This window comes from Psittacula echo, assembly GCF_963264785.1.
Source record: "Psittacula echo genome assembly, chromosome: 4".
Lineage (NCBI taxonomy): Eukaryota > Metazoa > Chordata > Aves > Psittaciformes > Psittacidae > Psittacula > Psittacula echo.
The window spans coordinates 53,810,758-53,882,846 of NC_137738.1; the positions used below are offsets into that span (position 1 = coordinate 53,810,758).

The window sequence follows — 72,089 nt, forward strand, 5'->3', positions numbered from 1 at the left end:
TGCTACAGGCGAATATAAAAGTTACTAATAAAACCTTAGACCACAAGAACTAGGAAAGTGCAGAGCTGATGTATGATCAAGGAGTAAGAGGATCACAAAAAAGGCCATGGAAGAAGTGCAATTGGTACTCTTTGTTGTACTGTTCACTACAAAAGGCCTTGGAAACATTCATATCCGTACTCTTTCTTTACAAAAATCAGGTCTGAAGTTATCTCGCGTTGAATGGTTGGAAGAAAAAAAATAGCTTAGATAAGTAAAATGGATAATAAAATCAGCTGGCCTAAGTCCTGTTCACCCAGTAGTTCCCAGAGTACTAGTATTCCTAGATAGTGAATAGTTGTTCCACCAACTGAAGTGTAAATTTACCATTGAAATAGTTTTTGAAGTCAGCCAAATAGAATGTACCAAATTTTGAAAATGGCTCCAGAAGGTGTTTGTATTTGAGGCAATCCACTTAAAAATATCCTAAAAAATATTATCAGCCGGCACATGAACAACTCTGAAATAATGGGGAAGCATCAACCTACTTTTTGTGGAAGGAAACCATGATTCCTGCTATCTGCTGAAGGCTTCATCAAGCTCCTTCATGTGTAAATGATCCACTCTATATGAAACTCTTAAATGCCATTAATGCTTCTGTTAAGGTCTTTTAAGAAAAACCTGTGGAGACCATTATAAAGAAACTCAGCTCTCTTGAGATGAAAAGGATTAATAACTATCTAAAGGCCCATCATGGTGTATTAAAGAAAATGGTCCAATTGCATCTTCTGTCTCAGAACACAAGAAAAGAAGCATTGAACGAAATCCTCAGACAGTGGGTTTGAGACAAACAAAAAGAACTACTTATTCCATATGGTTCCTTATTAAATGACACTTTGACCACATAATCAGAGGATCATGTAGAAACAAAAATCATAAATGGGTAAAAAAGTGCAAATTATGCAAGAAATATCCATCAGGTACAACTAAACACACAAATTCAAGTTTCCAGTTCTTTGTATGTGTGAGGCCTCTAATAAATGACTGAAAGTAACAAGGTTTATAATAGTCTACAGAGACAGAAAAGCAAGTTCATCTTCTGTGTCTCAGCTCCCTGCAGCTTTAACACTTGCAGTCTTCGTGCTTACTTGGGGAAAGCTTGGTCTCTGGAGACATTCAGAAATCTTCTTGGGAAGAATGTTGGTTGGAAAAGATGTTTCAGTAGGAATACTAGATTTTTCATTTACTTATTTACCAGCATTTCCATTAACATACTGATAGCATGAGCACTGCATGGAGCCCTTCCTAGTTTGCATAGCACAATTACTCTAAGTGGCAACATCTTTTTCCTCTTACTGTCATGTTCTTATGCTGATTAAAACCAGGAGAGGGCCTCCAACATATTGGCTTCCAGCAACTGGCCTCTAAATTAGTATGAAGCAAGAGTTAGCTCTACAGAAGTTGAAAGCAAGTATGAAGCAAAAATCAAGCTTCTGATATATGAGATTACATGTATGCATCCAAATACATGCAAACTTCCACACGCAAGCATCCTGTCACCTGTGATAGAGCATGAGGCTTCACATCTGTCTGCGACCTAGAGCAGAACTGGCAGGTACATATGTGCTTTGAAGTAAAGCTCTCTAAGGAGAATGGAAGAGGTTACATTGCCTAGATTCAGATATGTCTACTCAGAGGATCTGCGGCTGAAATGTGTGTTTGTATCAGAATGATAGAGCCAGGGTTTGAACAAACATGCTGCTTTTTCAAGCCAGAGTTGACCCTGACATGTTGCATGTGAGATGTGCCCCGCAGATATCTGCCTCTTGCTTCCTACCCTTCCTCGTCTCCAGGCTCCCACACACATTCGTAAAGGGATTAGAGCATTTAAATAGCCTGCTTACAAAATTGTGTTGAGACATAGATACTGATGCAAATTGTACAGCCTGTTGGCACTGTATGAATCATGCCAGGCGTAGAATGAGTCTACATTAATTCTGTGTGTGCTGTATTTCCATTTCCAAACTAGTTCTCTTTTGATAGTCATATTTGAATTGCCTTCATTTAGATTATTTTCTTTCTTCTTGCAATTTTCCTTTACATCTATTAACGATTTGCCAAGTCTCTGTATATGTAGCTGATTTCCAAAGCTTCCCTCATCCTGTTCTGTGTTTGATGTGCAGTTCTTCCAAAGGAATGTAAACAATGGCAATTGGAAATCGAGATAAAGAAAGAGGCATCTCTTAAGCTAATTGTTACAAACAAATGCTTGTTAGGAACAGAAACAAAAGTATCAGGAAAGAGTCCATTCCCACTGTAAAGCTGCTTCTTTGCATCCCAGATATAGACACAGCAGACTTATGTCCTACCATTTTGGTCATCCTGACTTCCTGTATAAGGAAAGCATGTGCTACCCTTCGAACCCTGTTCCTGCTTTCTAAGGGGAAAGCCAGCTCTTCCCAGGTCACCTGCGTGAAAACACAGGCACACACGAAACCTCACCAACAGCACATACACCATGTATACAAGAGGCTGCTGGTACTGTCACTGAGGAGGAGTGGTACTGCCACAGGACACATCACTTGCTGTGATGGCTGCTGTGATGAATGGCCATATGCAGGTGATACATTTGAGAGTGGCTATAAACCACCTGTCAGTAGGAGTTTGCATTTATCAAGTCAGGCATACCTTTGGTGAATCTGGTACCAAAGGGGATTAGCAGGCAAAATGCATGCAACCCTGTGTGCTGCAGCAGCTACCAAAAGGTCACTACATTGTTGTTTGATCCTTGCTACCAGAAATTATAAGAACATTTGTAACAAATACAGTTGTTCATAAATCTATGGAATAGCCTGCTGGGTGAAAAGTTCATTAAAAGTCACATTCAATTAACAAATGACTGCCATTGCCAGATGTGTATATCCTGAGGTATGGTTTAATATGTCAGACACAGCCAGAGCGACAAGCTACATGGTGATTAATGCTTAGCTGACAATTTCACAAAGCATCACACTAAGTAAAGAAGATAAACAGCCTAACTCACATACCTTAAGCTAACTGGGGTGAAATATGAAATAAGGGGAGAAAGATGATGTCCAAAAGATACAGAGAATTGCAGTGTGTTTGCATGCATTCCCCAGGCTATGTTTCCGTGTTTCATCCAGCTGGGGAGGAAACATCTCCTTTTCAGATCAATAAATGACGAATATTTTGTTCAGAAGCAATAAACCACAGCAACACAGTTCTAAGAACATTACTCAAAAGACAACAAAGACGAGGTAGGTCTCAAATGTAACTTGCTGGGCTTCTGGAGAGAAGCAGAATTGCATACAAGCTTGGAAGACCCAAAGTGGTGGGTGGTGTTAATGAGACTTTCCAGAGCTTTCTGGAGCATCTTCCAGGCTTAACACATTTTACTGTGATGTTACAACTGAAATACAGACAGCTGAGGCTGTATTTTCATTATATGAGAGGACTGGCAACAGCATTGAGTTCAGGAGGAGTTCGCTCCTGACACGTACTTCACAGATGGCCAGTTTTAGCTCCATGAAATGGTGCATCATCTCCTCAGCTGTATAACTGGCTGCAGGGTCATGCTGTAAACTGGAGCAGCAAACAGGACATAAGAGTGGGCCAGAGGCACTGATGAATAGTGCCAGAGTGGTATCATGGAAGCATGGTCTCCACTCAAGCTCTGCCATACTGCAACCATCTACATGAGCTTTTCTGGGTGGGAATTTTATTTCGTTCTATTGGAAAGGTACAAGGAAGTCAGGAGAAATTTACTTGTATGGCTGTCTGCAGTGTGTTTCTTCATGACTGAAGTCAGTTTGGCTTTCCAGAGCTGCTAACGCTGGCTGCTGCAGTAATGTCACATACTGTATGAATTCCTGGGCTGAACATTTTCACTTTATCTGAACTATCTATCCTCTGCGCACCATAACCAGTAGGCAAAAGGACCATATGGGATGAGGATACCCACTAGTTCCAGCTGGAAATGTCGGGAAGTTGTCCTACCAGGAGCAATCTTATCAGATGTCCAGAATAAACTGTAATTGCTTAGGAAAAGTGCTAAAAAGGCGAGAATTGAGATTAAGAAAATTAAAAAAAAAAGAAAAAAAAAAGAAAAAAAGTTAGAATATAAAGAATTATCTCCAGTTTTCTCACTCCAAAAGGGGCAGGTTCACAGCATCCATCTTGTTCCCTTCCACATTTCCTTTCCAAGGGTGTTTGACCTGTCCCTCAAACCTGGCCACATGAAGCACATGCCTGTCACTAGCACATGTTGCTCAAACCACAGAAAACCAAGTAGCAGCAGGACATCCCTTCTGCTTGCACAAGAAGCACTTGTGATACAGCACAAGATAGATCACATGCAGTCTAACAGCAGCCACAGTCAGACAGTGTTCCTGGCATATTAACTCCACCAGCAGTACAGAGCACTTGTACAGCATCATATGGCAAGTTAGTTGCAAGAAATAAGCCTAGAAGAGTTACAGTGCCCATGTCTCTCTTGTAATCCCATAATAACACATTTGTTTATTTCCTCATCAAATGACTCTACACAGTGTGTTGCCATTCATTTATATTGTGTGTATGCAGGCTACAACCACATCTCTCTCAGGTCCTACTTGTCATGCAAAAGAAGAGCAAACAAGCCCTGAGACACATATAATGAAGAATAAGCACATATCAGTAGGGAGACAAAAGAAAAACGTCATTGTGGAGAATTATCTGCATGTCATCACAAAGTGATCAGAAAGTGACAATTATTACAAACATCCAAGCACGCAACTATTATTTGGCATTAGTTGTCATTTGAATTTAGTTTCTGAGTAATCTGGACTAAAAAATTTCCAAATAAAGAAGCCACAGTACATGTGATTTGGAACGAAAAAAGACCAGATAATAGAATGGACTTGAATCTGAGTTCGCACTTCAGATGTAGAGATCATTGTCAGGGATGATGTAAGCAGTGATAAACTTGAGCTTGCACTGCGTCTTACCCATTTCATAGCTGGCTCAGAGCAGTCTCCAGGGAGAGAGCACATGGATACTGAAAACCATTCTGAAGAGAGGTGAAAGGACATTTTGTCTTAAAAAAATAAAGAAGGCGGAGAGAAGATGTTTCATGAAAGAACCTCTCAGAATGAATCAGCTCTTGGAGTGCGTCAAGTAAGCATTACAAAACAGACTGTTTCTATGTATTCACCATTCAGAAAACCTTCAGTGAATCAGTGAATTAATTTCTTTCAGGAAGTTTCTCAGAAGTGCCTCACCAACATTACTGGGGAATTAATCTTGATAATTCAGCTGTCAAGCAGTGTGACTGATCACACTCATTCGGTCTTATTCTTGCTCCCTCATTAAATGGTATCTGCTTTAAAAAGACTTTTTCCCCTAAAAAAATAAAACCTTCACCTAGTCACATAATTAATCTCAAATGTCAGCAGCCTGATGATCAACGTTCTTAACTTTGTGTTTATTAGTCTCAGACAGAATTATAATGATCTGAAAAAACTAGGAAAGCAGAAGTTTTGTTCCTTAGAAAGCCCAGGGGAGAACATAACTAGGGCATAGACAATGGATTTGAAGATACAGGCTGACCCTCTTAACCTTGTACAAGACTCTTCAAGTTTCTGTAAAATGGGCATATTAATAAATCAGAAAAGCATTAAGAGAATAATCACCGTGGATTTGGAGGTCCAAAACATTATATCAGGTAATGAGAACATAGGGAAAGAAATTAAGAATGGACATATCTGAGATTTAATCAATTCTTAGGCAGGCAGTTTCAGCAATAATCTAGCTGCCACTGAAAGGTTGGGAAGAGAGATGAGATTTTAGGGAGCAGAACATTTCTTCCCCAATGGTAATTAAAATGTGGAATATCCTACCAAAATGACCAAAACAGTTGCAACAAAAAATCACATTCAAATAAAGGCTGGATGTAGTCATATGGTGCCAATTAGAAATTGCATCTTCATCCAGACCAAGGAATGGTTGTATCTCCAATTTATTCATGTTATTAGGGTGCCAAAGCAGTGCCTCTGTTTGCACTTCCCATGGCTGTGAGAACAGCTCATCACACAAAATTTCAGTGACTACAGAAATGGTGCATGTGGTCTTTCCATAATTCTAACTCACTATGAGGTTCCTTCCACAATAATTAAGCAATGGTGAAGAGCCTGGCCATGCAAAACTTTTATATCATCACCATGTGGAAGACACACAGCTGATTTTTCTTTTCAACTGTCATAATCCCTGAAAAGATATGTTTCCTCCAGGTGTGCACTGGGAAACATTATTTCCTCTTCAGAGTTCCAGACATACCATGGGACAGTTCACAATATGCAGAGATGGCTTGTCTTCTAAATTAATAAACTAGATCATCTGCGGGGTGGTCAGGAAAGTTCATTTGCTATGTTGTTTAGAGTTTATGCAATGTTTATTCACTAAAATGTGCTTCTAAATTTAATACAGCTGCTCCTATCATTAAGTTTTCACCAAGAAGATAAACAAAGGGGTCCTTGCTGTATGGGAAGTGTTAAATATTGACAAACCTCTCTGTTTTGGTTTCATGCAACACAACAGAATGTGAACTTCCTCTACTACACCACAGATTTGAAATACATAAATAAATAGCAAAAAGATGTTTAATCAGAAAATACTTTCTTTTTTTTTTTTTTTTTATTTTCTTTACTTTTTATTTTATTTTCAGTTTAGTTAAGTTTAGGTCAATTCAGCTTGATCATGAAAGAATGATATTTAGAACCCAAAAGTGAAAAGAACAGAACCCACAAATACTGTAAGAGACTGGTACTGTAATGTTGAAATATGGTTTTGGTTGTAAATAAATGCTAGCACATCATTCATAGAATCACAGAACATCCCAGCCTGGAAGGTACCTCAAAAGACCATCTGGTCCAACCTCTCATTGGAAAGGAAATTCATCAATTACAGCCAGTTATGTGATGAATCCTTTTTAAATTTCCATGAATGCTGGTTTAGTGAGTCCAATGGAGTATAAATGTGAATGCTGGCAATATTAAGTACATAAGCAAAGCACATAAACCCAGAGATTTCAATCATCCCATTATGCTGTTGTCTTTTCAGCTTTCATAAGATAAGTGATATGACATCCTTAGGCTATACCTTTACTTTTGCTGAAAATTTTCTAATTTTGTTGAAAAAATGTAAAAAAAGAGTTTGGGGATATTTGGAGGTGTGTGTTTAGTTGGTTGTTGTGGGGTTTTATTTAATAGAAGCTGAGCAAAGAAAGTCTGGTAGAAAGAAAAAATGCTTTTCATTGAAACACTGAAACATAGGGAAAAGACATTTTTCAAACTTTTTAGTTTTAATTAGCACCTATTAGAATACAGCCCCACATCCAAAGCAAAAATATGCGAATAACTTGCTGATGGCAAGATATAATTTCTACAGGGTTTTCCTCCATTCTCCTCCATTTAAAGAACCTCTCTGGAGGTTTAAATGTGTATGAACCTTTTGATTATTTTGCTTTTAAGCATTAACTGGTTAACCAGGTAATGCTACAAATGTCAGGAGCTGAAAGTAAAATATGTGGTACCAAACATAAACAGTATAAACTATGTGAAACTAGCTCAGGCTGGGTTGTCTCAATGCACATTTTTGTTGTAGGTGGGTCTCCTCCGTATCCATGATATTGTTATTTCAGCTGGGTTTTCTTTCCTTCCTAGATTGCACGGTGCAAATTAAGGAGGCATTTCTGCCCTTAGACTCCCTTCCACAAAATCCCAGTGAGATGGTCATTGATGTGCCATTGTGGGCATACAAAGGTTCTATAGTTTGCTCTCTTTCTTCGTTCACCAGGGCATGAAAGTTTCTGGGACTGACCTTTTTGCTTTCCTGCAGTCATCTTTAAAAACATTTTTTCTGTTAATGGCTTATCAAGTCTTGATGCAAGAATGCCAGAATAACCTATAAAATCGTTTCTAGCCTCCTAAGCTTGACTATCTGTGGCTCTTTCTTTAGAAACACTGCATAAACACTTGCATAAACACAAGCTTCAGCAAGAATCAGCATCTATACTGTTTGGATATGAAAACATCTGCTACTCAATGGAATGCTAGGGATGTTACCTGGGGTCCAGAATGGCATCTGTAGCAGATAAAGATAAAGATAAAAACTTAACACTGTAAATTCAATTTATAAGCATTGTAGAAAAATATTCATCATGGGCTTAACATATTTCTTTTGCACTAATGCCTGTGTATAATATACAAAGATATCCTGCCTATCTAGAGGCCTAAGCCACATTGCCCCATGCTGGGACACCGGAATGCACCTGCTTGGTTGTGCAAGTCTGGGTTCACCCTAACTGATCGCACTCTTGCAGGCTGCTTTCCACTTTCTTTCTCCACTGTCTGGGTTAGGATAAACACATGGGAAGAAGATAATTTGCTTCCTGAAACATGTCTCCAATCCTGAGGCTTGGAGTCCTGTCACCAAGATGCCAAAGTCTAAAGTGCTCTCCCCACAGACTCCATGCTTAAATCAATGAGAAAAATAGCAGCGAGTTAGCTATCATCCACTCACTAATTTTATAGGGGAGCTCAGGAAACCAGATGCTTATCTAAGGCACATCATTTAAGAAAGCATTAAGAAAGCTTTAGAGTGGCCTTCAATTTGACATGTTGCAGGAGTCACTTGCATGATGGCCTCAATGCATGAGGGCATTTCTGGGCCTCTAATTTATTCTGGATGAGACACTGGATAGTGACCTTTAATCCATCCCCAGCACCACCTGGACCAGCATCACTTGGACCTTTCTCTTTCACCATCCATATCGCCCTGAAACAGCCACTGAGCTCCTTCAGACCTGTTATATCATCTGCCCCACTTGACACACTGCTGTCACAGATTTTGCCACCCTAGAAAGAAGACAAATTACATTTTATTCATTTTCTTGGAGCATTACCATTTAAATCTGTGCCTGTTGTTGAGTAGCCTGGAGCTGGCTCTTCTGACCTGGATATCAGGTGAGTAGACAAGAACATTTTTGTCACCAAGCCATGATTCAGTGCTCAGAGCTGTCAGAAAATCTCATTTCCCTTTTTTATGAGACCTTGCATGCCCACGTGAAATAGGTTTGCTACATAGAGATAGGCAAACGCTATTTGCGACTCAAGCCAGCTTTTGCCAAATTACTTTGCCCAGAAAAAAAGCTGGTCTGAGGATTACAGAAATGATGGGAAGCTGCTGAAAATGGTAGTCCCAGTCCTCACCAGGAGACAGCAAACCCAGGCATGGCTGTCTTAGCTTTAGCCCTACAGTCAGAATAGGAGTTAATCTAGTTCAGTGTGGAAAGGTTCATGTCAGGGTAGGTGTGAAACAGTGTGGCTGCTTGGGACAAGCTGTGGTAAAAGATGACAGTGCAATATGGAACTGGCAGAAGCTGCCCTGATCATGCTGCTGACTGCTGCAGGTTCCAGAGAGCCAGAAGATGTGGGAGTCTGTGCAGGCTGGGAGTCATCCTGACAGCCCAGAGGAGATAGGTCAAGTAGTTTTTCCTTTTGATGAGCACTTTTTCTCTGCAGTTCCACACATTGCCGCTGGCACATGTTGTCATTGAAGACAGACGCTTTCTAGCATAAAAGTTAAGCTGCCATGAAAGTCAAAAGACAAGATAAGAAAAGTACGTTTAATTCTGGATCCGAAAGAATATCCATATAAAATAAATTATTTATATAAAATATAGAGAACATATCAAGAAAATTTGCCATAATAATATGCTGTGGAAGTCTGGAAAACCTAAGAAAGCAGATCTGGACCAGGTATTTATACAATAGATCATTGATCACTTACAAAATCAATGTTTGCAACTCACTTGTGTGAGACAGATGGAACAGCAAAAATCCAGCTGCACTAGTATGAAAAAAAAAGAAAAAAATCTTGTGTTGGTAGAGAAACAAAAGTTATAGTCATTCCTTTTCCTACCTTAGGTTACAGTAAACCAGTCTGCAAATGGGTTCAGGAAGAAACAAGAAGCTACTAGTGATGAAGAAGATGCATTGCCATATTCGTGGTAGTACACTAGATAGACACATTCTAAACTCTTGCATAGTTAAATAAAGAAATCTCTTGTTTTCAGACATTAGAATTTTTTTTATACAGGAAACGGATCTTATAGGGGACACATTGAATTCACAACAGGCTACATAAACATTCCCTGACATTCCTACATAAAATTTCCTGACACCATTATCATTGCATAATATTTGACCAGTGTCCCTCTTCATCATAAAGGCCTTCAAGAAGAAAAAGAAAAAGAATCATTTGGTCATAGTTAAGAGAAACAAATACACGTAAACTGACAGCCTAAAGTTAAAAAACGGGGAAGGGAAGTGTTAATGCCCCCAAACAAAAGCCTCCTTGTTGCTAAGTTGTATCTGTGAAGCCCTATAGATTGGCCAGAATACTGTCGAGTTGACCTCAGTCAAGAAATACAGTTCATTTGTATTGCAGTAAATACCTCAAATACCTCTACTTTTAATACCTGCTAGTACTTCATCTTTCTTGATAATGTCTCGTGGGTCAGTGTTTGACCATCAAAGGTGGTTATAGGCCATGATTTAGTACCTGAGATGCCATAATCCTTGTGAGCTTGCTGGACGGATGTGTAGCAGTGGGGCATGCTGTCAAGATCCAGGCCCCACAGAGCAGTCAGGTTATCTGTCAGTTCCACCCACCATCAACTGGGCATTTGTTGCCTGCAAACCAAAAAGGGTTCTGCTTTGGTCCCTCAGCAGCACTTAAACACTTTGAAATAAGTTGTGACTTTTGCTAGAAAGTCTTTGCTAAACAAATAAAGAAAATTGTGGAGATTCCTGTGTTTTTCATGATAATAAACTTCCACATGCAGCATACCGAACCAGATGTATGCAATGAAGACTTGCTGTACTTGGGCAATTTCACGCGCATAAAGAGAAAATCAGTGGTGAACGTATTCCAAAGCAGTCACAGAAATACCAGTACTCCTGAATGCTTCCTCTAGCCCATTGCTTTTCCATCACTATTGCAAAGCAGCTGCTCTGATACCATTATTCCAGTGCAGAATACCATGAAAGATGAAACTCAAATTTAGGAGTGAAAAAACCACTGTTCTTCAAACCAATCTATTAAGCCAGAGAAGAATGCCAGCAGAAGTATGGTTTTGTTGTTCAGCAGTTTTTTTCTTTCATGGTATTAAATCAGTTTAACTTTGGTTTCCACAAAATAAATTGGCCGTCATCACAAATTGCTAAAAACTAATTCTGGTTCTAAGCATCCTCTTTAGGTTGGGGTTTTTTGGGGGTTCTTTTTTTTTGTAAATAAGGACCTAAAATTAGGCATGATTTCTGGGTGGCCTGAATGTTCTGCTAGCTGGAGATCCAGTGAATCAGCAAGTTCAGCTAAAGTTAATGGGACTGTAGAGGGATTATTTACATATTAATTTAGGCATTAATCTCTGAAAACCTTGATTCTTTTTCTCTCTATTTAAAAACTGGTTCCATATGAAGTCAATGGATTCTGGAAATAAACACTGATTGCTTTGAATGCACTGATCAGTATATCTGTGGTGTCTTTTACTATTGGGTTATACTTGCACACAGGCAATTTGTTCCACTCCAGAAAATAGCAATGAGCCATTCTAGCTTGCCAAGAGATCATATCGACAGCTTAACAGACTGAGAGAGCAATTTGCCCGTTTAGTACACAGACATAAATCTTTTCTCCTAACAGCTTTGTTTGAGGGACAACACTGCTTGCTTCTGCACCTGAAACTGCCAGTAACATAAATATGTTCATGCTGAGAAAGAAGTTGTAGTGAAGGAGAATGCTTACATTTACAAAAGTTGACTTGAATAGTGTTGCTCTGTCTCACGTGAGTTTATACAGACGCAGAGTTCATGTTGTAGTCCAAACTTTCCTCATGTTCAGTACTTCACTGCTTGTGGCTGTACGAATTACTAAAGCACACACATGCAAATTCCATCTTTGATTTCCCAGCACAAGTGCAGCTCTCAGGTTGAAGGATTATGGCCAGTTTGTGTCCAGCTCATGTCCTTGCTGGTCTCCAACAGCTCTGCAGAGGCTCTCTCTCATCACGACTAATCAAACTGCAGGAACCTTGTTTCTCTCTCCAGTCTTCTAAAAACAAGAGGAATGACAGATTTCTGTATTGCCCGCTACACTGTAATGCAGCAATTAAAAAAATGAACAATGGCTCAAATTTTGAAAGTTTGCTGTCCTCCATAGAAGAAGCTATTGATGTGGAAATTATTGCTCTATTTTTAAACCAAATTAATAAGTCCTTTTAGCATTAAAAAGAGGAAAACATAGATAGCTGTTATTATTCAGTGCATAATATGACACTTAGCTAAGAATATTAGAAAGGGTCAGGTAAAAACTAGGTCAGGGTAAAAGCCTTCTTTCCCAGCATTACTTCCCCGGCAGAGGCCAACAGCAAATGCTTCAGGAAAGTGTGTAAGTGAAGGACAAGCAGGTGGTGATAGCTTTGCCATCCTGGTTCCAGCAATTACCATTTTAAGGATTTCCTGAATAGAGGTTGCAACTGGACAATTATGTTTAATAGCCCTTGATGGATCTTCCTAATAGCTACTAATCAGAAAGGAAGCCTCTTTTGTCATTTCATGACTGATCAGTTTCTTTGAAAGCTCTTACTGAGGGCCTTGTGTAAGGGTTCTTAGAAATCCAGGTACACTGCAAAAGCTAAATCACCCTTATTCACATGCTCACTAACTTTTTAAAAGAAAGGTATTAGGTTTATGAAGCATATGTTCCTGGGAAGCTAAGCTGTGCAGATGCCCCTGGAGCCATTGGGAAGAGCATCTGTTGCCCCCTGTCTTCTGGGACAACTGCCAGAGCCAGTTAAATAACAGCTAGTGGTTCAGCAATTTCATATTTTAATTTGTTTAAAATAGCCAGTGAATGGCATCTGATTCCACCAATGGTATTAATTTCTTTGAAATTAGCCACAGTGCCCAAAATACCAGTCCTAACAGCAAAATGATCCCTAGCTGTTGCTTTCTTGTTGCCTCAAAAGATATTTTAATGGTGCAAATACTAAAATCCTACAGCCTTACTTCCTCATGATTACATTTTAAGATTAGAACCCCTGCATTGCCACTCCTGACTGGCAAACTTTATGCTTAGCCGAAACTCATAATTGAAGGAAATATGTTCTCTTTACCTTTGAAAAGGAAGGGAAGGTCATTAATAATACAGACAAATAACATCCCTACAGATACAAAAAACCAAACAAAAACAAAACAAAATCTCAAAATTTCTCAGCTTTCTGTAGGTTTTGCTTTTTGTCTGCATGTATATATTTTAGTGGTTATTAAAAAAAAACTTATTTCAATAATCAACTAGCTCCAGATGGTGCTATCCAGAAGAGATTGAGGAGATATGGTCTAGACCACTATCTTCTAATCAATGCCATATCTATGAGGTACAAAACTCTGAGGCCATTTAGAATTAAAGTGTCTCATCTAAAACTTGTCTATTAATCCTCAGATAAAAATATCTACATTTCTCAGTCTAATTTTTTAGATTAGACAGTAGATATATGTATTTGTCAAAAGAGCTGCAATTAGCAAAAATGTTACAGTTCATATAATTATATGTGCTGCCTACTCCATACCTATAAAAATCATTGTCTTTTTAGTTAATGTTGGGGCACATACACCTCCAGCAAATTCAGTGGAGAGAGGTGATGCTGTGCAACTTAAGCTTTTGGCCCAGAGATAGATTTCACAGAAGTTAAGAGGCATTTATAAAAATTCAGGAAGGATTTGGTTCCAAATTAGCCATTATTAATAAAAATAAATAAGTAAAAACCAAATGGCTGTGTATCTACAACGTTGAAATGAAGAGAGAAGTGCCAACAAATTCATTGGAAGTGCTGGTACCGCATAAAGATCCATGATAGTTCATTTCAAGTAACACTAATTCATACATGTATACATGTTTGCGTACACATATATGTACATCAGTGTGCAACATGCAGATAACATAATTACACACACATCTTTATCTATATACACAGATCTACATGAAAAATGAGAAAGAACAAATAACTCTGTGTGTCTTTATCTATGAGGTTAACTTATACATACATAATGAGATGGTGACAGCATAGCTTTCCATTCTGAACTAGTTTTTCTTAAATCTGCCCAGAGTGAAAGCCAAGGAAACCAGGCCTGTCTGAAAAAAAATAGACCAAAATAATGTAGTGAAGAGAGGCAGGTTACCATTTAACCCTGAACATGCATGAAAGATGTGTGGGGGCAGCTTTCACAGCATTTTCTCTCTCTTCGTGTGAGGCTGTTGATCAGTGTCTTTTCATGGGCAGGGGAACAGGGTGGCAGTCACAGCCCGACAGCGTGTACCCAGGAACCCTGAGCACAAGGCTCTCTCTGAACCTGTGCTGAACAACCTGTGGTTGTTCAAAGTGTCATCCAGCCTGACCTTGAACACGGTCAGGGATGGAGCAGCCACAACTTCTTTGGGCAACCTGTGCCAGTGCCTCACCACCCTCACAGCAAAGAATTTCTTCCTTATATCTAACCTAAATCTCACTGTCTGCTGAAAAAAAAGGGGGAGGGGGGAATTGGGGGCAGGGGTGTAGAATAATTAATTGGTGGATTCCACAAGTTTCTTTAGACTTATCCTCAGGACAAATAATACAAACACAAAGCTTCTCATGGATGGACCACGTGATAAGATGGAAATAGACTGCAAGTTGTCAGCATTGGGTTTTAATGGCACCCAACTCACACTGCTATAATGCTAGCAGCAGTCTCCAAAAATGCCAATTATTTAGAAACAGTGAACCATACTCTGCTACACAAATTGAAGGGAGTTGATTTTCTTACAAGTATTTGTGTCTTTTCCTGTTAAGAACATAGAGCATTACATAGTGATGTGCAACTGTCTTGTTAATTTACGCTTGATGAGCATCTTCCCAAGCAAACAATAACAGTAACAGAAGTAGAAATTAGTTTTTCTCTCTCACTTGCAATGATTGTGATGGGGCTTAATAGGAATGTTAATAACAATCTGTATCTAATCTTCTGATGTCATGAATGGAGTGACAAAAATATCTACAATCTGATGATTAATTTTGTTCTTTGCTTCATGACCGCACCTGTATAAACCAGTTCCAGATTATTCATGCTTTTCTGAAAAAAAAAAAAAAAAAAAAGATTGAATCCATATATATTTACAAAAAAAAAAAAAAAAAAAAGTATGTTGTTAATCAATTTCTACTCAGTAATGTAATCTTTTGAGATGACAAAATATAATTTTATAAACATACATATTAATGCTTTACCGTTTAAATCCACTTGATTTTGATCAACATAAATGGGTATTGTTGGAATAAGAAAAGCCACCTTGTAAGACTAAGATAAAGATAAACATTTATTCTATAACCCTATCTATTTATTTGACTCAGTATTAGATTTACATCTAGGTCAGTCCTTAAAAAAGATGGCTTCCGAATTCCGTTTAATTTCAGCTATCTCTGAGTCTTTGCACAGCCCATCAGAAAAAAGAATTTTATTCTTTTGTGCTGCACTTTTCTCTCACAGTAGAGATATAACCACGGATATCATAATCTTTTATCACAGACATTATTTCAATATTAATTTAGAGGATCAAGGGAGAAACAAGGGGATTTTTGTAGATTTCACTTATATATGGCTTGAAGCAAGTGAAATATAGAGTCATACTGTGTACACAGAATTATTCCAGAAAATGCATCTCTGTAGACTGTTTTTCTGTTAACATAGTTGAGATAAAAATACATCTTCAAATTGCCGATTTCCATTTAAACACGGCCAGCGAGACATTTCCATTATTTAAGTTGCACTGCCCTCTGGAGGAGATGATTTTCAGATACAGCTCCACATCCATGTAGACAGAACAAAAGCTGTCCTCGGTTTTGAAGGCTGAACATTTTGTTTCCTTCGAATTTCATGATAATGCTTGGCATGATTTTGGCATCGTAGCACAAAGATGAGAGAGGCCCCATTACAGCCACCTTTTATTTGTTCTTTTATTCCCTTACACATGCTCTCATCTGTGTTTGTGTGCTTGGAAAGTCTTGTCTGGGAAGGCCTGAAGATGCTTTTGTATTTTTCTGAGATTTGTAGTCTATCCATGGTGAAAGGTCTAATGCTGCTGTAGCGTAGTGCTGAGTGCTTCACGAAGCAGTGCCCTAGGTCCCAAAGAAACATGCTCACGGCATCTGAACAACTGGAGATGGACAGAAAACACATCAAGGTCAACACTTTTCTCAAAATGTTTTAACTTCTGCTTACGCAGTGTGTGCTCCTGACATACATGGGCACTGCCTGACTATATGAAGAACTGCTGGGCTTATGGTGCACACATTACACATGTGGTCACCATACGAATACCTGGTGTCTCCTGCAAGCTGTAGGGTTTATTCTGTGTATGCCAGGCAGTGTAGTATTTACATTGTGTTCCCAGCCTCCTACTTGTTTGTTCCTTCAAACAGCAAATGCAATGAATGGTAACTCAGTTACTGAGGACAGGAATTCACAGCACAAAGGGCAGGCTCCCTCAGCATGAGACAGGCAGGCAGGCAACTTGTCCACCTCCTGTCCACAGCAATTTTCAGGATTCTCTCTCTCACGCTGCTTACCAGAGTGTTGAATCACTAACAGAAAAGTACGGATTCAGAAAAGCCTTGCCTAAAGCATAAGCCTGTTTGGTGTATCGTGTTCTGCCTAGCTCGCCTTTTGTCTCAGTGGAAACAACTTAAGGAGACAAAATGGTCACCAGGGCTTTTCTGCTGGAGGTTTAAGTGAGTATAGCCATGTTGGCTGGATGGCGTGGGATCCCCCATGATGTATCTCTGGGCTTTGCAGATCCAGTGTTCGCTGCAGAGGCTGATGGAAGTTGTTTGTGCAGACCATGAAACTCCAGTCTGGAAAAATCCTCATTTTCCAATAAGCATTTGACAGAAAGATAGTTTTTAGTGAAAAGCTCCCTAACATAAACAAGGTGGAAAAAAAAATGTTACTTCAGCTATTTGAGTCCTGTTATTTTCTAAAAATGAAAATTCAGAATGCTACTCAAAAAATGGACAGTTCTGGTTCTCATATCCATGCAAACTCAAGAGGCTTACAGGGAAGCAGGGGATAACACTGGGGAAGCCATCTGAGACACATATCTGGGTATGAAGGATTCTTCCCTGCCCCTTCAAACTGAATAAAACTGAAGTACCACAGTGAAAATAAAGCATCCAAACCTAGCAATGCTGCAAGAGGCTTTTCTAGTGGCAAGTGGACTGACAGCATCTAGCTAAAAGAAACTCTGGTGCACAGCGAAGTATGTACCATCATGGCTGAAGGTAAGCAAAGTCCTAAGCATTTCCATAGCAGCATAAGAACAGCCAAAACAGACCTCCAAATTCTCAAAGAACAACATTGAGAAACTGCTAGTTTCTACGAAACTGAGATTTCACAATATGATTTGAAACTGTCAGGCAAGCTGTGTGAGTTGAAAGTGAAACAGAATTCCAGAAACAAAATTCCTGTAGCAGATCTTTTCTCTCTTACAATTTCTCAGAAAAGATGTGTGATGAAGGAGGAGTACTTGGTTCAGTGAAGTGTATGTAATGATTCAGTATCTTTCCACAGTAAATGCTCCAAATAAGACAGCAGAAATAAAGACATATCAGAGAACAGTGATGTGATTTGATATTTGGAAAGAAAAGAGATCAGGTTGGTCTGGACAGAAATAGTCTGCCTTGGCTATCAGAAGCTCTTGTAAGGAAAAAGGGCACACTGAAGATTGTGGGAATACAGAAGCGGAGCAGATCAGTAACTAATGAAAATCTGTATTTAGAAAAGATAAAGGGCTTCAAAAGGAGAGGCGACAGACTCCTGTTTCGAGAGACTATGAATTGATCACACAAAGCAAGTCACAGTGTTAGCTGTGAGCTGACGTTGAGCCTTCAGGACCTTCTGGCTATCAGGTGATGCTATGTAGAAGATGAACACAACACCCATTATTAACTTAACTTAGTGCACAAACAAAAGTGATCATTAAGAACTACTATTGTGGATCTACTGGCTGAAATAAAGGGACTCCAACATTTTCTCCCATCCCTGCCCTCCCATTGTCCTTCTGAGGAGACATGGGACACATAGAGAAGGTTTAAAGGTTTTTTGCTGGGTGCAAACCCAGCTTTGCACCACAGGACAGAGTAGCACCTGCTGCCTTCCTCTCCGTCTTTTCTCCTCCTTGCCGCAGGTGCAAATCCACCTCTTTCATCCTGCCTGACAGGGGGGAAGGTCCTATTGCCCTACAATGAGTCTTATGGGGGAAGATGGCTCAGGCCTCATGCTCAAATCATAGCTAGTCTGCACATCAACTGCTGTCCCGGTGTAGGACAAAGAGGTGCTTATCAGCAATAGCCAGGGCCACTGGTGAGTAGAATTTTTATCCAAGAAGCAGGTGCACCCTAAGTAACTGTTGATCCCATCTCCCATGCTCAAGGACTTCCATTTCAGCAATGTTTTTATAGGGACTTTCCAAAGCTTTCTTAATGTTTTGGTAAGGAGAGGCACACTGCCTTTTTATTTCAGTTCAGCATTCAGTGCCCACTAATTCTGTGCACTTACCTTTCAAGCTAATAACTATTGCTCTCTTGTTAATTATTCGCATTCCGTTTTTTATCACTGGATAACAGTCTAAGCCTTAAACCTCCAGCCTGCAAAAGTTCCTTCTTAGCTTTTTCTTTTCATGTTTGATTTTGGAAACAGGATTGCCCTTAAAATCAATTATAAACAATAGATTTATCTATATTCATAGACAAGTCCAATCTGAGCAGCAGCTCAGTATGTAGTACTGCAATCACTGCATATGTTAGCAAGGAGAGAAACTTGTGAGTCAAAGATGTTTCTTAATTTGTAAAATGGTACTATAAAAATCCATATGAAATGTTCTGCCTCACACTTCTTATTTTATTTAAAACCTCAATTATTTATCTTTCTCAGGTGCTTGCTTTTTGGGTTTTAAAACACATTTGACATATAAAGTGGTTTTGTTTTTCAGCTGAGACAATATCCTTGGTATTATTATGTCTGTAATATAAACATATAACATATATAATTATATAAAGTGCACATTTTCTGTTCCATGATTACCGATTGTTTTTTAAAGATTTTTGAGGTATACTTTTTTTTTTCTTTACTGTTTTCGTTTTTGGACTGTGTTCACCTTCTATGTAGCACCACCATGACAGTCCTGCATAGTTTTATATGTTTTATATGGGATGCAGTCCATAACACCCATTAGCACGGCTCAGGTAGGGAAGACCACACCCCCCCACCCATCTCCAGCCCATCAGCCGATTTCGGGAGGTGCTGGGAAGCTCCGGCTTTGGGTGCTCGTGGAAAGCACGGTAGCGGCACAACCACCTCATCCCCACACCCGGTGACCTAAGCGCAACGAGGGCGCCCACGGCCGGGCGGCCACGCCAAGGAGCCTGTGTCCGCCTGTGGGGGGCGCTCCGGCTGTGCGACCCCGCGGAGCCGCTCAGGCCCCGCCCCACCGTCACCACCTCCCTTCCTCCCCCGGAAGTTACGTTCGGCGCTGCGGTAGCGCAGCCGGAAGCGCTGTTGGGAGCGGTAAACAACTCCGTCGAGGGGCTGCTGTCGTCGGGCTTCCATCTTTGAGGGGTCGGAGCCGGCCGCCACCATGGGCGGCGTCCTGGGCCTCTGCTCCATGGCGAGCTGGGTAAGGCGGGGGCTGGCGGGCGGTGCGGCGGTACCCTGCCTCTCCTTGCCCATCGCAGGCCCCACGCAGGCAGCCGGTGCTGCTCTCTCTCCCCTTCTTCGTCCCGTGCTTCGCCCGTCCCCTCACTGGGCCTTTGTCTTCCAGAGGTGGGCGCGTCTGTGGCACTGCCTTCCCGCCTTCTCCAGCGTGGGCTATGGGCGCTCTCCCTCGTCCCGCCCTGAGAGGCAGCCGCTCCGCTGGGACAGGGCTCGTTCAGCGCTGGCTGGGGGAGGCGGGCCCAAAGAATGTGGGGGGGAACGGGGACGGACGGACTGACAGACACCGTCGCGGTGGTTTCCTCCCCCCATGGGCTTTTTCAGGGAGCCGCCGAAGTCGGGTGAGGAGCTTCGTACTTCAGACAGGCCGGCCTGCAGCGCTTCTGTCGCTGCTTCATCTGCCTAACCGTGTGGGAGGTGTCACTGTGTCCACTGAGCAGCCGCGCACCAAATCTGTAAAGGAGTCAAAATCTAATTAAATACTTAGGAATTCGGTGTTTCTTTCTGGAAAAATAAATCACGTATGTTTCCCTGATCCTACTGATTGCATTTAATGCCTCTTTTTTACGGCTTTGTCTTGAGCAGCTCCACCCTTCATAGCATCTTTGTCTTACTGAGCCATCATTTTCGCAGTGTTCAGTAGTCTGTGGTAATGTGTCGCCACCATGCTGAGCATTGTCAGGTGATTTTTCTTATTGGGAAACAGCAGCTCGATGTGGTTTTAAAACAGTTTGCACTATGCAGAAGAGCACAGAAGTTGAAAGAGATCCTGCATGGCAGCCCTCATTTGATAAATTGCTATCTGATCCTTAAGTGATGACAGGTCATTCCAACTCTAGTGCCTGTGCAAATAGATGCAGTCAGGTGGATTATGAATCTTTAGACTTCTGTCTTAAAAATGTCAGTGCAGTTGTGAAAACCTGAATTTACCAAACCAAAAATATTGTACCATACCTGGATTAAATGAAATCATGTGTATTCAAACAGTTCATACATGCTGGTCTAACAAAGCCTCATATTGATTCAAACCTCAATATTTGTGCTGCCAAAATATATGGATTTTGGTTCCTGTAGTACAGAGTGATATTTAATTACAGAGATGATACTTAACTCCTTAGTCTCCTTTCTGAATTCTGTGAAATGATGGGTAAATTTGTATGAGCTAAGCTTCCTGGCTGATATACATGTAATAAGTGACTAGAACACTGATAATATTCTGTTAAGGAAGTAATGACAGTGTTAATTTTGCTTTAATTAACATTTAAAATGCTTCTTAATGGATTAGCCAGTTAGGCTTTAATTGCTAGCTGAATATAGTTAACGTTAGCATTTTTAATTATTGTCAAATACAAAGTGACAGTATGGCTATAGGTTTTAATTCACATACTTGAGTTAATGTACGCTGCATTTTCAAGTGCATAAACAGCCATTTCTGATAACTGGCTGATGTTTGTAGTGCATAAAGAATCTCTGTTTACTTGCTCTTAGTTTTGAGTGTTTGCTTCTGTACAGAGAAATATATGTAATAGTCTTTTAGCTAGAATGATTTACATGAGTATGTAATCTTTATTAAGTCAAGATTTACAGTGGGTAATACCTTCTTTTAAAGTGCCCAAGCAGATCAGTTTTTTTTTTTTTTTTTTGGGGGGGGGGTGTTTTTTGGTGTTTGTTTTTTTGTTTTTTTTTTTAAATTCTTTCTCCTTACCCCTCTTCCCCATGGCTTTAAAGTGTTGATTTTCTTTCCACACTTAATACCACAGCTAATCAGTACGTAAAGCTTGTGTATGATAGTTTTTACAGGAGAAGTCTATCTGCACTGGTCTCTAAGGCTATGTCAGTATAAATGCCATTTGGGACCCAGAAAGCAAAGCAAATTGTGAGGGTGAGGCAACAGGGGAACTGGAAGGAGCAGAATTTGTGCTAGTGTGGACTGTCCATGGCCAGGAGAGCTGCTCTGCTTTTGTCTGAGAAGATGCTGCTGTTGGTGTTGTTTCAGCTGTGTAGCTTTCGCAAGGCCATGTGTTGTGCCATGCAGAGCTGCCCTGGGTACCTGACCTTGGCATCTGGCCTCATAACTTTATTCTGGGGGTTTTTTTTGTGTGGTGTTAGTGCTGGTTATAGCTCTACCCTACTCTGTGCTGAGCAGGCAGTGCTTCAGTTCAGTGCTTTTAAGAGCACATATGAGCATGCCAGAGATGGGTAATGGAATGGGGGGAAGGCCTTAAGAACACTGTCATCTCACTAGAAGTCTTCTGATCCTGATGACATTAATCCTGATTGGTCAGACAGTGCCATTTTCACACCGCTGGGTCTTATCTCTCTTGCACTGTTCTCTGGAATAGCTCAGCTGCTGTTCTGCTCACTTTAATATTCTCTAGCAAAGCAAAGATCTTGATTAAATTGGTTCTTTTAAGCACATTGTAGGGATGATGTAGCTAAAACCTGACTAGGCCCAGTGGGTGAGGGCTTAGTGTTTTTGTGAATACTTAATTCAGTATATAATCATTTAGTTATTACCCCAGTAAGAAGATTACATTTGATACTAAAACCCTGTTCTGTGTCCATGGGGCAGTAACACTTGATTTTCAGTGGTTTTGTTGGCTTTTCTCTCCTCTCTTTATACTGCAGTATTCATCTTTTTATATGTTCCTCCTGCAGTTCCCAGAGAGAATGAAGTGACTAGTTTAGCAGGCATGAATTAACTTGTCTGCCCAGCTGGCTGCTCCCAGAATAGGTGTGTGGGTCATTTTTTATTATTTTTGCCCTAGCAAACACCACTGAGCTCCTTGTATCCCTGTGCGTTTTGGGGAAAAATGAGTTGATAGGTACAAATGTTACTAGATGGTGGTTGTGAGTTGTGACTTAGTAACTGTTGTCTGAGCTTCCTTACAAAACAATCTCAAAACTAATTGTGGGGTAACATTTTGTGTGCATCTATGACTAAGCTGAGTCTCACCTGGGGAGTTAAGCTTTGTTTTCTGTGGTAGTATCTTACTGTTTGTACTGTAGGATTCTTGGTAGGAGGCGTGGAATATAGGAAGAAAGCAGCACAAACTGTCCTTGTCCTCTCTGCTGATAAACTCACTTCTGTGGGCTGAATGTTTTTTGCTTTCTGTTCTTTTGGAAGTCTGTTACTTGTTAGAAGTGGTTTTGCCGGTAGTATGATGACATTTGATTGGAATGGTATGTATTTTGTTCTTTCTTGCCAAAAGAAAGAGGGACTTGGACTACACCATGTTTCCTTGTAGAAGTGGCCAGCTTGTATAAATAGTATCAGTAATCAATAGATGTCTCTTGTTCAGACATGTGCATGGTCTCAGCTTGTAAGGATGAGCTTCTTGGGGGCAGAATGTTTTGGAAGCTGTTGTTGGAGCTCAGACACTTACATGAGGTTATTGCCTCGTTCGAGGCATGTTGTCACCCAGTGAGGTGGAGACAGTCATCTCTATTTCATCCACTGCAAACCTCCCATGTCTCTCAAAACACATGTTCCTCTGTGTGCACTCAGGAGGAAGCTGCTTGAATTATTTAGACACTTAACAAACAGTTTACCACTGGGATTCAGAAGAGAAGTGACTTGTATACCAGCAGGTCCTTGCACCAAGTTTTCTGCAGCAGATGACCCTAAAGCTTATATTCTACTCCACCAAACTCAGCCTTTTATTCAACAGGATCTTTAAAAATACTAATGTAGACAGAATTAGTTCAAGAAAGTAAGTTTTTGAATAGAGAATAGAAATACTCTTCATTAGAAAGGTTATTCATGTGTGTTGAGGAACTATTGGAATACATATAGTACTATAAAATCCTGATGCATCCTAAGCCAATATTTGCTGTACATTTCTTGCATACTAAACATAGGTGCCCTAATGTAGTTGCTTGCAGTCGCAGAACAGCCTCAGAGGATCATCTGGTCCAACCTTCTGTGGGAAAGGGAGCCTTGATAAGATGAGCAAGCACCCTGTTCAGTCACATCTTGAAAACCTTGTGATAAACTCTGCCACCTCCTTGGGGAAGTTGCAGTGACTGATTGTTGTCACTGTAAAATCCCTCTCCTGGAATCAGCATATTCATACTCTTTGTGCTATAATGATGCTGAGTGGACGAGGAAGTAAAAAATGTCAACAAAGTATCTTTTACATATTGAAGTAGTTATAATGAGAATCTACCTAGTTTCACTTTTTTAGGAAGACAAATTCAGTACTGAAGTTTTCTTATTTAAAGATTATTCTGTAGGAAAGTGAGTGAAAATTCTTGGCTCCTCCATCCTCAGAAAGGAACACAAGTACAAAAAGAACACAAGGAAATTATTTAAAAGACCGGGTATGTGGGTCTGGTTGAACCTGTAAGAACACATCATCTGCGCCTTTTCCTGAGGCCTTCTCTGGAGGCTGCTGGGAGCGTTGTGGCAGTCTGTCTGCTCTTCCTGCAAGCCCTGGGCCCTTCCTGGTAGTGGCACACTGCTGGCATTTTTAATTGTCATGTGATTAAACCTTTAAGAACTCGTTCTGACACATGCCAGTCATGCTGCATGATTGACATGCGCTGGTCATGTGGCTGTGTAACTGGTCATGTTTTGATGTGACTGACTGGGTGTCTTCACTGCTGTGATTAACACCCATGGCTTTTGTCTCATGGCAGAGGTGTCCTGTGAGTGAGCTGGGGCAGAAGGTGGGTTCTGCTGCTGTCTGATATCTATGTCAGGATGATGTTTATGAATCCTCACCAGTGAGGATTGTGGCCCAGCTCTGACGGATACTGGACATGTTCGTAGGTGGCAGTTGTGCTCAAATATTTTTTTTCTCTGGAGTATTTGTTTAATCTTTGCAGCTGTGGAAGAGAAGATGGAATTGTTAACTAAAAGCAATCCTTGCATCTCATTTAGTTGAAATTAAATAAAACTCAAGAGAACAAATGAGCCTGAATCCAGTCTTTATTTCATGTGAATGGATAAATGATTACTTTTGACATAGCACTAATTTCACTGTACAGTGGTGCATTAGGAAGCACTACCAAGATTGACAGGGGGCTCTGTAAATGTGTTACAGTGGCTAAGTCTGCACTAGTGATGGAATGCACAGGATGAATAATTTTCCATCATAACTTGTGATGATCTACACAGCCTGATTAAATATTGAAATCTAGCAGTGCAAAAGTTTTTAACGAGTCTGTTGTATGTTCTGTTTCTGTCAGATACCATGCTTATGTGGAAGTGCCCCATGCCTGCTCTGCCGATGCTGCCCCAGCGGAAACAACTCCACCATAACTCGGCTCATATATGCATTCTTTTTACTTCTCGGCGTGAGTGTTGCCTGTGTGATGTTAATACCAGGCATGGAAGAGCAGCTGAAAAAGGTCAGGTTACTTCTTTGCTAACATGTGTGGTAGAACAAATGTCATAGACAATAGTAAATGGCATCTTGAAAGTATGGGTTTGATTTGGAAATAGGTCATTGTGCAGCCACCTGTGCTTCACAGTCACCATTAATTTGATTGTAGATTATATAAACAAAGAACTCATGGGACCATCACTGCATGGATGAGAAGTACTATTTAGAGATAAAGTTGCACCTCTTCCTTAACAGCTCAGAGGAGAAAAAAACAAAATCTTGTATCAAACAAGAAAATGTAGTTTATGGCATGTGCTTTGGTTCTGTTAGTGTTTGATTTACTGTTTTTATTTTGTTTCTAGGTGATACAACTTCTGTTAGGCACGCTTTTGATTTTCTTTCCCCCAAATGATTCATCTGTAAATGGTTATTTTGGTGTGGTGTAGTAACTACATTAGAGTTTCTGTGAGAGCCATGTTAGTCGCCTAGGAAAGAAAGTTACATCCTTCTGGAGTATGATTTGACTTCAGAAAGATGTTGTTCATGTCCTAGTAGTGACTGGAAAGGATATTCTCAGCTGTTTTGTATGGAGGTCACAGATACTTCTAATTGATGTTGCTTTTTTGATGGGGAGGGTGTTTCTATTTTAAAGAGAAGTAAGCAGGCTGCCTTCTCCTAGCTACCTGATAGTAGCTGTCAAATCAAATTTATTAAATTCCAGATCTTTTATTTATCTCCTGATTCAGGTCAGCAAGTGAAAACTGCATTTCCATGAGAAGTTCCGAAATTGTTAATATCAACACACACACCCCCCATTAATAAGACTTGGTTTTGTCTAGAATTTGCCTATGTAGGATTTTTTTTTTCCTTAAATGTCTTTAATATTCTAGTTAGGCTGTAAATAACAGTGTAGCCTCTCAATATTATATTTTCTAACAATGATGATAGTTGCATAATGTTAAAATATTCATTAATGGTATATTGATAAATCATCAATATGTATTTACTCACAGGAGGCCTTTTACAGATCACTGAAGTATCTTGTATTTATCACAGATTCCTGGATTTTGTGATGGAGGTATGGGAACAACTATTCCTGGTGTGTACGGCCACGTGAATTGCGATGTACTTGTTGGTTACAAAGCTGTGTACCGTGTGTGCTTTGGTATGGCCATGTTCTTCCTCCTCTTCTCCTTACTGATGATCAAAGTGAAGAGCAGCAATGACCCAAGAGCAGCGGTGCACAATGGGTAAGATACAGGCATGAGCAGTATGTGCATATAAGGTAAAGCTACTGTGTAAATAAAGCCTGCGGCCGATCACACTGGTCAGATTTACTGTTCCACAAACAGAGTTGCGTAGTAGCTAGAGGAGTGATGTTGCAGTAGAGGGCACTCAGAGTTCTTATACATGGCAAATAAATTTTTTTAAGAGGAAAAGATCCATTTTGACAATGGATAATCTGTCCAGAGGTTTCCCAAGATCAGAGGTTCTGTTTTTGTCCAAATATGACAAAATTCAAAGATGAATGATGGTACTAAGTTTCATTCTGCTGGGATTTTTTTCAACAAATTGAAGGATTGAAAAGCCTCATCTGTCCATCTGTAAGAGGAATTACACTCCTAACTTTGATGTTTGTAAAGGCTTGCACTTTCTGAACAGTTTTATTTTGAAACTTATAACAATTTATATATGTTTCTATATAGATATATCTGTTCACCCTCTGTTACCTTTTCTTCATTCTTCCCTCTGCATAAAGAAGTATGAGTCATGTATTTAATTTCTGAGCTTCCCAGTAAATTTTTCTTTTATATTGCATTATAGTTAGAATTATCAGATGGAAGATGAGTGGAGTTGACATAAGTGGGTAGTTTTCATCCAGGCTCAGCTTATGTGTAAACATAGCTTCTTGAACCAAGGAGATGTAAATAACTGTAATAGGGAATAGCACTAAAAAGCATAAAATTATTTATGGTGCCTAGTCTTGGTGGTTACAGTGATTGCTTAGACTACTTTTTCAAAATGATTACACTTAATGGAAGCTATGAACAGCTAAGCCATAAAAATTAAAATCAGTGTAATAAGATTAAACATTTCTAGCATGAAATGAGAAAAATCTTCAAATGATTGCTGTAGGGGAAAGGAAAATAATTAAGACTGAGCAGAATATTGCTTTGTTTGCTTCTTCTGTTTGTTTCGGTCTTAAAAAAGAGGCCGGGTACAATATTAAGATGCATTAGCAGCAGTAACTCAGATCAGCCTTTCTGTCCACCCTGCTTTGTTCAGAAGAGCATACTTGGCACATGCAAGAACAAAATAGTTCAAGTACATTCTATAGCAGCACTTTGAGGTGGGGTGGGGTTTTTGTTTGTTTATTTTGTGGTTTTTGGTGGGTTTTGTTTGGTTGGTTGTTTTGTTTTGGTTTTTTTAAACCTGAAACTGCTTCTTAAGTGTTTGGGATTTTCTTGATGTCCTTGTCTGGGACTGTGCTCTCCAGTACAAATGTTGGTACTATTTATGCAACCTGTAGTAGTTTACTCTTAGCCAGTCTGGTGTCAGCACCAGGGTAGAAAGAAAAACAATACTTGTTACTGGTACAATACTTAATTATGTTACTTCCAACACTTCTGTAATAACTGGTTGCTCCAATATAGGTAGCTTGATGAAAACCATGGCTTTTGATTTTTGAAATTGTATGTATCTTGTGTAATACTTCATGATGTCATCTTTCTGCCAGTGATTTGAAATGTTCAGAATATTGGGTTTTCCTGTATATATGTGCTAATTTTTTCATACTCATGTGCAAGTTAAGCCTAGTTATGTGGTCTGGAGCCAGTGCTTGCCGCCTTGGCTTTAATAGCAGTATTCAAAATGGTTCCCAGCCTTGGGTTAATAGAAAAAATCAGTTATAATGTATTCACAGTATTGTTGCTGGCTTGCACAGAATTCATACAGAATGTAGGTGGTGTTTCAGATGAGAAGTGCTTTCAGCTGTCACACATTATATGGGTAGAGTGTTAAGATCACTATAAAAAGTCTGGAAATTAGAGATTAGATTTAATCAAACTTGAACATGTTCTGATTTCTACAACTGAGAATGACAAGAAGTGGATTCAAAACCTAATGTTAGTGAGGCGTATATTACACCATGAATGTTGTTAATTCAGCTTTCAAAGTGAGTTTAGTCACTCCTCTATGTCCCAGTGAATTAGTCCATTTTCTCCTGTATTCTTCACTCAGTCATCTCACATAGTTCCTCTCCACACAACTGGAATGTATTTCTCTGGTCACCATCCCCTGATTGTAACAGCCAGAAGGACAGATTCCACTTGCTCAAAGTATGAGGAAAGATGGGTGGGGATAGAAAACTGGAAAACCATCCAAGTGTTTGACATCGTAGAGTGTAGTACCTGTCTTTGTGTTATATTCAGTTTTAAAGTACATGTAGATGATACTGTACCTATATGTGGAGCTGTCTGCCACTGTGATCAGAAAAAATCATCTTCAGCTTCTTAAAGTTTTGTTGGTATAACTTTTTGATTTGAAGTTTCCTATGCAGAGTATATTTGTACACAGTGTGTATTTGGAGAGAGTTTAGTAAATCTTTAGTGGAAGATATTTCCTTGTCTGTTTTCCAGGAAACATCTGATCTGTTTTGTTTGTCCATGACTCTGTCTTCTACTAGAAAAAAATAAAATCCAATGCTACTGCCCTGGAACGGGGACTTAGAGTTTGTTTGTGAAGATAAATCTTTTGCTTTTGTTGCTGTGGTTAAACCTCAGCAGATGTAGGCTTAAAAAGTCTGAATCTAGGCTTTTGTACCTCACTTCCTTGTAGAAAGTGAATTGAGACTGGTAGGGAACTCCAGCATAATGTTGTCTGTCCTTGTGGGAACCGAACACATCTGACTTTTTGGTTTGATATTAAAAACAGGTAGGGATTTTTAACCTGATTTTCTGATATGCAGGCAGCTCAGTAATGTCACTGCACTAGGTAAAAAACTTCTTAAAAAAAACCCCACCCAAACATAAATCCTCTCAATTATCTTCACCCTGGCTTAACTTGTAATGTGCGAGTGAGATATGCCTGGGGAATGTCCCAAATCGTGTGTCAGTCTAGCACAATTTAAGCATAATAAGAACAAAAATCTTGGGCAGGTAAGAAAAGATTTTTAACCTACATCAAAAGATGTGAGTTAAGAGTTGGGGTTTTTAATTCACTCATTCTTAAAGATGTGTATTTTGTTACTTTCAAGTTCTGGTGAATTAGATCAGACTTCAGCAGGGGCCTGACTTTTTTTAATTTCCCTTTAGATTCTGGTTCTTCAAATTTGCAACAGCACTTGCAATTAGTGTTGGAGCTTTCTTCATACCCGAGGGACCATTTACAACTGGTAAGGGAATATTTTCTTTTGCTGTATCATGGTGCCATCATAACTGGTTTTAAAGTTAAACTAAGTGCATGCTGATGTCTTAGAGCTTTAATTGTAGTTGTCTTAACTATAGCACTTTTCTTTGTTTAGGGACATATCTGTGGTTCTTAACTTCTTGTTTTCTTTCTCTTCTAGTGTGGTTTTATGTAGGTATGGCTGGAGCATTCTGCTTTATTCTTATTCAACTGGTCTTGCTTATTGACTTTGCCCACTCCTGGAATGAATCTTGGGTTGAAAAAATGGAGGAAGGGAACTCAAGATGCTGGTATGCAGGTAAAGGACTGGACCACAAGCAAGTTTTAGATTTAATTGTGCGTTATATTAAATCAGTTACTCACCAAGTAGTGCATTTCACAAGAGTGCAGAAGGGCTACTTCATGCATAAGTATCACTTTCTCAGATGGTGTAGTTTAGCTCTGTTGTTGTGCTGTCCTTTTGGTGTCAAGTTAAGTAAGGGGGGCAAGGGAGAAGGGCAGCAATCTCTCAGTAATAAGATCTAATTTCTGGGAGCAAGGTTTCAGTTTGTGATAGCAAAGAAGTGGCATTTGTAGGTGTTATTTTTTGTTTGCTTGTCTTTTGTTTTTTTCAGCCATAAATTTTGTTACACCTTAGCACTGGTTAAAACCAAACTAGCCTCTTACTGCTTCATGTGGAGCATAAATATCTCAAATAATTGTTTTTTACTTTCTGTCTGCCAGTCGGTCATTCTTCAAATGTACATGCTGAGTGAAAGGCTGAGATAGTAAAGGAAATACATGTTAATTTTAATAAATCATTTCAGATGTGATAATTTACGTATTTCGAAAGACAGCACGGCCTGTCTTTGTGCAATGGCTGTTTTGCTCTTTAATGTTTTTAGCAAGATGGAATTTGGAAATAACATTTGGTTTTCATTCTATTGGAGAAGTAGTTCTTCAGTTTCTTTTTTAAGCTTTTAGCCAGAGTGTGTGTAGTAGAACTCTGTTCCTTCACACTTGCTGCTCTTGGTTGCTCTTTGATCACTGGAGAATCTAGCATGGCTTCAGGCTTTCCATTCATTGTGTTCTTTCTTTTTAACACATCAGAGTATTTAAAACTTACTTCCTTTGTGCTTCAGTGCCCAGAGCTGCTGTCTAATTGTGATTGTATGCCATATCCGAAACCTGAGGGTCATGTAATACTATTTCAATTCTAATACTTTCCATTATTAAGCAGTTTAACTCTTTTTGTGTCTCTTCACAGCACTGCTGTCAGCTACAGCTGTCAATTACCTGCTGTCTCTGGTAGCTATTGTCTTGTTTTATGTTTATTACACTCATCCGGAAGGCTGTTCTGAAAACAAGACATTTATCAGTGTTAATATGCTGCTGTGTATTGGTGCTTCTGTCATGTCAATTCTGCCAAAGATTCAGGTATAGTTTTAATTCTTTTATCTTCTAGATGTGTTTGGGGTTTGGTTTTTTTTTTTTGCCTTTTGGTTTTTTTGGGGCTTGTTTGTTTGTTTGTTTTGTTTGGTTTTGGGGGTTTTTTTGGTGGGTTTTTTTATTATCAGTCCCAGGAACCTGTTACATGTAATAAAATATATAATTGTGTCTGAGAATTGTAATAGCCTAACTTTGCTGTTCCATAATTACTTTGCATAGGAATCTCAGCCAAGATCTGGTTTGCTGCAGTCTTCTGTGATCACAGTTTATACCATGTATTTGACTTGGTCAGCTATGACCAATGAACCAGGTAAGTATAGGAGCAATGTATGTGTTTTTTGGGGTAACCAGTTTGGCAGAAGATTGTATTTTCACCATTTTGCAGGGCAATATTTGAAAGGGCTACTACAATGCATGTAAGGTAGAGGCAGGACTCATTAGTGTTCTCTTCCCCCTCCCCAACTTTCTGTAATCATACTGAAGAAATAGTTCTTCCAAAGATAATGTGTTTTTCACTTGCTCTTACGTTTATCATATGGAAACATTTTGATCTCTTACTGGCAGGACTGCAGTATTCTAAAGGTTAGATGTTGCAAGTTCCCACAGGTCTTTCCAGGTGTCTGGAAGGTTCATCTCCCCACCAAGTTTCAAGTTTCTTACTGGTGACTGAGATGCTACTGATTATATTTTTCCAAACAGAGGATTTTAAATAATGTATTAATAACTTTTCAGTGCTGCTTGTGTCTGAAGACAGCAGAGCATCTCTAAAAAAAAAAGATTAAAAAAAATGCAGAAATTCTGGTCGTTGAAATAAGCTGTCAAATATTGATTTTTGGTGTTTTTAATTGGGTCTCCAATTGGGTCTCTAGCCCTTTCATCTTTAATGATGGACAATCTTCTGTGCTTCTGTGTAATAGTACATATGAGTCATATCTAATTCCTGCAGTAATTATTGGTAAATAGGATGGTCTGCTGTTCTCAGCTGTTTCATCCATGTTATCTGTGGAGGCGGTGGATTGGGAACTGTTGGTAATATGAATCTGACTTTGTAGGGTTATTTTCCAACTCTGAGATGACTCTGGTACCGCATCGACAGAGTATATTGTTGTCAAACTTGTTTTCTAATGGTAGAATTTGTAAAGCTCAATATGCGGAGCGATTTTATGTTGTGGTATCTAATTATGAGATGAAACAGTAATGCGGTTGATGCATATCTTATGTAAGTTTAAAATCCTTTTATCTGCTTGGAGAGACAGATTTTTGTCGCATACTTTCATTTGCCTGCTTTAGAGAGACTCAACTCAGTAGGCAAAAATCAGATTTAAAGGTTTTTTACCTCAAGACTGTCACAGTTCCTTTCTATTACCATGCATTCAATGTGGAAATGTACTCAAGTCCTAATGTAATATCTCCCACAGACAGGCGCTGTAACCCAAGTTTGCTGAGCATCATTGGTTACAACAGCACCACCATTCCAACTGAAGGTCAGGTAGTTCAGTGGTGGGATGCACAAGGAATTGTAGGACTGGTTTTGTTTTTGCTCTGTGTTCTCTATTCAAGGTAAGCTTTTTTTTTTTTAAGTCCTGTTAACTTTTATTACTTCTCATTGCCAGGTACTGAATTGTATTTGGGTAACTGTACTGTGTCCCTTTGTGTCAAATGCAGCATCCGAACATCCAACAACAGCCAAGTGAACAAGCTGATGCTGACCAGCGATGAATCAACACTCATAGAGGATGGAATGCCCAGGAGTGACGGCTCCCTTGATGATGGAGATGATGTTCACAGAGCCATAGATAATGAGAGGGATGGAGTTACTTACAGTTACTCCTTCTTTCATTTCATGCTTTTCCTGGCATCACTGTATATCATGATGACGCTTACCAACTGGTACAGGTATTTACATTTGATAACATGTTTTTCTAATAACAATAATAAGCATACAAGATGCTGTTGAAGAAAATTCTCCACCCCAGATTTCCCACAGCAGAGTCTCTGTCATCGGATTCTTAGATAAGTAATGTAACTGAGTGGTGCAGGAGTAGGAGCGGCTTGTGCTGTGTGCCTCCAGTGAGGGACCCAGAACAAAAAGATTCCTGGGGTTTTGTACTCTTGCATTCTATGCACCGGACCATCATGTTGTTCAAGCAAGCACGTTCCTTACACATGCTTCCTGGTCCAATGGTGAATTTTGGTCTTGGTTCTTCTGTCAGTTATTGGGTTCTTTCTGAGCCTCTTCTTATCACAGAATCCTGAGAGTTGGAAGGGACCTCAAAAGATCATCTAGTCCAACCCCCCCTGCAAGAGCAGGGTAACCTAGAGTACATCACACAGGAACTTGTCCAGCCGGGCCTTGAATATCTCCAACGTAGGAGACTCCACAACCTCCCTGGGCAACCTGTTCCAGTGCTCTGATGGTTTTCTTCTCTCTCCAGTTGTCACTCTTCGCTAACATGCAATTTCTTTATCTTCCGATTTGTAAGGATCTCAAGGCCTTTGTTTACATAACTGAACAAGTGCAGGTTGTAAATTAAGTTCAGCTTTATCTAGGTGGGAGTTACCTGCTTGTGGCCTAAGGCTCTAGTAACTTCAGCTTCCTGTGCTAAGCAACTTCTAATGGTAAGCAAAAGCACCCATTCAAAAGAACTCAGTTAAAGGAGTTCGGATAACTAAACTTAATTCACAACAGATGCCATCTCTTGCTGGACAAGGAGGTAAGTTGTGGGCTGTGAGGAATGTAGGTCTGGAATGGGACTTCTCAAGGGAAGTATACTGTTTGATCTATATTAAATGAGTTGTATTTGAAGATTGGGAGTAGCCAGCCTTGTTCACAAGTGCTTTGTTATATTTTCTAGAGTAATTAGAATCATGGAATCATAGAATCATAGAATAGTTAGGGTTGGAAAGGACCTTAAGATCATCTAGTTCCAACCCCCCCTGCCATGGGCAGGGACACCCCACACTAAACCATGTCACCCAAGGCCTCATCCAACCTGGCCTTGAACACCGCCAAGAATGGAGCACTCACAACCTCCGTGGGCAACCCATTCCAGTGACTCACCACCCTCTCAGTAAAGAATTTCTTCCTTATATCCAATCTAAACCTCCCCTGTTTAAGTTTGAACCCGTTACCCCTTGTCCTGCCACTACAGTCCCTGATGAAGAGTCCCTCCCCATCATCCTTGTAGGCCCCCTTCAGATACTGGAAGGCTGCTATGAGGTCTCCATGCAGCCTTCTCTTCTCCAGGCTGAACTGCCCCAGCTTTCTCAGCCTATCTTCATATGGGAGGTGCTCCAGTCCCCTGATCATCCTCGTGGCCCTCCTCTGGACTTGTTCCAACAGTTCCATGTCCTTTTTATGTTGAGGACACCAGAATTGTTACGATTCACTGGGCTGCTGAAATACTTCCTGCTGAAGTGAGCAGAATAGAGTTTTAAATTCTGTAACAACTACAAATAAGTAACCACCGTGCCCATGTCTGGTACACAGAGCTGGAAAAAGGAGAGATAGGACATGTTATATTAGCAGGTTGAGGAAGAGGTGATCCTTCCCTCTGCTCAGCACTGGTGAGGCCACTCCTGGAGTCCTGGGACCAGTTCTGGGGTCCCCTATACAACAGAAGCATGGGCATACTGGAGAGAGTCCAGCAAAGGGCCAGAAGATGATGACAGGACAGGAGCATCTCTCATACAATGAGAGACTGAGAGAGTTGGGACTGTTTAGCCTGGATAAGAGAAGGCTCAGGGAATCTTATCCCTGTATGTAAGTGCTGAAGGGAGGATGCAGAGAGGACAGAGCCAGGCTCTTTCAAGTGGTACCCAGAGGCATGAGACAGAAACTGAAACACAGGAGGTTCCCTCTGAACATCAGGAAGCACTTTATCACTGCAAGGGTGACTGAGCACTGGCACAGGCTGCCCAGGGGGGTTGTGGAGCTTCCATCCTTGGAAATGTTGAAAATCCATCTGAGCACAGTTCTGGTTTGCAGGATGTAGGTGGCCCTGCTTGGGCAGGGGAGTTGGGTGACCTCCACAGGTCCCTTCCAACTTCAGCCATTCTGTGGTGGGGTCTGGTGGGAAGAAATGTGGTGGTCTGCTCCTGAAAAAATTCTCACAATAGAACAGTCCTCCTGAGTGGGAATTGTTTTAATGTTAACAGCTTGAACAGATGTTCTTCAGAGTTCAAAAAATATAGATTATGGGTTATATCATGTCAAAGGACGTTTGTATCAAAATAGCATCACTAGAAAGGTGTTCTCTTAAAAGTGATTCTTAATAGACAGTCCTGCTGTGCCCTGCCTGGGTCAATATGACATCAAGAGTAGTAATTCTTCTAGGTGTTGTCTTTTGGCAGGATGAAATGCTTTATTTGTATCTGTAAATGTTATCCATTCCTTTCCTTTCCACAGACTTGCTCAGAGATTCCACATAATTATTTCTGCTGCTTGACGGCTTATTTTACTATTTTTTGGGGTGCTGTTGCTTTCCACTTTCCTGTGACACCAACATACTATTGGCATTCTTGTACAGGTTGGTGGGAACTGCCTGGAAGAAGGGTAGAAGTGTCCTTGGAGGTGTGGAGCTTAAGTGGACATGACCTGCTGTGCAGACAGGGTTGAAGAGTGGTGTACTACACAAGCATGTCTGTTCAAACAAAGAGTGCAAATCATCACTTTTCTTTTCCTTCTTTCACAGTCCGGATTCTTCTTACGAAACCATGACCAGCAAATGGCCATCTGTCTGGGTGAAGATATCTTCCAGCTGGATTGGCATCGTGCTGTATGTGTGGACTCTGGTTGCTCCGCTGGTCCTCACAAACCGTGACTTCGACTAAGCTGCGCTGCTCTCTAGGGAGACTCTGTTAGCTTCATTCACAGTGTCTTTGAGACAAACAGTATTCCAGATAGTAGTGCAGTTGTAAATACGTGTGTGTGCACGTGCGTGCTGTACGTGTAGGATATCCTGCTTTATTCTGCATGAGTACCTTGAATCACATCTTTTGTCATTTCACTAGATGACTTTTTCTAGCTGAGCTCAGTGACAATTGCTGTCATGATGGTTTTCATAGGATTACTCCTAGATCAAGTGTTTTGGGAGCATTAGATGTAAGATCAAGACCCTTTGAAAGTAGGGTGTTGGGGTTTTTTTGTCCATCTCAATTGCATTAAGTAGTTGTAGGAAAAAAAGTGCAAGTGTTATTAATTAGGGTAACAAACCAGTGTTAGATCAGGCTGTGGCAGCAAAGGAGAGGCTGCCTTTGATCATCCTTGTTGCCTTGATTCCAAAGCAAGTCTTGAGTAAGCGTTGTTAAAGTGGTGCATGTTGGGGGTTAGTGGGCATCCTGCAGCAGCATTTTGACACTGGCAGCCTGACCCTTGCCTGTCCCAAGGGCAGCAGTACCTTTAGCACAGATGGTAAATGACGGAACTTGCGCTTGAAGCTACAGAGGAGCTGATGTCCTCCCCCCCTGCGTGCTGCTAGGTCTGATGTGTGCCCTTGCAGAGAGGAGGGCGGATGCCCTGGCAAGAAGGGTCCTGGCACCACATGCTTAGAAGCACATTTTTAAGGCATCTGTTTACAATGTGCATCTATGTATTATTACTGTTTTTTAAAGTAGTTTAAATGGGATAGCTGTGCTGTAACTTATTGCTGTTTTGTGTGCCGCTTTCTTGGCTAAGCTACAATCACAAGAGTTTGGAAGGAGCAGAGTGGTGAAAACTGTAAGCCCTTCAGAGGCATTTTTGAGTATTGTGGTTAAACTAAAAAAGCAGCAGGGGAAAAGGAGTGCTGAAATCGCAGTAGCTGAAGGAGGCTCGTATTAACTGAGGCTTCAGTAAGTGTCTCTTCATGTATTTGCGGCTCTAAATTTTGAAATCTTTTAATGTATTAGGTATTTTGCTTGTTGGTTGTTGCCAGAGATGGACTTGAGCATAGGGAGTCTGGATCTAGGCATGAGATATTAATCCATTTGATTAAAATACTGTATAGTTCCTGTGCAGTTACAAAACCTTAAATGCTTTTGTGCTTGCTGCTTTGTAACTGAAGTATTTCTCAGTATTTCTGTTACTTGCTACAACTTGAGGCTGGAGCAGCCTGGCTGGGGGTGATCCGGAGCCTTCAGCAGGCATCATGTTACTGTGGTGTTTATATTCTACTTCCTGTTGCCAATTATTCTCTAAGCTTTTAATTCTGCACCTGAACACTGACAGTTACAGCAGGAGCCTGACATCTCAGACAAACTTGAGATAGTAATGGAAGGATTAAGTAAAGGCTTGTAATAATTTGGAATATGTTGTTAACCTTATTAATAAATAAATTTGGATGATGTCCAGTGGCTTGATGTCTCATATTACTACCGAATGTGAACTGTGTGTGGTTTTGTGCTGTATTCTCATCTTCTGTTTCCAGGGAGTGTTTTATGGCACTTGTCATCCCAGATGTAACAGCAGCAGCACTGCAGCATACACCTGCATACAGGGCAGGTACTGCTGAGCTCTTGGGGAGGTCACATCAAACCCCAGAGCCAAGTTCTCTGCCAGTTCCTCTCTCTGGGCCCTTTTGCTGTCATCTCTCTGAAAACATGAACATGCAACACTTGTAACTACTTCTTCACCTGCTGCCTCTCCCTTGTATTGGCAGATGTGCTGGGTGTGTTACATGTGGGTGACACCCCTGAACACTGATTCTACCACAGCAGCGCTTGAATCCTGTAGTAACTTACTAGACTGTTAACTAGGAAGATCAACAGGTGGCTGGGCCTATAGCTTCAGCTTCTTTGGAAAGGGGGCATATAAAAACTGGAATTCTTGACTCTAGTGCCAGAATTGTGGAATATATCCTGTTGTTGTGTTACTAAATCCAGTTTCTCCCTTCTCTGGAGTATCTTGCACACTCAAGCTTCTCAGACCTTCCCAGCTACAGCTTTGAAGGCAGAGAAGGAAGGAAACTTACCTTCACAAGCAGTTTAACTTACTGCTTACACTGAATCAGGAACTCAGGGTGACAAGGCTTAGCTAAGACGTTGGCAGCACCTTCTCCAGTCATTAGTGACTCCTCTAGCATGCAGCCATGTAACAGCTCCAGCACCTTCCTCTGAATAAAGGTGGAAGACTTTAGTGACTGACAGAAACACTCCTGCTTTTGAGCTCTTCAGTGGGAAGGAAAGCTGTGGCTCTCAGAAAACAAAGGAGAGAAGAGCCTTTTGTGTACTACCACACAAAACCAGTTTGCTGCACTAGCCACTTGTTTTGGAGGCATATAAATAAACCTTGAAGGCTGCAGATAATAAAACTATTTTCCAATAAACATATATGGAAGCAGACCTCATTGCACAGCTACTTGGGCAGGAAGAACAAGGGCTGTTAGATCCATCTGGTACATGGAGTAAAAGACAACTCGTACCAAGTGTCACACGAATTACTTACTTAAGTAACATTTATTTTACCAGCGAAGATGGTCCAAGATAAAAGTACTCATGCAGTCAAGGGGCCTGGCGGCTGTGAAGAACTTTTCCCCAGTTTGTGCTATGTGTGAGCACTTCTGCTGAAGTGAAAGTAAGGCAGAACCAAGATTTCGCAAGGTACAGGCACTTTGTTCCCAGTTCAAGCAGGGAAAAAAAAAGCCTACATCAGGTCCTGGTCCCCCCCACCCCAAAAAAGCTGCATGTTTGTTAAATGTTGTAAAAAATAGAAAACACCCAAGATACAGAAAGTCAGTGTTCTCTAACCATACACTACTAGTTTATGTCATCATATGTAAGACCAGAAGTATAAGAAATCATAAATCAAAGCTTACTATCAACAAGTTTTCAGTTACCCGGGATACTTAGCGATATGCTAATACCAAGTACTTCACAGCAGTACAGCAACAGTCTTAACTTGGTATTGCCAACCGTGCCTCACAGCTGTTCTAACCACATAGTTAAACGGTTGTAGGAAGTAACATAGGAAACGTATTTCCGATTCCACTTTACCTGGTTACATAAAACAGTGATTTACAAAAAACTCATATACCAAACAATATTCTAAATAAATAGTTCATGGCTATATACAGAGTCCCTGTCACGTCAGTTATCCAAGAAGGGCATGTCTGTGTCCATGGGTGCCGGGGCAAGTTCGCATAGATAGAACAGCGTGGCTTCGCTCGCTTCTGCCTCTGTCAACGGCTCCAGCCGCACCAGTTTGCTCTGGGTGGGCTGAGGATCGAGGCTGCTCTCCAGCAGCTCATCCACTTCAAGGGGTTTGTCAATACAGGAAGGAGTTTCCACAGCAGAGCTCCCGCTCTCAATGGTGGAGCCTGGGTTCCCATCAAGGAATGCAAGGAGTGGAAACGCTGTGTACTGTATGAGCTGCTTATCTAAGGAGAAAAAAATCCCAAAGCATCATCAGTTCACGTGCCTTTCTGTGTGCAAGAGGAAAAAACAAAGCCCAACCCACAGAACCGATCTGAAGAATAATTAATAAAAAACATTGTGTTAGTTTTAAATGAGCAATTAACAGATTGTTACGTTCATGCATAACATTATGTGTTCAGATCCTCCTGCAAAACCTCCAGGTTCTCTGCACCTGGTGCAGTGCCAAAAAAACCCCAAACGCAAACATGGTCGGTATTTTGTTTTGGTTATTTGCCTATCAGCATGCCACAAAACCAGACAAAGATCAGATGACTGCGAGGGTTTTTAGAACAATGCTTGTTCAACCATTAAACTGTTTTAACACAGCACTACAACTGACCTGATTTGGGCTTAGAAACTTGTGTCTCATGTGAAGCCACAGGATCAGCATTATTCTTGGTAGTTTCTATTTCCTTTGTCTCCATCTGGAAACCAGAGCAAAATTTTAAACACATGCCGAAACCTGTTCCAATGCCACTAGGACACAGCTGACCAGTTCTCACAAAACATTTTTATTCGCGAAGGGATGCAGTGGTATCAGTTACCCATACTCACAGACTGAGAAAATGTGAAATGGAAGCATTGGCTTACTCAACGAAGAGCCAAAAGTAATGGTCATAAACGGGACAAGTCCAAAGAGCGAGATCTTCGCTCCACTGCTTGTTCATTTCTTTTCCCACCAGAAATACAAATGAAAACATTCTGACAAAGCGTGTACTATGTTTGCAAGTACTAAACTCTTATAGGATACAGAAATCAAGAGACTGGTACAACAAACAGGCACTTGGCCTCAAGGTCATCAAGCTCTGAAGGATGTTATTTATGGGTGTACTTTTCCCTTTTCTGTTTAAAACCTAACAGGACAAATTCAGCTGCAGCCTTCCTATTCTCATGGAAGCCTCCAAAGCCAGAGCATGAAAAAGGTACTGTTATACCAGTAAAGAAAACAGTAAAGGATGAATGAAGTTTGCATCACTCACTGCTGTGCACATCGAGCAATGGATTTCAGACTTACTTTGATATTATTGATATGATCTGTGGGATTCATCTGCACGGAGCTTGTGAAAAGCTGAATAAGACAAAACACATCAAGGTTTAGGTATCTCAGTGTTGCTATTAAAAATACATGAACATCACATTGGCATGTGTGAGAATAATCCTGGTACTTGCTGTTTTCACTCTCCATCAGGATTAAAGTTTATTTGAAGGCAGTTATCACTTTTGCAGAGAAAACCTTGCTTTGGAGCACAATGGTTTGGAATTACATGAACCTCAGTCACAAAGGAAACAACCACATTGTGTCTACTTAGTCTAACATGGTTTGCTGCAGTCTTAAAATACCACTTCCTTCTTATGTTGCTGCAGAGAGAACTCTGTGTATAAGGAAGAACATACCCTGATCAAGTTTGCTGAAACCAAAACGGATAGTCATCAATACGTGGGAGAGTAGAGCTGCTGTCAAGAGGGACAAAGGCAAAAGCAGGAGAAGGGCCATAAGGTTCAACAGCCAAGCGCGTTTAGGACACCATAACTGTGTGCACCAAGTTAGGGAACAGAGAGGGAGCAGCTCCTCAGAGAGGGTAGCAGGGAGTCGCAGTAGGCAAGATCCCACCATGAGCCAGGAGCATGGCCTTGCTACAGTGAGACATGCTCTGCTACAGGCAAACCACTGCCAGGAGGGCCAAATCACCATTTCCCTCTGCTCAGCACATGAGGCCACCTGTGGAAGAGTGCCCAGGTTTTGGCCTCCCGGTACAGGAGTTTTCAAGCTAGAGGGAGTCCAGAGGGCCATGTGACATCCAAGAGGCTGAGGGAGCTCGGCTAATCTTCTCTGAGGAAGACAGACAAAGGAGAATAACTGCACTCTTCCACTGCCTCTGAAGAGGTGTTATGGAGAAGACAAACTCCACAGAGGTGGACAAAGGACAAAAGGCAAGAGCTACAAGCTGCAGCAGGGAAAATTGTGACTGACTTAAGGAAATCCTTCACAAAGAAGAATCAAGCACTCGAACAGGCACCCAACAATCTCCCATCTTTGGAGATTTCAGAATTTGAGACAACAAGGTCCTGAGGAACATGATCCAACTTTCAAGCTGACTCTGCTCTGATCAAGAGGGCTGGCGTACATGACATGCACAGGTCCCTTCCAACCTAGACCATTCTACTAGACATAAATCTGAAGAGAAACTGAGAACATGCTCCTAAGAAATAATCTGAAATAGCAAACAAACTTGTAAAATAAATGTCAAGAGCCTTTTTAACACCAGTTCACTGAGAAGCCCATAGATGATGTGCTGGGTTATTTCAAAGCAAGAGTAATTATCTAATTGGTGTCTGAGTTCACGTACCAAGAAATATAAGCATTAATTCATTAAGAAAGCCATTCTTCAATCAAAACCTTAAGCATTCACTTGACCAGTAGCACAGCACTGAGAATTATACCAGTGCCCCAGAGACATGCTCACAAATACTTCTAACTTCCCTTTTTTAAATGGGAAGAAAGAAAAACCTGTTGTTTTATATCTATTTTAACCAGTAACAACCCACACAAATATTTTCTGTAGTGTATCACCAAAATACTTAAACAGTGAAGATTACCTCAACCAGGAGATCTGGATCTATGCTGAACTGTCGTCCTGATAACATAGCTTGGAAGTCCTCTAAACTGCAGTCGATGCTGTCAAGATAATCCAGAAGTTCAACCCTAGAAGACAAACAATATGTTATACCATATCCCTTAACAAAAGGAAGAGAAATCCACACTTATGCTTTACACAGATGTACTACATGCATCTAAAAATCTTCACCAGAACTAGAATGAACCAAGTCTTTTATTAGAAACAACCTTTGGAAAGAAAAGGAAAACTTTTAGCCTCTTCAACCCAAGAAATGCAGACAAGTGCTCCAAAACAGGTATCACATCACCATAATACTATGCCATGGCATTCTCAGAGACGTGATTCTTGCATCCAGGTAGCCCTAATGAGTCCCACTGCCTGCAGGAGTTACACAGACAAACCCTGGCAGTTAACCAATGACATTCACAACATTACACTGTCAGATTATGTACCCCAACTCACTCACTTCACAATGAAAATTAGAGGTCTTGTCTTAAAGTACAAAGATCTTTATAAGCTGGATAGAATAAAGGTGACCTATAAACAAAAGTTCTCAACAGAAACTACTACTCAGATCTTCTTACTTCACTCAAACAATCATTTCTAATACTTGGAAAAAACCTCAAACAAAAGACCAGGCTACTCACTTTCCAAGGAGATTTATATTCTGTGAAATGACTCCGTTCTCATTGAGTATGGAATCCATCATTGAGACAGAATCTTCTGCAGTTAAAGTTGACTGGTTATTCAGCTGTACAGCACTTGACATGAGTGGGCTCGTGCTGTCACTGACAGGGCTGAGTGGATCATTAGCTGGGACAGCAACTGATTCTGTGCTTTTATCCCCTTGAATTACAGGAGCATATTCTTCTTCATTATCATCTTCCACAATTACAATATCAGGAGAATGACTACAGCTGTAATGTGAGACAAATTAATTAAAGCTGTTCATACACTCATTAAACTGGGAGTATTCTACAGGTTTAGTTACTTCCCACTTTAGTCAAACCACCACAAGGAAATAAACTTTCCTACTGCTTTTTAATACAGAACATAGCAAGATACTCCAAATATCTATTTTCCATTGATATGGTGCTGTAATGCTCAACACTGTTAATGCAGCACAGCTAGCAGACACTGCTGTACTAAACCACAGTAACAACTACTAAAAAGATAGAAGAACGCTGGTATTTTTCACATCAGAACAACTATAAGCTTGCATATAAATGTAAAGTAAGTAAGTATGTAAATAAGTATGTATGTAGACGCCCACGTACCCAAGAGTCGGGCCACTGAGGAACACCAGAACAACCAACAAGTGGATAAAGCTGCTAAGATGGACTTAGATTGGCAACATAAAGGTGAATTATGTAAGTAAGTATGAAGTGGACCCACACGCTAGTGGTGTCCCTCAGGGATCGGTGTTGGGACCGGTCTTGTTCAACATCTTTGTCGGTGACATGGACAGTGGGATTGAGTGTGCCCTCAGCAATTCTGCAGATGACACCAAGCTGTGTGGTTCGGTTGATACGCGGGAGGGAAGGGATGCCATCCGGAGGAACCTTGACACGCTTGTGAGGTGGGCTGATGCCAACGTTATGAAGTTTAACCATGCCAAGTGCAAGGTCCCACACCTGGGTCGGAGCAATCCCAGACACGGCTACAGGCTGGGCAAAGAAGAGATTCAGAGCAGCCCTGCAGAGAAGGACTTGAGGGTGTTGGTCAATGAGAAAATGAACATGAGCCGGCAGTGTGTGCTCGCAGCCCAGAAAGCCAACTGTATCCTGGGCTGCATAAAGAGGAGCACGACCAGCAGGTCGAAGGAGGTGATCCTGCCCCTCTACTCTGCTCTCGTGAGACCTCACTTGGAGTACTGTGTGCAGTTCTGGTGTCCTCAACATAAAAAGGACATGGAACTGTTGGAACAAGTCCAGAGGAGGGCCACGAGGATGATCAGGGGACTGGAGCACCTCCCGTATGAAGACAGGCTGAGAAAGTTGGAGCTGTTCAGCCTGGAGAAGAGAAGGCTGTGTGGGAACCTCATAGCAGCCTTCCAGTATCTGAAGGGGGCCTACAAGGATGCTGGGGAGGGACTATTCATCAGGGACTGTAGTGGCAGGACAAGGGGTAACGGGTTAAAACTTAAACAGGGGAAGTTTAGATCGGATATAAGGAAGAAATTCTTTACTGTGAGGGTGGTGAGGCACTGGAATGGGTTGCCCAGGGAGGTTGTGAATGCTCCATCCTTGGCTGTGTTCAAGGCCAGGCTGGATGAGGCCTTGGGTGGCATGGTTTAGTGTGAGGTGTCCCCGCCCATGGCAGGGGGGTTGGTACTAGATGATCTTAAGGTCCTTTCCAACCCTAACTATTCTATGATTCTATGATTCTATACTAGGCCACAAACTAGACAGACAACGCATTTAATGCATTTTTCCTTTTGTACGGAATCAACTCTGGAGCATCAGTGTTGTAGTTAATTAACCTTCTTATGTACACTAGGAAGGCAACCTAAAAACTAAGATAGTGTCTCAAGTAATTTGCTTTATCCATATTCTGGTTTTCTTAACCCTTAAGTAGCTGTTAGTTGTGCTGTCTTCTATACCAGAGCCTTATCTTCACGAAACTTTTCTATTAGGGAATGCATTCCCAGATATCAGCTGAACAAAAACAATGGTACTAGTTCAAGTATAGTTCATATATTCTATGATTCTATAAGATGGAAATATAGAATCATAGAATAGTTAGGGTTGGAAAGGACCTTAAGATCATCTAGTTCCAGATCCCCTGCCGTGGGCAGGGACAGCTCACACTAAACCATGTCACCCAAGGCTCTGTCCAACCTGGCCTTGAACACCACCAGGGATGGAACATTCACAACCTCCCTGGGCAACCCATTCCAGTGCCTCACCACCCTTACAGTAAAGAACTCCCTCTTTATATCTAATCTAAACTTCCCTTGTTTAAGTCTGAACCTGTTACCCCTTGTCCTATCACTACAGTCCCTGATGAATAGTCCCTCCCCAGCATCCTTATAGGCCCTCTTCAGATACTGGAAGGCTGCTATGAGGTCTCCACACAGCCTTCTCTTCTCCAGGATGAACAGCCCCAACTTTCTCAGCCTGTCTTTATACGAGAGGTGCTCCAACCCATCCAAATATCTAAGTTTTATTCCTTAAGGAATAAAACAGGTGCTATCAATACCATGCAACTCGGGAAGACAGTCCAATCCCTGGACCAAGATTCAACTGCTCAGAACTGAAAGACAAACTACTTCTATAGTACTAAGTCTAGTACTATAGTACTAACTACAGACAGGAAGGAACATAGTCACAAAACACTTGGGACTGACTAATTTCACAGCGAGCTCGAACAGGAAATCCCAGTTATCTAGAAATCCTAGAAAAAAAACCCCTGAAATTAACTGGCTTAATAAAGTTCAAAGACCACAGCACCATTTGACAAACAGCACATGCTGTAAAACCCAGGGAAGTCATTCCTGCCTGTATTCATAATCAAAAGTATGAAGACACCACTTACTCTGTCTTTGTAAAAGTACTATATTTAACAAGGGAGTGCAATAATACAGACTGCTTCTCACTAGTTTCTATTCTCTGCATATTAAAACTCCAACAGCCAATTAACTATTTCGAACAAATCCAGAGGTCAGTAGATCAGAACCTAGTGTGAGTTCATAGATTAAGCTCCCATATGTTCAGGAGTGTTGAATAATTCTGACTATTACTTAAAAAAAAAAATTACCTAAGACATTTGAATTATTCCATATTTCCACAACACTGAAAGCCACTTATCTATATACACTTCTAGAGACTTCTTACTTTGAAGAATCAGAAGTGGAATCTTCGTTTGCTTCTGGTGCAATGGGAAGATTTTCTTCATCAGCCATGGGATTTTCTTCATCACCCACGGGATTTTCTTCATCTCCCACATCCTCAGTGACATCATAAATAATGATATCGTCTGAAATCTGTTCCCTTTGTTTTAAGCCCTCATTTCTGTTGAGAGGTACCTGAGAATTATTTTAAAGATAGTCAGGGGATAGAAAGACAAAGAGCTTCAGCATTCTGGCAGTTACCATTGTATCTTACAATGCCTCAATTTTAAACTGTAAAAGCTTTCCTACACCTCAAAGATTATAAGCTGTTTGTACAGATCTACATCTAATCAAGAAACCATACAAATAAATGAGCAAGATGAAAAATAGCAGCTACAGGAAAACAATGTTTCACAAATACTGCAGCCACAGAAACAAAAATATCCTAGCACTGTCAGCAAAAGCAACAAAAAAAGCTGTGACAACACGACTATGCAAGAATAGAAAATATTAAAACAGTGGCTGCTCTTTAAATAATACTTTGGTTTAAGCTATTAATTCTACTTTCATGCTCCAGCCCTCATTTTAAGAATTTCCCCCCCATTATTTGGACAGCAGAAAATAACTTTCAGTGGCATGATACATTCAAATGGCACAGGGACTTGACTGGGTTGGATGCTGCCTTGCAGAGCAGCACACTGGATCCTTGTCCCTGCATAGGGCTAGGGGTGCCTAACTTCCAGAAATACCAATGCAACATATATATGTTATTTCTAATAACTACTATTAAAAGCAGACTGCTTTCAGTAGAATCACATCAAGCTGCATTTAACACACAGGTAACTGGCTTATGCATGCTTATACTGAAAAGTGAATGGTGACTTTCAACACACTTGGCTTCTGAAGGAAACACAACACAGTGTACCACTTGGAGTAAGTTGACAGCTCTCAGTACACAGCTATGTTCTATTCCACATAAAACAAGCTGCTTGATCAGCCTGCCCCTCCGCTACTTCCTTCATCTTAACAGAGTATGCATAAAAGAAAACTTACATGATGGTTACTGTCGGCTGGTTCTTTCACAATTTGTTGAAATACATTTGACTTTGTAGGCCCATTAGTATTCAGAAGTAGAGGCCTAAATCAGAAAGAGTATAGGAAGAAAGCCACCTCAAAACTAAGTCCTTGGTTTTAGTCCACAAAACATGTCAGTATATCGACTGGAGAGCACATTTTTAAGACCATATTTACCTCTTGCGTTTCAGGCTCACTAGTTGGTTATTCTGCACCAAGGTAACAATAAATTGTACAATCTGTAAGATAAAAACCACTACTGTTAGTTACTCTACCCTGTATTTGTTCCTCTCAGATTATCAAGATCAGCTGCCTTTCCTTTTGAAATGTTACAACTTTCTTCCCTTATGTTTTAAATTTAAGGATTAAATGTATGTATCTGGCTTAAACAAACTGGAAAAAGTTAATCAGTAAGAGTCTCTTCTATGAGGCTGCTTTCAGTGATGTTATTTCTGATATGTAAAAAAAAGTATGAAACTTTTTGCATTTACATCAGTTTTGACAGATCATAAATCTGTTAAATTAAGCTAAGCCAATATATTATCAGTGGGTTTCACTCGATGATCATCCAACACAGAATATTAGTCATTCGACTTCTGAAGTAACACAGCGGATGGACCATTTTAAGGGTACCTTAATGAACAATGCACAATATTCCTGAACCTCTGAAAATGTTTACAAGAGTTTGGCCTTATTTTCTGCTTATGCATGTTTGTTTCACAAACATTTGTTCACCATACACCACCCTGATGTTTTTTTCTACTAAAAAGACATTTCACACACTACAAAAAAAAAGGTGAAGGAGAAGCAAGGTAACATGTGGCACAGTATTTCTATCTCAGAAACACTCACTCACACATTCACATAAGACGCCTCAATGGAGCCTTACCTTCCGAATAACTTGCTGCTGTTGCAAGTGTTTTGCTCGCAGTTCTGCTACTTCCCTCCAAAGGGATTCATTCTCTCTGTTTGAAAACAATGGTTTAAAAATTTCAGAATATTTACATTAATATTTTTTGTTAAAATTAGCTGGCTTCATTAAAGCTCTTTGAAATGTCTTTTTAGATTGTGTTTGGAAAATTAAAAAAAGAAAACAAGTCACACAGTAAGCAACCTTGGCAAATAATTACAAAATGGAGATCCAAACAATAAACAGCCTGCAGAGAATTTTCAACCCCTTAAAAAACCCCATTAATTCCCAAATTTGGCAATTCTTATTACACATACAGTCAGCATTTGTTTTCTTTCTTGTAACAAAGTTACCTTCTCTTCTTCCTTCCTGTGATTAAATAATAACAACAATAATAATAATAAAAAAAAACCAAGCATGAAACTGGTTCCTACCAGCAACAAGCGACCCAAGAGCACAAGAATGCGGTTTCCTCTCACCACTAAACAACAACAGTTCTTCATCTATACTGCTTGTTCTTCAAGTTCTTCATCAAACCTGCTTGTCCTCCCTCACATACCTCTTGCTAGATAGCAAGCTACCTATGAGCAACTGTACATCCCCCTTAAAAGCATCTTTACAGAACAAGCTCTCAAGTCATGCATGCACCTGTAGGTCATCGTATGCTGCCTCTATTATCAGTGGGGGAATGAAGACAATAACAAAAAGCAATGAGCAAAAACATTAATTGTAGTAAGAAAGTATCATAAGCAATTTGCACAAACCAAACTCTGCCTCAAACTAAACATAACAACTACTTCAAACTTGAAGACATAAACCAGCATGCTTTATGCTAAGACCCAAGTTGAATATCCAGCCGCAGTACCATTATGGAACTATTATTAAAGGTGTTATTTCATTGCCCACTAGTATACAGTTCTCCAAACACCAACACTGCCTATTACTTTTAGCTGTATCAGAATATTCATTTTTTAATGCAATGCTTTTATTGAAATTTATTTTTATAAAGCAGTATTTAAAGTTAGGAAATAAAAAAATCAAGAGACACCTAAAAATTAGGTCTTTGGCTGGTACCTATTACCAGAATTACTCAATTTTAAGGATTGGTTGCTGATGGAGCATATTACCTCTTCAACGCAGACAACTGAGATTCAATGGTCTCTTGTTTAATCTGCACCTTTTGAGCATTACTTATTATTTTGGAGAGATCTTCCTGACGTATCTTGTTTTCTTCAGGTCTCGAAGAAGAAACCTTTAAAAGATTAGAATCCAGAAACAATGCTTTCCTTGACTTCTTATTAACTATTTTCTTCTGGTGATCAAGTATATTTTCCTTTAGTGTTGACAAACCATGCATTTAAGTTAATATACCAAGCATCAAATAAGAAAAAAAACCACAACAAAACCAAAGAGAAACATGCAGAAATTTCTTTTTACAGCTGCCACTACATTAGCTTTAGTTGTTACAAACATTTGTGCACATTCAGATTTGTCAGGCATTCTCTTAAGTGATCTACTTCATCCTAACTCCTTCACAATAATCCAAAGTTAACAAGTACACCCCTCTCACCTGTTTAAATGCTGCATTTCTATTCATTATCTCTACCTGACTCACAGTAACAGCAGAACATATTTCAGAATCACATCTGGCAGCATAACAAACTTTTATAAGTTTGCCCCCTGTCCAATTTGGTGCAAAGTTTAATGCTTACAGCAGCTTTGTGCTGAAACAAGCTACGTAAACAAGCAGATTGTTATATTACTGTTGGTAAAGTCAAAGCATGCTCTGCACGTCTTCTAATACCCATTTGTAAAACGCTGTATTTGCAGAACTAGCTTATTTTTGCCACCTGTGAAACTTCCTATAATGACAATAAAGGTTAAAGGAGGCAGGCAAGTCGCCCGAAATATCTTTAAATAAGTCAAGATATATGAAAGCAGTGCAGACTGCTTCCTCAACTCCAAATTTATTTGCACTCACAATCCTGCAATTAAAACTGACATTAACTTTGCTATTCGTTCAATACTTACAAGCTTTCCACTGAATTTTCACTAACCTTCCTTTTAATGTGTTCCAACAAGTCCTCCCGGCCCTGCTTAAAATATGGGTGCTGAAACTCTACTGGACCATCTCGCTCCAGTTTGACAATACCAGAATCAACATGAACAACTTTACGGAAGCCATCTTTAAAGAAAAGAAGAAAAAAACCCAAATAACTCTCAAAGCCCACATTAAGAAATTCAACCTATGGTGTTCCGACTACCCTGTTACCAGCTTTGAGGATGAAGACAGTAGCCTAGTTGCAGAGAACACTGGGCCACTGCTCAAAGGGTACGGTCTCTAACTGAACATGTACAGGATCCAGAACTATGCTAGAAAGCAAAAAACCAAGAACTTACACATGTTTAACTGTCTGACAAAGCTTGCCATGTTGTTGTGCTTGAAGTACTTGGGAAGAATCTCTTTTGCAAACCTCTGTTCATCCAATACCAAGAAACTCTGGCCATTCTAAAATGAGAGAGACACATTAAGATACTTAAAGACCATTGGAGAAAAGATGCTGGGCTTTCAGAATTAATCATCAGATAGGAATGTTTCCTTGGTGCATGCAGTACGTAACTGATCTGCTTGCCTACTATTTTCCACAACAAAAAGCATACAAAGCCTGCAGCTGAAAAGCAGCAAGTATTATCAATTTACAATCCCTATCTAAAAGGGAGTATCTCTATTGTTACTCATGGTTTCCTCAAAAAATCAATTGTTTACCAACAATTACCATAATTTCACTAGAGGACAATACTATAAATTTTTTACATAGCTTCAAAGACTCAGGGAGTAATCTAACAAAGAGACTGTGTAAGGAAAACCACCAGCAACCAGCAAAGGTCTCCTCTGCTTCCCTGTATAAAAGCATGATTAGTTTAAAATGAATTGTAGACTGGATGGAGCTGTCAAAATGCTGAGAGTGTCTGCTGGGTTTTGGAGTCACCAAAAAGGTAACCACCCAAGGCTGCATCCCTCTCCTCCTGGGATGCCAGTTGTGAGGGAGGACTGATCTTTTATTTCATCCACAGGCCTAGAGTAAAATAGAAGCCTCAGCTCTTTGCTCTTCAATGACTGTGCTCCATTAACCAAAGGAGAACTATTTGGCAGAATCAAAACAAGCCACTTCAAAATCGTTTCAGTTCTGTCTGTACCTCCACAGTACCCTCATCCTGTATTTAATGAGAAACCTATCATCTTTCACAGATATCAGCACTGATGTTGCATCTTCTTAGAAGCCCTTTCTAGTTAAACTAGTCATATTTGCTTCTTACTCCCAAACAACAGCAGTTCTATGATCCCAAGAAGCTTAAAGGACCAACCAAGAGACCATGTGATGATCCTTGCCCAAGAGTTTGTTTCTGACAAACCAGCAAGGATCATCAGCACCAGGATTTACAAATGGCTCACCACTGCATGAGCTCAAGACAGAGAAGAGAGTAGGAAGCCAAAAACTTCCCAGGAAAGCCTGCCTACCTACCTCCTGCTGAGCATGTCAACGGAAGGGAAAAAGGGGAAGCGAAAGAAATTGCAGGAACAGGCCATTTTAGCCTATGCATTATTGAAACTCACCATCTGAAGATACTCAAACAAGTGTACTACAGTGATTTGCGATACCTCACTTCACCGTCACTTTGACATTGTTCAGACCTACCACACAAGAATTTGGGAAACACATCTACTAGTTCTTGTTGCCCTGGCAGCTGTTTACAGCAAAGCTGTACAGACATTAAAGCCTGACTTGAACTCATTGAAGCATTACTACACAGCTAAATAGTTTTCAACTGCTAGTGTTACTGACTGCAGCATTCAGCAACCTTCCAAGCACTTTGTTTGGTACTCCTCGTATGTGTTTCCACTGACAACACGTACCATGGTTTCATGGAGATACATTTGCAGGGTGACAGAATTTAGCTGTTTGGTTGCAGTTGGCATTTATCTATATAGTGTAAACTTATGGATTGGCATAGGCAGAAAATGAAGTATAGTGGCTGTACTCTTCTGTTAAACTGGTACACTTTCTGTACCCATAATATTGACACAACCTGTTTTCAAAAGTTGTTGTCACTTGTGCACCAAGTGATCCCAATACCTTCCCCACACATGAACTACTGCATGCCAATAACATCAACTGTGATTAGTCTATCTTCCTCCCACAAACAGCCTTGCAGAACCCCAAACAATTAGTCTTTATTTCTAATTAGAAAATACTACAAGGACACCAAATAGCTGTGGTGTGCTTACTTGAAATAAGGATAGGCAATTAATTTGGAAAGTCTCTACTGAAAGTGCAAGGTGGCAAACCCAGCACTTCTTAAGCTAGACAACATCACAATCTTCATGTAGCCTTTAGCATTTTTCACCCAGGGAAAAAAAGAAAAAAAAAAAAGAAAATCTACCGAGTCTACTTGTTTCCTTCTTCAGGAAGTTCTGGCTGAAGTTACTGGTAATGCATTACCAGTAAAATGTTTAAGAAAAACATTTTATCATTGCTTACGCATTTAAAATAAACTCAGACAACAGCTGCCATCTTAACACTACTTGAAGCTGCTAATGCAGTTGCAGGACAGGATTGTTTTCAGGATTTTAATAAGTATTTTATTACTTATTTAATAATTGTTTTAAAACCACCTAAAAATATAGAAAAAATAAATAAATAACCTCCTGCTTGGCATTCATCAGAAGAGTTAATGATGCTTACTACAGCAAACCTGCCAGGTGGTTACTTCCAGCCTTGCAGTGTTTTAAGATGCTTGTAACTCCTGTGCTCGGATAATGCTTATTTATTATTTCTGCATCCGAATATATGGGATGCAAGATGAGAGGGCATCCATCACCACAGGCACCGCGCACGCCTAACCTGCAGCCCGCAGGACTGGGGTGCAATAGGCAGACCGACACTTGCCCCGCAGTCGCCACCGGCGGTGCCCACCCTGCCCGTCTCCAGCGGTGGCCGTGACGGGCAGGGGGTGGTGGCGAGGCGCCCGCCGCAGCAGGTAGGCAAGCGCCGGGCAGCCGTGGCCCCACGTGGCCAACAATGGGGGCGGGCCGCTCCCCGCGGTGAGCGGGAGGACTCGGGTGCCACGCGGGGGAACCAGTGCCGCCCGCCTCGCGCGCAAGATGCACTGGCACCCCCCGCATCACCGGCTCCCGCCACCTCGGGGCAGGGCGCTGTCACGCAGCACCCCCACCCCCACCCCCCCCCGGCTTCACCCCGAACTCGCCAACCCGCCCTGGAAACCCCACCGAGGCCCTGCGCTTCCTGTACCACGGCTTAATAAAAACTGCGTGTTGGAGCTCCGCAAAGCCCGATCGCTCTCGGATCCCTGCCCTCATCCCCCAATCCCTCAAGTTCAGAGGCACCCGCCTCCTGGGGAAGCTCAGTCGGGGCCGGCGCCCCTCCGCAGCGGCCATCGGCCCTCATACTCCCCAGGTACCCCCAGCTATAGGACAGCGTTTGAGGCAAACCGGCCTCTCTCTGACTGCCCCTCTCGGGCTAGGAAACCCGCGACGGCCCAGAGCGGCTGGGGGAGACGGTGTCGCTCCCCCAGGCCGGCTGAGGGGAGCCCAGCCAAGCCAAGCGGGCGTACCCGGTTCTTCCGCCCGCCCCACGCCCGCCGAGGCCCGGGCCCCAAGGAAGGCCCTCCTGCTCCCCCCGCCCCAGCAGGCCCCAGGTGCTGGCCGCCGGAGAAAGGCGGGAAGGGACGACATACACGCACACGGACTGACGGACGGGCACACCCCACCTCCCCGCGCACGCGGGCGGGGCGCTGCCGCACCTGGCTCCAGGTGATGAGCTGGTTGCTGGGGGCCTCGCCCACCAGCGCCCACAGCTTGCTGAGGAAGGCCGGGACACCCCCGCCGGCGGCGGACAGCGGCTGCGCCTGCGGGGGCTGCGGCTGAGGGTGCTGCTGTTGCTGCTTCATTGTCGGTCGGGATCCTCCGCCGTCTGGCTGGGGGAGGGGCGCGGCGGGAGGAGAGGAGGGAATCAGCCGGGCCTTCCCTGCGCTCCGCCCGCGCCACAGGCAAGCCCCGCATGCGCAGCGCACCCGCCTGCATGCGCGCCTGCGCACCACCCAGCCACCTCCCCGCCCCTATCCCCCCCGAGCGTTACATAACGGCCCCACGTGCACCGCCCTCACGTGTCACAACAGCGCGGACCCAGCGCGTGGACAGGGAGGGGGTCCCGCCCATGCAAACGTGAGGAGGCCAGGGGCCAATAAGGGCGCGGCTCTGCTCGGGGGCGGAGCCGGGGGGGCGCGTGTTCCCGCCAGGGCACCGCGCCTAAGGCGGGCAGCATGGGGAGGGCGTATGGCTGTACGAGGTGTGGGGCACCACGGGAGTCTCCTCCTCCTCAGCCTCCATGGAAGGGTTTGCCTGTGTCTGCACGGAGGTACGCAGGGCAGAGCGGGCAACCGTGCCTGGCACCTCAGTGTGAAACCCACGGCACGCAGCGGGCTGCAGCAGCTGTAGCACATTCCCTATATATATATATATATATATATAAAATCTGTCCTTAGACTACGTGTAAGCATATGCACAACAGACACCTCCAAGCTAATGCTAGAAGCGAGGCAATTCCTAAGGAGACTAACGTCTCTCCAACGCAAGCTGTGCTTTGACTTCAGACGTATTGGCTACAGGGACTCTGGAAAGAGACTGATTTAAATCAAAGGCTCTCTCTAGGAAAACAACCTTGTAAATGGTAAAATGCTGTCAAATTATTTTCCTTCCTACCAACTATTTTTCAAAACTTAATCACAAACTTAATTATTTGCAATTAAGAAATTGTTCTAAGGAGTGAAACCAGTATCTTCTTAAAAAATCCTCATCAATTGACAGTGTTGCTGATACTCTTATTTTGCTGAGAGTTCTCAGAAAGTCTCAAAAGAATCAAGGTCAGCTTGATCTGTTTCATCCACAGTGACAATAAAGCACAGTGGCACAAGAAAAAATCTGAGAACCTTTAAGTGTGGTAACCCTGCAGGAAAATGAATTTAAATACTGCCATTTCACGCTGTCTATCACACCACTTTTTTCATGTTACTTGTAAGAAACAAAAGCTCATTTGTCTGATATTCAGATTAAAACTAAGACTCAATTATTTACTTGCTGGAAATAAGAGAAGCACAATAAATAACAAGTTGCAGAAACTGCTGAAGGAGAGGGGGAATCGAGTCAGTTTGCCGAGGTGAAAGCCATCCAGCTGGCCCTGGACATTGCTGAACGAGAAAAGTGGCCAGTACTTTATCTCTATACTGACTCATGGATGGTGGCAAATGCCCTGTGGGGCTGGTTGCAGCAATGGAAGCAGAGCAACTGGCAACGCAGAGGTAAACCCATCTGGGCTGCTGCACTGTGGCAAGATACCGCTGCCCGGGTGCAGAACCTGGTGGTGAAGGTATGCCATGTAGACGCCCATGTACCCAAGAGTCGGGCCACTGAGGAACACCAGAACAACCAACAAGTGGATAAAGCTGCTAAGATTGAAGTGGCTCACACAGACTTGGATTGTCAACATAAAGGTGAATTATTTTTGGCTCGGTGGGCCCATGGCACTTCAGGCCATCAAGGCAGAGATGCAACATATAGATGGGCCCGTGATCGAGGGGTGGACTTAACAATGAACACTATTGCCCAGGTTATTCACGACTGTGAAACGTGTGCTGCAATTAAACAAGCCAAACGGTTAAAGCCTCTTTGGTATGGAGGATGATGGCTGAAGTACAAATATGGGGAGGCCTGGCAGATTGACTGTATCACACTCCCCCCAACTCAACAGTACATCAGCCTGTTACACAAACAAACTCATTGACTTGACATTCATTAGATCATTCCTGAGCGCCTAAGTCACAGTTCCTAAGTTTATGGCTTAGCTTTTCAGGGTCAGCATTTGGAATGATAAAACTTCAAAGAATGCCTTTTAGATTTAAGCACAAGTTTACAGTAATTGTCCAAGTCATTTTTCATCCTGACATGCATGCAGCAAGCTTCTACCAGGTTCCATTTATCTAGTTAGAAATGCTAGCTTAAACAGAGAAAACACGGTTGTGATTTAATCTGGACACAGTATTGCTCTCCATCTTTTTTGTTCATAACATACATTTAAAAATAGAAGCTGATTTGCATAATTGTTGGACAACATTTCAAATTGCATTTGTAATGTGAAATTATTTTAAACGGTAAAATTCTGTATTGATATCTTTTGCTGAGACAGAAGTGGAAATACGCACTTAGGTTTTTTTGCATTTCACTAGTTGATTAAACATCATCTTGGTGAGAAAAGACCATTGTGTAACTTGATTTCCAACCTCTTACAGTTGAGAGAAGTAACTTTTGCGCTTTCTTGCTAAACATCAGTTTAGGAAAAAAACACCAAATCCTCTGAAACCTTAAGGCTTAAAACTGGGAGTTATTAGTTACATACTTAGCATAAAATGTTAGTGATGTGCAACTCAAGTAACTCTTCTATTAGTTTTTTATTATCTTACAATGTCTGAGCACAAGGTAATTGCTTGCCCATGTTCATGTTATTTTACAAGTCAGCAATTATATAACTTACCAGTCTTTAACGCGGGGCTGTTTGACTTCTCAGTATCTTCATAAACAGTGTTATCAGTCATCGTTTTCCGCTCTGCAGTCCCGTTTTCCTCCATTCAGCTTGCAGAAATCTAGGAATTGTTAGCTCTGAGATACGTCAAGCTATTTAGATCTTTCACAATACAGTACTTGCCCTCCCCTCACCAGAAAAACCTAATACTCTAAAACTTTTTGGATATTGTGAAATGATGGAAATTCAGGAAGATCTCCTCCCATATCCCTCGACTAATCCTTTGAGCATCAACAGATGCTGCTCCTTCCCAGCCTCATGTCCCCTTCCCTAGGGTCCACAGTCCTCTCACACGCAGGAGTTCCAACTAAGACGTGGCACTTGGGCAATAAGAGAGTGCTTCCAATGAAGAACATCTAATTTCCAGTGCTCTTTCTTACAGCATTCACAGAGAGGTTAAATAGGGAGCAGCACCTCAAATCTGGACAGGAAGCCAAGAGAGTAAAGTGACCTGTTTATTTTGACATCACATATGCTTAGAATCACAACCACCACTGGTCTATTCTCACACTAGAGCAGCAGGCAAGCCCCACAGCAGTCCCATACTCCCTTAAAGGAGCTTTGGCCACTGCTAGTCTCATTTTGACATGGTTTTAAAAAAAGTTTGGGATGGGGATTCTTTGTTCTACAGCATGCTTACAAAGAGGTCACAACGCAGCCCTCATGTAACAATACTTGTCTGAAATGAACCTCACTTGTTCTTCTCACTTGCTGTTTTCTCCCAGCATAGTGGAATATACATCAAGGGTCAGCCACTAAGCTTTCCATACATGCTGTTGCTATGGCTCTTGTAAGTCTGAAGTACTATCTGTGTGAATTCCTGTTACTTCAGACCTTGAGTAAAACCTAAGCCAACTCCCCAGGGGATACTAGTTTCCTTAAGACAAATAGCACAATGCAAAACAAGCAACTGAAAATGACACAGGAGCCAAAGGTAGGGTGACGTATTTCAAGGGGATACTCTCCTCTTCTTGTGACCACTATTTGTCCTGACCGAAGTCATTCATTGGAACATTTTGGCAATGATAAGGTAGTAAAGGACAACACAGTCACCTTGTAACTCTCAGGCATACTATAATTTGTGTTTTGAGATCCAATAATCTTTATTGATTTGTCTATATTGATCCCCATGAAAACAAAAGAAAAATCAGTCGCCAAACTTGCTCATATTTTGCCCTGGCAAAAAGCACAGAAGGCCACAGGGAAGCCATCCCAGAATGTCTATAGTATCAAAACACTGTGCACAGCACTTCACAGCCAAATTTGATGCAAGGCCTCCACCTTAAAAAAGGTATTAACACATTTAAAACAACTGGAAGTGTTCCCAGGAGTCCCAACTCTGCATATAGTAGGATCTCCGTGAATTAAAAGTGATTAATGTAATGTGTGGAGTTTGTTCATCAGAAGGTTAAAAGGAAAATATTGCTTGCTACATTTTAAGAAACTCTCTGTAACTGTCACTTTGTGTGGAACCATATTTCCTTTTTGTACTATTGCACTTCTGCATTACGACTTCTGCATTATGAAGGGGAAGTCAGTTGTGTTATTGCAGGGGATTGTGAGAGGGAAGAGAAGCGGGGTTGGGTAGTTTGAAGTTATATCTTGTTACAACATATAAGGGATGGAGGTTGTGATGATGATTGGGCTGGTGGCGGACACTTCTCGAAACTTCTGGGAGCTTCTCGAAACTTCTGGAAACTTCTCGAAACTTCTCAACGATGAGACCCCAGCAACAAGGAGAAGCAATGGAAAAGAGCCACGTCAAAACATCCGAGCAAAAGAAACCACAGGATTGGCTGAAGTCCCGAACCGAAAAGGTATAAAGGACAATCTCCAAAAGACCCGGTGTGCGTCTTGGGCGGAGCGGAGACTCCCCGGCACACCCAGCGCTGTTTTTTTTTATCTGCTATCGCTTGCTCAATTTAATAAATTTATGTTTTAAGGCGAGATTGGCTCACTCGTCGATAACAATTAAATTGATTAATTAATTCGCTTTAAACTAATCCTGTCCTCCTTGAACCTGGGGCAGCCTTTGAGATTTCTGTGTTCGTGATGAAATTGCCTGGAGCAGGCAAGGTAGATGGCATTTCTGAGAGCTTCTGAAGAGGTTTTTCTTCCAAAACCAATACCCTTTTGGTAAATTTTATGCTGTCCTTGTGCACCTGATTCAAGTACCGCTCAGTGTTTTTGATGGCTAAATGATTAATTTTCCTTCTCTTCTCACATGCCCTGCAGGAAGAGCAGATGGCACAGTCATCACACCAGATATCTAACAGACACTGATACAATAAGACTGGCAATAAATTTTAAAATTAAGTTATAATAACTGTTCCCCGCAGTATATTTAAAATTCAGCTGTGATAACTGAAACCCAGTTCCATTCCTGATCAATGGCTTTTTTTCTTAAAAGGGAAATTCAGACCTGTATTAATATGTACTACTAACCCTTCAAGACAGCTTGCTATGTACGAGGAATTAGGCTTTTCCCAATTAGACAAGATCTTCTAAACTCCATGAAAATGCTTACTGTATCTTAAAAGACAGTTTTCTCTTACTAAGAGGAGTCACAAACTTGAAAAAGGTATATTGTAAACAGGCTAAGATAGCAGCTAAATGCAATTAAAAACTTCCTTAAAAAAATCCAGTCTTAAAATGCTTGGAGTCATATCTCCTGTGCCCATCCCCCCTGCTTTAAAAAGGAGACAAAAATGAAACAAAAATCTGAGTCTAAACCCACTTCTTAACATGTTGAGAATGAGTTTCACATTCAGGCCAGATTGTCTGATATTCAGGGCTTTATGCAAAGTTAAATATCTTTACTGAAGCTTCTGGATGGATGGTAGATTTGGGAAAAAAGGTAAGGAGGCTTCATGGGCAGTATGACTGGCAGAAAACTTTTTTTTAGAGCAGTCTGCTGTGGCCGTGTGTCGGTAATTGTGGAAAAATAGTTCATATGGTCAAAAAAAACCCCAAAAAACAATAAACCAAAAAACCCAAACAAACCAAGACATAACCCCCCCCCAAAAAAAAAAAACAAAAAACACCCCAAAAAGCCCTACCAAAGCCCCCAAAACAACAACAAAACATAAGCATATTTGGTCATCCAAACACTATTTTATTCCAAAATGAAAAGCAGATACAACAAACAGTTTGCACGATTTTCTCCAGATAGTTTCTTCAAGTAGGATTTCATAACATAGAAATTACAAACATTATGGCCATGAAGGGCTCATAAATCAAACTGAGTAAGGCATGAAAAGCTTTTATCTAACCTGAAGCTAGTTTAGCAAGCATATACCACATCCATGGTTTAGTTATTCAAAGGCCTCTATTTCATGCTGTTTCACATGCCAAACATTAGGACCTCCATAAAGTAACTGTTCTGCCAGGTCAATTCCAGAGAATGGGAAAGCCTTCTTCAAAGATCATCAACCCTTGCACTGGTTTACTCTGTGCAAAAGCACAGGAGAAATTTTCACGAAGTACCAATGAGCAGCTTTTAAAAAAACTGACATGTAAAATTAATGGTGTTCTTAACAGCCTTTAAAATTAAGTTTATTTTCAAGAATAAGCTATATTTGATGAATCTGCTTCTTAAACCCATTCAGAGATATTATTTGAATGGACAAAAACCATCTGCTCTATGATTGTGGAGTCTGTCACATCAGATCTCTCCCCACACTAATGGCCATTTAACAACTCTCTTCAACCCATTTAAAGTGGAAGACCCTCAGACTGAAAATTGAAAATACAACAAACTTAAGTAGTTAATCTAATTTACCTGAATCAGAACAGGTGGAAGTGTCTGTCAAATCCACTGTTTTCATTGCACAGATTCCTGTAAGTTTTTATAAAAGGAAAAAAATAATTACTTCATTTCCAAAACTATGACCCAAATTTGTGAGATAACTAGTGTAAAAAATGATTTGCTGTAGTTTTCACAGCATTCTACTATTTCCTTCCCAGTCTGGTTAAAACCACTGCTCTAGCAGCCACACACCACAGTTCACTTGACAGCTGGTGACTGAAATGCTATCTATGCTGCAACTGCAATTGCAGCTGTCATCATCTTTGTTTAACAGTATAATGTAATCAAGCTATTTTTTAATTTGCATCAATGTTGATTTCCTTGTTAGGCCATTTATTCTTCCCCACACAAATTGGCCATGATGTTGAGAATGTATGTTAAAAAAAACCCAAAACAAAACAACAAAGCCACAACTGGTAGTTGTCTGTATTTTTCAGATCCAAGACCTAAATACAGACAGAGCATCTGAACTTCGCAGTCCTGACAAGATTCTGCCTGTTCTTTGCACGCTTGGTGACTTATCCTGAAACTTTTAGCCAGAATCTGTACTCTAAAGCTGTATATAAATCCTTATTTTACCAAGCCAGTCACACATACAGAGGACAACTAGGACATTCCACTTGCAGATTTACTAATTATATTACTGAAGAAGCCCATAAACATAATTATCTCCCCCTACCCACAAGAAACAAAGTTTTTCCTCCGTGTTACTGTTCAGAAACTGCTGTTCTCTAGTTCTCTTCAGGTAGGTGCTGCTCCTTCAAAACCAGAGAGAACACTGCAAGCAACCTCAGGATGTAAAAGGCTCTAGTTTGAAAACATTTTTCCATCCCAACCTTTCCCTACAATGCCTTGTTATTGAATCCTTTCCACTCCCTCCCTGCTGGGCTACCTCCTGCGCAATATGGCAGTAACTACTAGATATTGGATTAAAAAATCCACAAAAAGAAAAAATTCTTTAATGCCTGTGGGACAGTAAATTTTTAACCTGTGTCAGTTCCATGATCCAGTTCAGGCAATTCAGATGCAAAACCAGTTGCATCATCCCAGGTGGAAAATGTTCTAGGAGTGGAAGTGAAGAGCTAGGAAGCTTCAGTTAGGGCATATTATACTTTAAGATTCTCTTCTCCTATTGAAGGATTTGTGAAGAGGCATGAAATACAACAAAAGCAAGACAATTCTGTTCTAAAATACTTCAAATCATAGGATGAAGCATAGGTTAAACCATATTCCAAGTGCTTGGTATTTTCCTAATCAACAGAGACAACTACCAAACCAAAATTTGTGTCAAGAAGAAAAGTATTAGAAACTATACAGCCTTGGGGTATAAGAAATCTCTTTTAAAAATATAGCATTATAAAGCTAGGAGTAAATCTTGTTTCCTCTATGCATTTCTATTGGAGCCTGTAGGAGATACTGTAGAAGTATCCCAGGGGGGTTTGTGGAATCTCCTGCATTGGAGATATTCAAGGCCCGGCTGGACAAGTTCCTGTGTGATGTACTCTAGGTTACCCTGCTCTTGCAGGGGGGTTGGACTAGATGATCTTCTGAGGTCCCTTCCAACCCTTGGGATTCTGTGAAGTAAAACAAAAGCATTGTTTGTGTAATAAGTTTCAACACTCTACTAAAAGCAAAACCAAACCACAAACATAAAGCCCAGGTAGCCATCAACAAAATACAGGAAAAAAAAAAAATATATATTTCTTTATGCCTATAGACCTAAAATGACGTGCCCATTGCTATTTCATTTAAGACTTACAGAAACGTGCTGTTAGATCTATGGAGTTTCTCTGGAAAAAGAAAAAAAAAAACAAAACTCACATCTATACCTTGACAACAGCAGTTTGTAAGGCTGAATCAAGGTGATGTAACTTGAAAAGAGAAAAATCACTCTCTCTTGTTGTGTACACAGTTGTCAGGTGACCATGAAGCACAGAGCTCTCCTGTCAAAGGCTTAAAAAGTCAGGGAACGCACAAATCTGATATACGGGCCCTAGCCATGGTTTCCACAGGATGAGATCCTGTCAAGTCTTCTTCTTCTCATCCCCACTGTGAGGAAGGTTTTTCTATTTAACATCCATAGGACAGACCTACCAAACCCAGCATCAGGTGTGTGGCTGGTAGCCCCTGCTCCCAACCCCTGGTAATGTTGTTAGTATAGCTAACATCATTTCATAAGGCAAGCAGCTATTCTTTGTGATCAAACAGGTCATGTATTTGTTCCCTTTCCCCTCTTTATCAAGCCCTGAAGGTCCTGTGAACCAAGCAGACAAACCAGACAGATTTCTTCTTCCCCTCCCTGCTCTCCTCAATGCTCCTGGGCACCAGACCAATTACTCCCTTTCTTGCTGGCCTTGAAGGTCCCAGGCACACAGCCAGCCATGTGCTGTTGATAACCCATCACACAACAGCCCGCAAAATCAACCAAGTCCTAAGTGGGGAATGTGGACCCTAACTGCTGCTGGTCACTGAGACCTGTGACCCTGCCCTAGTGACAAGGGACACCTCCACTGCTGTCTGCTTCCTCCCAGGAATGAGGGAATGACTCCTATTCTTTGACTGAGTGTAGATTATGATTGCTACATTGATACAGCAAACCATGTATTAAAATTCTATGATTTGACACAACCTGCAGAGGGTTAAGGTGATTAGAAACCTTAAGTTGCACTGTAAATGCTGTATTACACTACTTACAAACTGTACTACATTGATTCTGCTTCTAGAAATCCTTTGCCATTCTAACTGTAAATTCTGTGCCATACTTATCATAATATGCTGTTAAGAAAATAAAGCTTTAGTTGTAATTACAGTTTAGCATCATCATAATTCTGTCCAGGATACCTAAAAAGCCCACTCTGTCCCCTTAATGTCAGGTGACACAGGTGTGGGTACCTCAGCACTGAACACATGCAGTCAGTTTGCATAAATACCGTTTACCTCTCTACTGAACAGACAGGATGCTCAAGTCTTAATGGAGACCTTTCTGGCTGGGCTAGCCACCTACTTCCTTTCAGGCTCAGGGGACTGCAGATCAGTCACCCCCTCTATCATGCATGTTCTACAAGTTCTGCACCTTCCCCCAAACACCAGACTTGCTGCTTCTGCATAGAAGGTGAACAACGTGTTCACCATACAACCAGCCTGAGAAGGGGTTCCTATAGCTGTTTCTACTGTTAGCTCACACTCAGCTCAGTTCTCCTAGAAAATACTGTTTTTCACTGTCAGTGTAGAATAAAACAAAGGACCATGACACTTTCCTCTCTTCTCTGAAAGATGCAGTATCACTCCAGAAATGTTGCTGTCACCTCAGTAATGCTCCAGTCCCCATCCCCATCTGCCAAATCAGTCATGCTAACACTTGAGCCTTCCAGATTTAGTGAGCATTAGTTGTAGGACTCCAACTTCTGACTCATCCTCACTGACAGGACAGCTGGAGAGGTTAAAGACATCTGACAAAGGCATTTTGAATCACCCCACTACCTAAAGTATAAGATCAGTGGGATTTTAAATCAGAGCCTCACCCTTTTAAGTACCCATTTGAGATAACTCACATAAGCTAGACACTGCTATACTTACTAGCATGAGGGTTTGAAGAAAAAAATGCATCATAGACAAAATTTATGTAAAGGGCAGGGTAGAGGCTCTTATAAAGCTTTTAAAAAAAAAATTTTTGTAAAAATACTTTTACAAAAAAAGTTTTGTCAACCTACCAGATTATGGCTACTGACATGCCAGAAATGGCATTTTTTTTTCCAATCGTTCTGCCAAAGAAAATCCAAACCTGGGTACAATGCTTATTGGAATGTTGAAGGGTTCTGACTTAATATCTGCCTTGCTGATCCAGATAAAGCAGCATCAGTTCTAACTATTTCTTCTTTCTTAATGTAATCTGAGTTTGCACTAGTGATACAGTGGTTTCTGCTCATCTCCAAGCAGCTGCACATGAGAATAGTATGTCCATTTACAAGTACAAAGCTGACTATACCGACTCAAACACAGCACAGAATTCTCACCTCAAAATCTTCTGTATTCTGGGGGAAGTGAACTGTGGTAGAAAATGTGCATTAAATACAGTATTGCCGAATACACAACTATGGGTGTATGCTGCTCTGCTATTTAGATAGGGATCTGGAACTGTCAAGGAATACAGAGATACTGCTATGAATCAACTGTTTACTCAAGATTATTTATTTTTTTCATTTTTTTAAAGTTATACATAGGCCTTAACAGACACCCCTAATTTAACTACAGTATTACTGAATGAAGCCATATACTGAGAACAAAAGGTTTGTTTTTAAAAACAAAGAGTAAAATTTTTGTTGCTGCATAAATGAGTATATGACCAACTCCTGAACCCAAGGATTTATACTGCAGGAGTCAGAAGCTGACAGAAATTGTGTATGCCTGGCCAGTTCCACTTGTTATTCTATATCTTTTCTAAAGGGAAAGCTTCCTAGGGCAAGCTGTCAAAGCACTGGTAAAAATGGAAAGAACCATTACACCTAGCCCTACCACCTGTTTTCCCTTTTTCCAGTGTGGGATCACAAGATCCTGCTTAACAGCAGTTTAAGTTCAAGGCTTGACGAGAGCAAATGTTACACTGAATAATCCTGAGGAGCCCACTGCAAAAAATGCAGCTTGTGAACGGTAAGCAACTAAGTTTGTTAGCACCTTTACATCAGTAACCACTGAGGTAAAGCAAGAAAAGGTGGCAACCTCTGCTGCTTTGCAAATACACAGTGTTTTATACCACAACATCCCAAAATAATAGTTTTGTTTTGGATGAGGCTTATCTGATGAAAACCACCCACCTTTCAGAAAGTATAACTAGCTGAATTGTGTCTAACAGGCACATATCCTCATTCAGGCTCCTTCATTTCACAATGACTTGGGAAAAAACTCCACAATTTCTCCCCAGGAGAACATTAACAATGCCTGCCCCCATCAAAAGATCACAAGTAATCTTTTGATCTTTCTTCTCCACAAGACACAAGGCATTCTGCAGGAGAAAATTTCAGACTTGCTCCCAAAGATGCTCTCAACAAGTGTGACAAATGCTGGCTTTAGATTAAACACTTCCAAATAAAATTTTAGTTAAAAAACAGAGGGTGAATTTGGGGTGGTAGTGGAATGTGTTCAAACCAAATACACCACAAAGTTTTATGTTTGATTTTTATTGTTAATGACTTAACACATCAGTATCTTTGCATTATCATTCGATGTACTCTACAAACATTTATAGGCAGATGAACTGCAAGGAATGTGAACAAGAAAAGCCAGCTCATGCTGTAGGGAGGAACACATAGGCATACTAAAAATAAAGCATTAACACACCCCATATGCTGTGCCGCAGTAAATACTGTTATTTAGAATCATTCCAATAACAACTAACGATAGCAAAAGTTCAGACCTACTAAAAAAACCTCCCGAAGGTGACTGAAGTCAGCCACATACTTCACTGCATAAAACCCACAAGTTTTATTGAAAAATTTACTTTCTTCCATTTTAGAAAGAATGTATAGTATAAGCCTTAGTATAACATACACCCAGTTGAACTAACTATGCCAGACAGGAGCTGAAATGCAAGTGGTGAAACAAATTGTCTTGTACACTGCCTATGACTATTTTTTCTTAAAAGACTGACTTGTTTTGCACTTCAGTTGTATCTTTCTATGGAGTAAGTTCTGTTTGAACCTCTGTGTTAGTACTACTATGCAGATGCACGTTCTCTCTAGAGCTGTATGAGCAAAGCATTAAAAAGATGGAGAAGGTCTTTGCTAAAGCCAAGTATTTTCTCAAAAGTAAGATTCTTTGTTATCACAAAATCATGTAATTTCAGCTCAAGCAATGTTCTTTTTCAGCATTTTTTGAAGCCACAGACAACATGAGTGCCTCTGTGTGCATCCATAGTGAATAGTCAACAAATAAGCAATTTTTTTCCATAACTTTAAACTGAAGATAGCAGCCAGGACTGGATTATTTTTTAGAATGCATCAGTTAATCAGTTAATCTTGCAACTGGGGAGAAGTTTAAGTAGATTCAGGAGAGGTAAGTCTTTTAAACAATAGAAACACTTCACACTGTCACACAACAGACAAATGTCTACTGGCTGTAGCATGGAACTGGGTGAAAACCTCATAATTTAATGATGCTACTGCCCTGTGCAAATCTTAACCTAATTTTCACTCGATTTATAAAATGGTGGTGGCTTCACATACCCTGCAGTGGAGGTGTGAAATCAGTTAGTTACATTCTGAATTCTTCAGGACTGGCATCAAGCCTCTCAGTCTCAGCCTTGTTAAGGTGCTCACTCACACTGTCTGTGTAACCACCTCCAATTACAGGAGTATACAGATGGTGATCACTACATTTTCTTATGGTTTTGTTTTGTTCTCTTGGTGTTAAAACACAGAGGTATTCCTATTGGCTTATTCAGTCTTTTGCTTTATAGCAAATTAGGTAAAGTATAGAATCAAAACAGGACACCTTTGCTCAGTAGCCCTAACTCCAGCTCATCAGAAAATGTGGAAGAAAGTTCAATAACTTAATACATATTAGAAAGCTTCAGTAAATTCCCATTCTACAGTTGAGCCTGTGAGGTAACCTGACATCAGCAAAAACATATGTCTGGGATTAAAACATGCAAGCATATTCTGGAAAGGCACATTTAAACCAAAAGTTGCATGGTTCAAGTTTGTTAGATTTTACCTGACAGTTCTGACGTATTACTGAATCATCCAAAAGAACTACAGTTGATTTAAAGCATTATTGACATCACATCTTTGTTCTGTTCCAGATGATGTATTTCATTAGCACCTCAGATGGAAGTTTCAGAGCCCACAATATATGTTCATTCTGGTATATCCATATGCTGAATACTAAAACCCCCTTTTAAAAATCTAACTAGAACATTTATGCTTCATGCAAGAGAAGAGTTGCACTAAGAACTGGCATTAGAAATGGAACTGAAACAAAAATGACATTCCCACCTCAGACCAACATTGAACTCAAGCTGCCATTCTGAAGACTTTGCTTTTGTACATGGCAGAACTCCATTCACATTCAACAGCAAGAACCAAAATGTGTCTCATGACTCATTTGGAGCAACTGTTGGACCACAATAGCTTACATTCACTGAACACTTTCCCCTCACCACAGCCTGCTGCTGCTTAAACTCCACTTCCAACACAAACAGAAACTACCAAAACCTCAAGATTCACTTTTCAACTCAACCTGCCAAGCAAAAAGCAGTAACACCCTCAGAATCAGCAGCCATGTAAGAATGCTCTACAGAGACAGAAAAAGGGTCCTTTTTCCCACCCTTGTTCCTGTCATCATAAGGGACTGCTGCCAGCTCCCTCTTCACAGAATCACAGAATGGTTTGGGTTGGAAGAGGCCTTAGAGATCATCTAGTTCCAATCTGTCCTGGGTTCAGCTGGAACAGTTATTTTTCTCCCTCCTAGTAGCTGGTGCAGTGCTGTGTTTTGGCTTTAGTCTGACAACAACGCTGAAAATACACCAGTGTTTTAGTTGTTGCTAAGTAGCACTTACCCTGATCAAGGACTTTTCAGTCTCTTGTGAGAGGAGGGGCACAAGAAGCCAGAAGAAAGAAGAGACAGGACACCTGACCCAAACTGGCCAAAGGGGTATTCCATACCACAGCACATCAACAAGGATCAAGAATAGGCTTTCTACCACTTTATTTCTGCATTCAGAAATTTGATACACTGAATTTGTCAAAATTCCTTTTCAAGAGAAAAGTAAGTTTTCCATAACATTTTGATCATAATCACTGTATTTAACTCAACTGGTTTTGTTCTCTTCGTTGTTTTAGTATTTTTATGGGAACCTTTGTAGGTTATTATCAAAACAGCTTAGCATCTGTTATGGAAAGGAACATGGTCCTCTGATGGCTAGAGATGCTACGCCAAAGTTATGTTTCTACTCTTTAAGCAAAGCACACTGTTTTTATTCAGTCACTCAAACCACTCTCATCTCTGAAGGCTACAAACTCCATTTCAATCAATGCTTTAATTATACCATGAGTTTTCAATAAATAAAGCTTTTCAGAGTAATTCAGAACACAGATCTGGCACTTTAAAATTCAGTAGGGAACTGAATAATCCCAGGTAGCTATCCAAAGAATGAAAATAAATAAAATGGCATTTTCATTTAAGTATATTCTACCCTTGCTTGCTAAGTTACAGTCCCATACACCTAGTATGTAAAATACTAAACTCAAGTTACAGAACATTCTCTTTCAGTATTTCAGATTAAGTATTGCTACGCTACTTAATGCTTCATGTAGTGTATCCTTCAGAAAGTGAGCATTTTCATATTTTCTAAGTGAGTCTAATAAAAAAGCTAACTCCTCAATTTCTGTGCATTAAGATTACTGTGCTAACAGTATAGTGGGACTACTAAAATATTTTTCTACCATTTTTAGGTTGTCTCAAGACTGAACAAATGCCATTTAGATGCTGCATGATATTAACTTGAATGCTTAAAAATAAACATATTATTAAGTACAGCAATTTAGAATGACCATAGGCAGTTAGTTAGAATTACTGTAACTAAGGCATAATTTCAGAATGCCATGAAGAATATGTTTTTTTCAATATCTGATCCTGAAAAATACACATCAGAACATAGTAGAACTGATGCAGTTACGTATCATTATTATTATTAAAAATCCAACAAAACATTAAGACTGCACAAAACCCACACTGGTACAAGGGAGCAAGAGCACTCTTATAGCAAAGTCACAAAAGTTAGTCAGTATTTTTCAGCTGTATACATTCTTTACTGCTTTCATATAAAATTATTTACATCACACACTGGTAATAAGAAAAAACACACACACTGTAAAAAAACTATTATCTGCATCAGTGTTGTTTTAAGACCACAAAAAGTGATGATGATTATTACCAAGCTAAAAAACTAGGGAGTTAGAGCTCAGGATAAAATGATAAATCTCTGAAGGGAATTTTTATTCTGCAACCTTAGGAAGTGCTGAGTAGTACTGACTATACTAATTAGCTACTACACTCATTGTAACATCTGTCCATAAGCTATGAATTCAAGTGTAGACTGAGTGTAGCTTCAGCCATGACAGAGTGAATGTGTGCTGAACAGCACCAGTTACTCTAAAGAAGTGTAGTGCTGTTAAGTTCTTGGGGCTTGTTTCTGGCTAAGAACACTGGGGGACTGGAGAAGAAGGGAACCGACCAACCAAAACAAAACATGAGAAGTTTTATAGGTGCTTGAGACCATTCGTTTTTAACCACTGTCTCAAGTGTGTGGATTGTGAATTACTTTTAAGGGACCTGTGAAAGACAACTGGCAAGATCACATCTGCTAACACTGCAAATGCAGTACATGTATGTTCTTATCCACCACAAATTTCCCAGAATTCCCACTCAGAAAGAGCCTTGAAACAGATTTAGACAGACTTCAAACACTACAAAGTTTACTGTATTAAAAAAAGCTTCTGAAAGGGCTTTCCCTCATTTAAAGCACTTTTATAGCAGTATTAAACTTAATTCACTTACATAGCCATGGAGCAAATCCATGATTTGTAGTCAAAAGACCTTTTCTTTAAATAAGTATTTTATTATTTTATGTGAGTATTTTGCAAAGGGAATGAAACCCACTCCTCTCACACTTACATTACTCCAATATCAAGGGTGGGAGTGTTTCCTGGACTGGATCTGACAGAGTAAATTCTAAGAGAAACCTATAGTAGATACCATGTTAATGACGCAGATCAGTGCAGAAGAACACCTAGGTCAGTTGTTTTCAGAAAGTTAACTTTTACCATCTGTTTCATTTACTGCTTTTGTGGCAGGCCTGGAGTTTGACTGTAAGACTGTAATGCAACATTTGGGGAGGGAGGGGTGGTGAACAGACCACATACCACTCGATAGTTAATAAAAAGTAAACCTTTCCACATCAGCCTAACTCTAGATATTAATTCATAATCAAAATAAGCAATGCATCAGAATGATTTTTTTTTTTTTTTTTTTAATCATAAGACAAGAAAACTCAGAACCATGATGTGGCATTAATTACATTAATTTTCTCTTTACTAAAATTATGGATGCTGTAACTTTCAAAGCAAAAAATACCTTGCAGTTGTGAGGGGAAGGAAGAGTTAGAGTGCTGATGCCCCATAAAGACAATCTGTTGGTAACTGACCAAAATTCATGTAATGCATTATCTTCAAAAGCCACAAAAAAAAAAAAAATCCCTACAGTATTTGGAAAGGGCTACAGCTAGAGGAATATAAAATGTGTCCCTACTTTCTGTTAGTTAATGAAGTGTCATAATTTCAATAACACTGAAAGCACACTAACATCTGGCTTCTTCAGATTACTGTTAGAAGACTTGGGGAGTGTTTGCACATTTTGGTAGAAGAGTAAATTCACAGAGTTTATGAAAGTTTATACATTTTGGGGCACTATGGCTATGTTTTCTCCTCTTAAAGAAGTTTTCTCAGTAACTACTTAGACATCATTAAATAAAAACAAACAAAAAAATCAACTTGCATACCACAAATCCATTAGCCATTACAGTACTAGCACACAACTTTTTATTGCTAATGGAGCAGATGTACTACAGGACTTACTAACAGTATAAAAGCCATCACGGCAAACAAGCCTTGCTGGCTCCATCTTCCTGATCATTGTCACTGCCTAAACAGACAGGTCATACTGATACTATTTTACTTATTTATGATAGAAATATCACACGTACTCATTCATGAGAAAAAGACACTAAATAATGTCCACCTAAAATAACCAGGTATAAGTAAATAACTGGGTATAAGCAGGAATTGCCAACATAAACCACCACTAGATAATTCTTATTTAAATCTAAATATGTTTTTGAAGTCCATTCAGCTGGCAATTACAGGTAGACACCAGTATACTCCTCAGTGTCAGCAGTATATAAGCTGGACATAATCAGTCAATTTTAAAATATCTGAAGTTTTATGTTTTACCATCACTCAGTAGCTATGGATACTCACTGCCTCAACATTACTGTTGATGCCTCAGTTGCTTCCAAGATCCATAACGTTCTTCCAAAGGGCTCCCCCTCCCCTAAAAATTCAAGGGAAATATTTCAGTAGATCTTAAAACCCAAAATTGACAGAAAAAAGGTGAAGGGAAACTTGAATTTTGTAAGTAATGGTAAACGCAAAACAATTAAATGCTTCCTTCATCATGAAGTAAAACCTAAATTCATGAAAATAAAGAAGATATAAGGACATAGAGCAAGTGAAGAGATCATTACTGACACATCCTAACACCTTATTAAACTGGTTTTTAGTTTAGTTATTATGTCAAGCAGGAAGTACACCTTGCATAAAGTAGCCACCAGAAACAAGTTTTTAGTATCCTTCACTTAGTAACTGAAGGGCAACAATAAATGTCATCCCATGAAGCATTGCATTGCTCATGAACACAAGTTAAGTTTTAAAGCAAACAAACATGACATAGTGACAAATTACACATGCTTATACCTGAAACATGAAACCTTTAGGTTCCCAGAGTTACAAGCCTGGGTCTCATTTATAAAAAACATACACTAAAGTGATGTTGAAAGATGCCAAAGGCACTACAAAGTGAAATTTTCTATTTCAAAGCAGACACATTAAATTTTGTTTCACAATTTACTTAAAAGAAAAGACTACACTGATTAAGGTGAACTTTCACATCTTGATTATAAAAGCCTTAGACCTCAAAAGTGCATACAGCAAACAGGAGTGGGGGAAACTGCAAATAGTACACAGAAGAGCA

General features: G+C 40.6%; 2 protein-coding genes across 5 annotated transcripts; one reads left to right on the top strand and one right to left on the bottom strand.

The window, feature by feature from the left end:
• The first annotated feature begins 19,654 nt into the window (after positions 1–19,654).
• SERINC1 (serine incorporator 1) lies at positions 19,655–37,324 on the top strand. The gene is made up of 10 exons (XM_080614947.1): positions 19,655–19,800; positions 25,029–25,190; positions 26,222–26,415; positions 29,479–29,558; positions 29,733–29,870; positions 30,819–30,988; positions 31,220–31,310; positions 32,419–32,560; positions 32,666–32,896; positions 35,695–37,324. Exons 1-10 carry the CDS (start codon positions 19,762–19,764, stop codon positions 35,831–35,833), a joined length of 1,386 nt encoding a protein of 461 aa, XP_080471073.1. The 5' UTR covers positions 19,655–19,761; the 3' UTR covers positions 35,834–37,324.
• Positions 37,325–38,415: 1,091 nt separating this feature from the next.
• On the bottom strand, positions 38,416–53,900 carry HSF2 (heat shock transcription factor 2). Of its 4 annotated transcripts, XM_080614797.1 has the most exons (13): positions 53,649–53,900; positions 50,226–50,334; positions 49,883–50,010; positions 48,953–49,077; positions 47,805–47,880; positions 47,093–47,154; positions 46,895–46,979; positions 45,846–46,036; positions 42,657–42,926; positions 41,990–42,095; positions 40,407–40,460; positions 39,732–39,816; positions 38,416–39,354 (listed from the first exon to the last, which is right to left on the bottom strand). In XM_080614797.1, the coding sequence occupies exons 1-13, from the start codon at positions 53,793–53,795 to the stop codon at positions 39,065–39,067; spliced, it is 1,728 nt and encodes a 575-aa protein (XP_080470923.1). In that variant the 5' UTR covers positions 53,796–53,900; the 3' UTR covers positions 38,416–39,064. The 4 variants fall into 4 exon arrangements, with proteins under 4 accessions (XP_080470923.1, XP_080470924.1, XP_080470925.1 ...); XM_080614798.1 differs by lacking the exon at positions 40,407–40,460; XM_080614799.1 differs by lacking the exons at positions 38,416–39,354; positions 39,732–39,816; positions 40,407–40,460; positions 41,990–42,095; positions 42,657–42,926 and adding an exon at positions 43,216–43,704.
• Positions 53,901–72,089: the final 18,189 nt, after the last annotated feature.

Excerpts from the sequence above, each read along its gene's own strand:
- HSF2 (XM_080614797.1), bottom strand. The coding sequence starts at position 53,795 with ATGAAGCAGCAACAGCAGCACCCTCAGCCGCAGCCCCCGCAGGCGCAG. Across the intron at positions 42,927-45,845 it reads TCCACTTCTGATTCTTCAAA|CTGTAGTCATTCTCCTGATA; the intron begins GTAAGAAGTCTC and ends CTCACATTACAG. Across the intron at positions 39,355-39,731 it reads AGTTTCTAAGCCCAAATCAG|ATAAGCAGCTCATACAGTAC; the intron begins GTCAGTTGTAGT and ends TTTTCTCCTTAG.
- SERINC1 (XM_080614947.1), top strand. The coding sequence starts at position 19,762 with ATGGGCGGCGTCCTGGGCCTCTGCTCCATGGCGAGCTGG. Across the intron at positions 31,311-32,418 it reads AGCTATGACCAATGAACCAG|ACAGGCGCTGTAACCCAAGT; the intron begins GTAAGTATAGGA and ends TATCTCCCACAG. Across the intron at positions 32,561-32,665 it reads CTCTGTGTTCTCTATTCAAG|CATCCGAACATCCAACAACA; the intron begins GTAAGCTTTTTT and ends TGTCAAATGCAG.